The 72,089-nt window shown below is 36.7% G+C and overlaps 3 protein-coding genes across 3 annotated transcripts; 2 read left to right on the top strand and 1 right to left on the bottom strand.

Annotated features, from left to right (window-relative positions):
• The first annotated feature begins 6,674 nt into the window (after positions 1-6,674).
• Positions 6,675-7,139, top strand: LOC120067511 (uncharacterized). Its single transcript, XM_039019061.1, has one exon. The coding sequence runs from the start codon at positions 6,675-6,677 to the stop codon at positions 7,137-7,139; it is 465 nt and encodes a 154-aa protein (XP_038874989.1).
• A 21,351-nt stretch (positions 7,140-28,490) lies between these two features.
• LOC150032023 (uncharacterized) lies at positions 28,491-32,406 on the top strand. The gene is made up of 10 exons (XM_090308354.1): positions 28,491-28,591; positions 29,174-29,231; positions 29,692-29,997; positions 30,070-30,520; positions 30,624-30,643; positions 30,728-31,023; positions 31,092-31,149; positions 31,252-31,330; positions 31,494-31,788; positions 32,349-32,406. Exons 1-10 carry the CDS (start codon positions 28,491-28,493, stop codon positions 32,404-32,406), a joined length of 1,722 nt encoding a protein of 573 aa, XP_090164480.1.
• Positions 32,407-32,815: 409 nt separating this feature from the next.
• LOC120067902 (Regulator of Vps4 activity in the MVB pathway protein) lies at positions 32,816-47,405 on the bottom strand. Its single transcript, XM_039019524.2, has 7 exons — positions 46,946-47,405; positions 46,345-46,477; positions 46,138-46,241; positions 36,379-36,550; positions 36,143-36,283; positions 33,717-34,108; positions 32,816-33,073 (listed from the first exon to the last, which is right to left on the bottom strand). The coding sequence occupies exons 1-6, from the start codon at positions 46,993-46,995 to the stop codon at positions 33,731-33,733; spliced, it is 978 nt and encodes a 325-aa protein (XP_038875452.2). The 5' UTR covers positions 46,996-47,405; the 3' UTR covers positions 32,816-33,073; positions 33,717-33,730.
• Between the last annotated feature and the right edge of the window lie 24,684 nt (positions 47,406-72,089).

Genomic DNA, 72,089 nt, shown 5'->3' with positions numbered 1-72,089 from the left:
AATCCTGAGTGAGTTGGGAACTCTTGCCTTTGAGGGCAGTCCTTTGGTTTGCATGGGTGTGAGTGGCTAGATTGCTGACTCAAACCTACCACTTTGGGGATTTGTCTGATTGGGGAGCTGGGAACTCAGCTACACAAGATGGAATTCACTCCTTCCCTAAAGTACGGGTAAGTAGATAGATTGCTCCCTTAAGGGTTGATTTTAGGGCTTGAACAATGTGGCACCACATACTTTCTCATGGCCCGAGAGGCGTCCACTCATACTAGGACTTTGATGTATTGTTCATTAGAGGGATCAGTGGTACTTTAAAAGTTAGATGTAACTATAGGGGCAAAACGGTAAATTGGTCAAATTGTACTTACAAGCATTTGTAAAGGGTTATCGTACTATTAATTGGTTATATCCGATGGATACAGAAATATATTTGTGGTTAGAATAGTGCAGCTATCGGTCTTTAGTGTAGTGCCCAGCAGTTAATGGATGGTGGATCTCGTGACTAAAGAGTTTAGTCAGCTATTCACGTACCGTTGGAGCTTCAAGCTACAGGTCCATAAGGTCCCCTTGGGTCAGTTTGAAGTGTTCAAATTGACAAGAGGGAGTTTGATTATATATGATATAATTAAACTGGTTCAATTATATATGATATAGTTGACATGATGTATGAGATACATTAATTGGAGGAAAATGATATAAATATGTTTTATATCAAGTAAAGGAGAAATGGACTATGGTTTAAATGTTGCATATGATGTGATATTGAAATTATAGGTTATAAATATAATATGATAAGTTAGTTATTATAGTTATTTATAATTAAAACAATTATGAGATAATTGTTGGTGGTTTCTCCTTAACCGTGTGTGAAGTGGGAGGTTTTATTTGTAAGAGTATATCAGCATGTAGCGGAAGCAACAAGGATCAATAAGCGATCTAATTCATTAATTTTGGCAGAAACTAAAGCATGCTCATCTAACATGAGAGAGGGTTTGAAGTCATACTTTTGAAGAACTCCTCAAGATCTTGATTCTCAACTATTTTTGTGAAACCCGGATTTCAATTTCCCTACTTAAGTAGGAAATTAAGGGAATTAACTAAGTGTAAGTTAAATCTTATGTTAAAGAGAAGGAAAATTCTAGGTGTTTAAATAGATTTTTAGTAGCATTGAGATAAGCCTTAACTAGTGAAAATTTGGTTAAGTATGAAGCCAAAAAGAACCATGCGCTGGAGGCTAGAAAATGGCTAAGTGTTGTGCCATACGTTGGACATGCTCATTTGAGAGTTTATTTAGGCGTTGAAGGAAGCTAAGGTATGGCCAAGAAAACACTATGCGTGGGAAGGCATGCGGCAGCAAAATTCTTGAGAGGTTCGCAAAGCATGCGGCAACCTCAAGTGTGCACGAACATGGGCATTGGGTGTTGAAGTTGCACGCGCTGGACGATCGTGTAGCAAATGAGTGGCGCTACATGATGAGGTAGGCGATCGTGTAGCAATTCGTAGAGTTAATTGATGCACTAGGCAACCGTGTAGTAAATGCATGGAGCTAAACGATGCGGTAGGTGATCGTGCGGCATGGTGCAGCGCTAGACGATGTGGAGAGTCACGTTAAACGATAGCATTATGCGATGGGCGATAGCGTTAAATGATGGTGCGTTGGCATTGCACGATCGGCATTAGTGCTAGACGATAGCCGTGATACGCTAGACGATAGTCGTACTGCGCTAGACGATGGGCGTCAGTGCTACATGATGGGTATCAGTATGCTATGTGTTGGATGATGGGCGGCAACATTACTAGACAATGAGCTAGGCAATGAGCGGAAGAGCTAAACGATGAGCTAGGCAATAGGACAAGCCATGGTGGATGCATGGTGAAATGTCTTTGTGTTGCTAAGGCTAGCGATACATAAGGCTTATGAGGATAGTGTGCGTTGGTCTTGAGCAAGAGACTAAGGATGTTGGTGAACAACAAGGACATGCTAGCGTTAGTCATAAGGGATGCATTAGCAAGAGGCTAAGCGATGGTAAGATAAACAATGAGACATTGAGTTGAGACCTAGCTTGATTCAAAGGTTGTTATGCGTTGGTGATGTGCTATGTGCTAAGGACATCCAAGGGCATGTGGGCGCATAGGACAAGGCATGAGCAAATAATATGCGTTGGAAGAGTGTTGGTCATAATCCTAATTGAGCACATAGTCCAAAGGTAATCCATGCGAGAGAAAAGGATATGCGGCCAAGGACTTGCAATGTCTTGAGTTTAGTATGGCTCAAGTGATGTGTTGATGAGAAAGCCATGGTTTGATGATGGCTAACCAAATAAGGGTTAAGTTTAAGTTAATAGGAGGTGGACTTCATGCAAAGGAAGTGTGCATGAGGAGGACAACTCAAAGTAGGAGGTGGATGCACCAAGAAGTTTGCAAACTGGTTAGGTTGAGCTGGATGAAAGAGAAGCTAACACTTCAAGCTGGATGTGGCAAGGAGCTACATTGGCAAAAGGAAGAGAGGATGCCTGGACATGCAGCCAAGTAGGAGGAGTCGGCCCTAGAGAGACTTTGGACGCCTATAAATAGAGCCTAAGACTTCTCTTTAGATCATAACTCGAATTCTCTTCAAAAGTACATTAGGAAGAGTGTATGAGGGCTAATTGGGAGGAGATTGTGCGTTGATGAAGGAATGCATGTGTTGGTAGCAAGACCATGCGTTGGTCAAGAGGTTCCAAGAGGAAGAGATGCTAGCGGACAGTAAAGTCTAGAAGTAGCATCAATTTGGGACGAGGAGTTCTCCCAAAATACTCATGCGTTTAGAGTGATTTCAAAACCACTTGAAAAATAAAAGAGTCTACTTGTCAGGGTAGGGCTGCCAGAGAAGAAACTCCAAGGCATCAGGATGAAGAGTCAGGAAAAGACAGAATAGTCGAGCTCTCGGGTAAACTTGGGCTAGTCTTAATGATTTGAGGATTCCGGCCAAAGAACAAAGAGTTCTGAGCTAAAATTTTAAGGTAAGCTTCCTGAGACAATTTAAAACATGATTATAGAAGGAAGTATCTTAAAATAAGGTCTGGAACTATGACTAATCTAAGCTCATAATTTAATCTAGAATTTAGGGTCCAAAAAGGGAAACCAAGGAAACCTAAGGAACTTCGGACAGGAAAGTTCCTAACCAACCAAGGTGAGTGATTGTTCCATTGTTTGTATGGTTGATTTCTAATGATTATATATATATATATAGGTTGTATTTGAAATATTGGCATGATCGGGAAATGTGTTTGTCTGGATTTGATTGTTTTTGTTGTCACAATGCGTGTATATTTGCATTAGGTAATGGGATTTATAACCGGGATATGTCGACATGTGCACAGTCGGTAGGTTATAGGGTATTGAGCTTGTGTCCACGTCTGTCATGTGGGTTATTCGTGGAGAATACCCGAGAAAGATACATAATCATGCAGGGGTTGTCCAGCTGACAGGCTGAACATTTTGTTATGTGATTATTGTTGATTATGGAATTGTTTTCCCAAAGATGAATTTCTAAGATCAAATTTATGTTTGTTTAAAGCTGCCACTCACTAAGCTTTGTAGCTCACGTTTTCCATGTTTTATGTCTCCCCCCCAGGTAGCAAAGGTTGAGGAGTTCCAGGGTGCTGCTAAGGCCAAGGTCTGCCACAAGCCATAGTCACACTTCTGGTCTTTAGATTTGTTAGACTTTGTAGCTAAGCCTGAGAGTTGTATAAACATTGTGTTGTTGGTAATAAAATGAGTTAATCAAATAATTGTTCATTACATCTTTGGCTTAAAGTTTACTAAGAGTAAAGAGGTTCAGATGGGTAGTAGGTATCACAAAAGGGGGGTATCTGCAATCATTTGAAAGAAAAAGCTTTTCACCCTGAAGCTCTATAAATACCGAAGGCCACCTTCGTTAAAGTGGCTCGATTCTATTCCAACTGAGCCATATAGAGAGTTCACCATACAAAAGATAGTCAGCCTTTGTTCATAGTTTTCTTACACTTAGATGGCAGAGGCGAGAGAAGAGAGAAGACGTCGAAAGATCATTCCTGGTCAGCTCGAGAGAGTGCCAGGAAGCGTTGAGAATGGAGAGAGAGCCGACTCTTGCGAGACCAAGAATATTCTTTGAGCAGAGTAGAGAAAAACAGTGTAAAAGCCTTGGGAAGTAAGAAATTGCTACCAAGCTCCCTATCTTTGTTTCCCATTATCATTCTGTATTTTGATTTCATTTATAGAATGGAACCTGCATTTCTACATCTATTCACACTCTTTACATTACACATGAGTAACTAAACTTCTGAATGGGTTGAGAAGCAATTAGCTAGCATGACCTAAGATCTTTATTTTATGCGATCATCTTGTCTTATGTATGCATCCATCACCCCTTTAGAGCTACTCGAGAGAGAGTCTAAAGAAAGAACCTAGACTTGAGAGAGCTAGGTTAGAATCTAGACTTGAGAAAGAGAGATTAGAATCGTATAAGCAAAAGATAGAGACTTAGAGATAAGTTCTGTTTGCCCACATGTATTGCATGCACCCTAGAATCAGGTTATGATAGTATGCAGTCACCTTGTATATGTGTGTGTCATTCATTATCACATAGAAAGAGTAGAGGTTTAGACATAAGTCCTATAGACATCATTGCATACATCGCATGCGTCCTAAAACTAGGAGTTATAGCATTTGCATTGAGAGATGACTTGCTATTGTATATATGTAGCATGATCGCATAACATGAACGCAATCTTAGGAAGTGTTAACTAATTCCCTTCTTAATCCATTCCCTGCATACTCATTGTACTTTCGTTGTTATTGACTCTTTTCTCAATTCCGCTGCATAGAATCTATACATTAAACAAACATACCAACCAACGCATTGTTTTATTTGTCACCGCAAAGAAATCTGAATTCACTGTCGCATACTGTCTCCTTAGTCCCTATTTTCGACCCTAGGCTTACCAGGCAACCTAGTTGAATTTATACTTGGAGTTCGCTAGGAAAACTTGCATGCACAACGCATACACCACCATCGCATTATACACCATTACTTCACCATATTAACCACACATCAATTTTTTGGCACCGTTGCCGGGGTCTACGGTAATACATTATGCTAACGGTAACATTTTGATTTTCTTTGCAGACTTTCCATTTCTGTGCATTGCTTCTCCTTGTGTAAGGAAAGCAGTGGGCGTCATATGAGCGAAGGAAAAAATCCTAAGCCCAATTACGACCAAGAGATTGAGAGAACTTTTTGAAGAAGAAGAAGAAATAGCCGCCAGTGACAATAAGAGAAAGATCCCAACATGGCGGAGCAACCAGAAGACAGAGCACCAAATTCAAATAATATCATTGCGAATCCCATCCTCTTGGTGAAAGACAACAATAGGCCCATTCGGGATTATGCATCGCCCAACCTGTATGATTTCTCACTACGAATCATGAGTCCAACCTTAGACGGATCGAGATTCAAGATGAAACTGGTGATGCTGCAGATGATTCAAATTGTCGGACAGTTTGGCGGTAGGCATGGTGAGGATCCGCACGCCCACCTTCGAAGTTTTATTGAATCTGCAATACGTTTGTGTTCCCAAATATCTTTGCTAAGGAGGTTCGATTAACACTGTTCCTGTTTTCGTTGTGTGACCAGGCACGAAAATGGGCTTATTCTCTTGAACCAGGGGAAAAGAGATTACATCATGGGAACAGGTAGTAGAGAAGTTCATGAAGAAGTACTTCCCCCCGATGGAGAACGCCAGAAGGAGGAAGCTGATTACCAATTTTGAACAGGATATCGACGAATCGCTCAATGACGCCTGGGCGAGGTTTAAAAGGCTGGTAAGATATTTCCCGCATAACGGCTTACCAGATTGTCTACAGATGGAAATTTTCTACCACGGTTTGAACCCTACATCGCAGACAGTTGCCAATGCGGCAGTAGCTGGAGGTCTGCTTGACAAAACATACGATGAGGCTAAGAACATACTTAATCGCATTTCAAAAAATCATGAAGACTGGAGAGAAAGCGATCAAAGTTAAGAATTAACGACAGTGACGCAAGTAATGGGGCCATCGCATCCCTACAAAACCAATGACAGCAATGATGGATGGTGGCTGAAGCAGGATTTTTCCCGCGAATGAAAGGTCAAAAAGAAGGGCCACCAGGATTTTTCCCGCGAATGAAAGGTCAAACGCAAAATCAAGCTAGCAGTTCGTAAGCGCCGCAATCTTCATCTTTGTAAAGCTTACTGAAGCAGTATATTAAAAAGAATGAAACAATGCTTCAGATTCAAGCGACGTCCATCCGCAATCTTGAAACTCAGATAAGACAGATTGCGGGCGAACTCAAAAATAGACCGCAAGGGGCATTGTCGAGTTCTACTGAACTCCCACGCAACCCAGGGAGTACGAGAAAGGAGCAATATCAAGTTGTGACATTGCGAAGCGAAAAGACTATGGCGGAGGAGAGGAAGGAGCCGAGTAGGACTGCTCCAATTGCGATGGAACCACAAACCTTGTTGACTCAAGAAGAAACAGAGGAACAAGAGACCATGGAACCGGTGATTGCATCCACTTTGAAGCCAAAAGAATAGGAAACCGTGAAAATACAGCTGCCACCATTCCCCCAGAGACTTAAAAAGAAGAAAAATGATGAAGTGCAGTATCAACGCTTCATGGACATGCTGAAAGAGTTGCATATTAACATTCCTTTCACTGAAGCGATTGAACAGATACCAAAGTATGCGAAGTATCTGAAGGACATGGTGACGAAGAAAATAAGCACTGGTAAGTTCGCAACGGTGGCATTAACGCAAAGTTCAAAATCCATAATTCCACCAAAAATGCGCGACCCTGGAAGTTTCACAATACCCTGCTCGATCGGTGAGCTATACATTGGTCAAGGGCTTTGCGATCTCGGAGCCAGCATCAACTTAATGCCCCTGTCAATTTTTAAGCAGCTGAATGTGGGACAGTTGGTGCCTATGACGGTGACTCTCCAGCTAGCTGACAGATCCCTTGTGCATCCAGAAGGAAAGTTGAAGGATGTACTGGTCATGATCGACAAATTTGTATTACTGACATACTTCATCAACCTGGATTATGAAGCGGACAAGGATGTACCCATCATCCTGGGATGACCATTTCTATCCACTGATCGCGCTCAGATTGATGTGTACAAGGGAGAGATCACACTGAGCATGAATGGACAGAAGCTCGGGTTTGATATTATCAGAGCCATGAAATACCCGGAAGGAGAAGACCTTACTGATTCCGATGATGAACCCAGTCTGAATGAAGAAGAAAAGTCTGAAGATGAAAATGAAGATGAGGATACGACCGCATCCATAGTAGTCTGCAATGCGATCACAGAAACAACAACCAAAGAAGATAAGCTGACAATGAATGAAGAAAGAAAAACACCAAAACCATCCTTGGAACAAGCATTGACAGTAGAGCTGAAAACACTTCCAAACCACCTGAAATATGCTTTTCTGGGTCAGAATGAAATGCTACCCGTAATAGTTTCCTCTGCACTTAATGAAGATCAAGAGAATGTGCTGCTAAGCATCCTGAAAAGGACATAAAAGAAATTGGCTGGATGCTAGTAGACATCAGAGAAATCAGCCCCGCATATTGCATGCACAGGATACGTCTTGAGGACAATCAGAAAGATTTATTAAACATCAACGCATATTTAACTCTGCGATGAAGGTGGTCGTGAAGAAGGAAATAATCAAATGGTTGGACACAGGGATTATCTATCCAATCGTCGACAGCATGTGGGTCAGCCCCGTGCGATGTATGTCGAAGAAAGGAGGGATGGCGGTAGTCCCAAATGCAAATAATGAACTAATACCGATAAGAACCGTCACTAGCTAGCAGATCTACATAGATTACTGCAAACTGAATGCGGTGACAAAAAAGGATCATTTCTCTTTGCCTTTTATCAACCAGATGTTAGACCGCCTAGTAGGAAATGATTACTACTGCTTTTTGGATGAATATGCAGGCTATAACCAAATCATGATTGCTCCTGAAGATCAAGAGAAAACCACATTCACCTGCCCCTATGGAACATTTACGTTTCAACACATGTTGTTCGGCCTGTGCAATGCACCGAGCACATTCTAGAGGTGTATGATGGCCATCTTTTCTGAGTATCTTGAAGATTCTATGGAAATTTTCATGGACGAATTCTCAGTGTATGGGCAAACATATGAAGTCTGTCTCAACAATCTAGAGAAGATACTGAAGAGATGTGAGGAGACAAACCTTGTGCTAAACTGGGAGAAATGCTACTTCATGGTGAAGGAAGGTATTGTGCTTGAGCACAAAGTCTCCAAGGATGGGCTTGAGGTGTACAAGGCGAAGATTGAGGCGATTGAAAAGCTTCCACCTCCAGCGAATGTGAAGGCTGTCAAAAGCTTCTTAGGACATGCTAGCTTTTATTGACATTTTGTAAAAGACTTTTCAAAGATTGCACGACCATTGAGTGTGTTGCTGGAAGCAGAAAGAATGTTTGACTTTGATGACTAATGCCTCAACGCATTCAAGATATTGAAGAACGTATTAACAACCGCACCTGTGTTGATCACACTGGACTAGACACAGCCCTTTGAACTAATGTGCGACGTAAGCGGTTATACGATGGGGGCAGTGCTGGGGCAAAAGAAGAAAACAATGCTACACCCCATCGCATATGCGAGTAAAACCTTGAACCTTGCTCAAACAAAGTACACTACCACAGAAAAAGAATTGCTTGCAGAGATATTTGCGTTGGAAAAATTCAGAGCTTACCTACTAGGAGCTAAAGTAATTGTTCAAACTAACCACTTGGCAATAAAATATTTTATGACAAAGAAAGATGCGAAGCCGAGATTGATTTGATGGGTTCTCCTCCTTCAAGAATTCAACATGGAAATCATTTATCGCAAGGGGATGGAGAACCAGGTTACGGACCATTTGTCAAGATTAGAAAATCCAGAAGTCGACCGCAACCAGTCAGAGGTGAACGCAACTTTCCCAGATGAGCAACTATTTAAAATTGAAGAATTACCATGGTATGCGGACGTGGTCAATTTTCTGGTTTGCAAACAATTACCTAAGAACTATACAGCTCATCAAAAGAGGCGGCTCAGACATGAATGTAAATCATATTATTGGGACGAGCCAAATCTTTATAAAAGGGGATCAGACTAGATTTTACGCCTATGCGTACCAAATGCTGCTCACCAGTGCATACTATCACAATGCCATGACTCACCATATGGAGGACACTTTGGAGGCCAACGCACAGCAGCAAAGGTGTTACAAAGTGGTTATTTTTGGCCAACATTATTCAAGGACACAAAAGACTATACGATGAAATGCGACCGGTGCCAACGCACGGGAAACATTTCATGGAAGAATGCGATGCCCATGAATATCATCTTAAAATTGGAACTATTTGACGTCTGGGGCATAAGACTTCATGGGACCATCTCCACCATCAAATGGTCACAAATACATTCTATTAGTTGTCGACTACATTTCCAAATGGGTAGAAGCGGTATCGTGCATCGCAAGCGATGCGGCGGTAGTCTCCAAGTTCTTGAGGAAGAATATTTTCACTCGTTTTGGCACTCCACATGCTATAATAAGTGATGAAGGCTCTCACTTTGTCAATTACATCATCAACAAATTGCTGCTCAAATATAATATCCTTCATAAGGTGACCACCACATACCATCCACAAACGAATGGTCAAGCTGAAGTGTCCAACAGGGAAATCAAGTTGATATTAGAGAAGGTGGTAAAACCTTCACGAAAAGATTGGGCAATGAAGCTGGACAATGCCTTGTGGGCATACAGGACCGCCTATAAGACACCTATAGGCATGTCCCCGTATTCGCTGGTGTTCGGAAAGGCATGTCACCTATCACTTGAGCTGGAGCATAAAGCACTGTGGGCAGTGAAAAGGCTCAATTTTGACCTAAAGGTTGCAAGAGAAGCAAGGAAACTTCAACTGGTCGAGCTTGATGAATGGAGAACTCACGCATACGAGAATGCCAAAATTTACAAGGAGTGCGCAAAACATTGGCATGAAAAACGATTATGCGAGAAGTATCTCCAAGTCAGACAAAAGGTCTTATTATTTAATTCGCGGCTACGACTCTTTCCCGGTAAATTAAAGTCACGCTGGTCCGGACCCTTTATAATCAAAGAGATATTCCCGCATGGAGCAGTTGAGTTATCCAATGAGGACGAGACCAACGCATTCAAAGTCAACGGGAAAAGAGTCAAAATATATCATGGAGAAGACTTGCACCGCGAGAACACCTCCGTGTACCTGAAAAATTCTAACTAAAGAAGAAGTGGGTAATCCCTGCACAATCATGCGATTTAAATTCATCAAAGACGTAATTTTTATGAAGTATCCTTTGAAACCTTCGATTCATGAACTTAATTCTACCTTTTTATTTTCATTATCATTTCTTTATTCTTTATTTCTACAAAAAAAAAAAAAAAAAAAAAAAAATTGTTAACTCTGTCTTTTATTTGACCCTCTCGATGTTTTTGCAATGATCGTGGTGAACGATTGCGAGGGAGCTACACGATAACCAAAAGACGCGACTAGCATTCAGCCACCGCAATCAAAGAAATCAGTTCACCGCAAAGAAGGATACGATCACAAATAATGTGGGCGACAGAGCAAATTTGGGGGTTGTATCTCTTCTTGACTTTGTTTATTCCAAATTTTGCACTCTCGCACCGCATTTTAACTTTGACAATTTTATCATCGCATCCTCTTTAGTCGGCGCAATCATTTAACATTGATTAATTTAGTAAGTCACCGCATTGTTTTTCTCTACCAATTATGATTTCAATGATGAAACGCATGCCTCTATTTTTCATCACATGCACTAGAGTCAACTTAATTTTAGGACAGTCAATTCATGAAATATTTCTAGAAGTTAGTGGTCCACCAACTTTCTTTCAAACTGACTATTACGAAACCTCCTAAGAGCATCACATGAATTCTTTCAATCTTTCAGCAATGAGGACATTGCTGCATTTAAATTTGGGGGTGCGGTATTTATTTTCAACTTTGCTATTTTTAGGCATTCTAAAAAAAATCATAACGTTGCAATCGGATCCTACTCGTAGTTGGATGTCTGCATGACACCCATGGGGGCAAGTCAAAACGAGGGTAGGAATCGTGACCAACGCATAAATAAATCGCAACTCCGCTACAAATAGGCATGTGTTTAGACTGAGAAAGAGTGCCTTGCTCGTAGTTGGATGTTCGCATGACACCTATGGAGGCAAGCCAAAATGAAGGCTAGGCACTTGGATCAACACAAGGTCATAGAAAAAAATATCTAAACTACACAAGGATAAAAATCATTTGAAAACACCCCAGTTGAAAAAGTTTTTTTTATGAAATAAATCATGCGATGTCTTGGAAACAAGTAAGGTCCTTTTGAAGGTTAAACTTGCGGTCCCTAAATTTTAGAAATATTTTAGAAGAGACCTGGATAGGAATTAAGGAGATTTTGATACATAGGATTTGAATAAGACACCTCAAGAAATCTAGGAAAGAAGAAGGCGGTCGACTTTCTAGAGAAAATCTTTAATCTATGCTTGAGGACAAGCATTGTTTTAAATTTAGGGGTGTGATAACGGGCAGAAATGCACATTATTACAATGCAAAGATATAAAACAATGAAGGATTGTGACGGTAAAAATATATAAAATTGTGTCCAGAAGCATTAAGTTTAGAATATTGCGATCGCATACGTCCATCGCATTAAAGTAGCAAATTTATGTACTTTGTACAGGAAAATGCATTGGCATAAGGCGGAATTGCGATCCAAGGAATTTAGCGTCTGAGCGCATTAAGAGATTGCAGCTGCAAGGCTATGCGATCATATGCGTTCGCAAAGATCTGCTCAAGAAGGTGGTGGCATAGAGCTAGTGCATCAAGGTGAAAGCTTAATAAATCACGATGAGACAGAAAGCTGATGACGATCGAATCCGAATTTAGTTTACAAGCCGTTAATGACACTGTAGCAACTACCCTCAACTTTTTGGTGACAATTATTCGGCGCATCAGACAGAGAATTAATGGCATCCCATCGGTGCAATCATTTGAAAGAAAAAGCTCTTCACCCTGAAGCTCTATAAATACCAAAAGCCATCTTCGTTAGGTTCGGTTTTATTCCAGCTGAGCCATATAGAGAGTTCACCATACAAAATATAATTAGCCTTTGTTCATAGTTTTCTTACACTTAGAAGGCGAAGGCAAGAGAAGAGAGAAGACACCGGAAGATTGTTCCTAGTCGTCTCGAGAGAGTGCCAGAAAGAGTTGAGAATGGAGAGAGAGCCAACTCTTGCGAGAGCAAGAATATTCTTTGAGCAGAGTAGAGAAAAACAGTGTAAAAGCCTTAGGAAGCAAGAAATTGCTACCAGGTTCCCTATCTTTGTTTCCCATTATCATTCTATATTTTGATTTCATTTATAGAATGGAACCTGCATTTCTACATCTATTCACTCTCTTTATATTACGCATGAGTAACTAAACTTCTAAATGGGCTGAGAAGCACTTAGCTAGCATGACCTAAGATCTTCATTTTATGCAATCATTTTATCTTATGTATGCGTCCATCACCCCTTTAGAGCTACTCGAGAGAGAGTCTAAAGAAAGAACCTGGACTTGAGAGAGCTAGGTTAGAATCTAGACATGAGAAAGCAAGATTAGAATCGTATAAGCAAGAGATAGAGACTTAGAGATAAGTTTTATTTGTCCACATGCATCGTATGCACCCTAGAAATAGGTTATGGTAGTATGCGGTCGCCTTGTGTATGTATGTGTCATTCATCATCGCATAGACAAAAGTAGAAGTTTAGACATAAGTCCTATAGACATCATCGCATACATCGCATTCGATCTAAAACTAGGAGCTATAGCATTTTCATTGAGAGATGACTTGTTGTTGTATGTTTGTAGCATGATCACATAACATAAACGCAATCTTAGGAAGTGTTAGCTAATTCCCTTCTCAACCCGTTCCCCGCATACTCATTATACTTTCGTTGTTATTAACTCTTTTCTCAATTCCACCATAGAATCTAAACATTAAACAAACATACCAACCAACGCATTGTTTTATTTGTCACCGCAAAGAAATCTGAATTCACCGTCGCATACTATCTCCTTAGTCCCTGTGTTCGACCCTGGGCTTACCAGGCAACCTAGTAGAATTTATACTTGGATTTTGCTAGGAAAACTTGCATGCACAACGCATACACCACCATCGCATTATATACCATTACTTCACCATATTAACCATGCATCACTCCACATACATGTTTAACTTACAATAATAACCTTGGATGTTAGTTTATTGGTTTGTGGTTAATGCAACTAAAATATCATATATTTCATAGACAAAGTGAATAAAATATCAAATATTATTAATCACAGAAATGTTTGTTCATACAAGTGTTTACAAACTATAGGACCCTACGAGATTTAGGGCATCAACCCCAACATATTAGGCATTCCATAGTTTAATATAACAACTTATATTAAATACATGAAATCATAAATCATGCATACTATATATTATAGCATATTATAACATACTTTAATGCACGAAACATGCTTCCTATGGTGGGATTTTAAATCTACATGGCATACTATATGCCCATACAAGATTTATTTAATTATAACATACATTCATAATGCATAAATAATTAAACATACTGAAATGGACCAGTTTTGGCCTCCTAGGCAAGCAATCAACTTGAATTTTTATAATAATAAATTTAAAAAGCCTTGAATTGTCACTAGATCCCACAAATAAACCAGAACCAAACCTAAACCACCCAAACTGGACATCCAGCAAAAATAGTTTCAACCAGTAAAATCCTTGTTGAACCGGACCAAAAAGGGTCAAATTAGTCCAATCGAACCGCTTGGACCGTCGGTTGGTGCGCATGCAAGTTCTGAGTAGGCTGAAGCACAATGTTGCAGCACTTCGAGATGTTTCTCCTTTTTGTTGGGCTGTCTGAAGAACAGCATTGCAATGCTTCAAGGGAAACATTGCTACGCTGCAAGATAGTAGCTTCATCTGCTACTACCAACTGCTGACCTTGCTTCAATTTTTCTTCAATTAGAACCTAATTGCAACTCTATTGACTCTAACAAATTTATAGACAATTAATCACACATTAAGGCCCATAAACAAAGAGCCAAATACAAAAATTAATACTGAATTGAAGAGAAATCTAATGTTAAAACTAAAATTATCCATATCAGCATCTATTTTCATACAGCCTATGAAAAACACCTACCAAACTAAAATTAACGCAAACTGAGTGCTTAAATCATGCTCTGATACCAATTGATGGAGTTGACATTCAATATGTGGAAGCAATTAGGATCTTAAGCACTCTAATTTTATCAATTAAAGAAAAGAAACATGCAAATTCAATAAGAGAATATAGGGTTTTGAAGTTATACCTTTGTTGAACTCTTCAATCTTCAAATCTAACTCGAGTTTCCTCTCCAACAAGTTGTAGACCACCACTTGATCTTCTCTAATATTCTCTAGGCCCTTAGATTGGAAGGTGGATTCCAAAATGAGTGTGATTTTAATGGAAGGAATTCATATTTCTTTCAAATTGCATAAACAATCCCGGGCCAAAAATGAATATATTTTGTTTATCAACCACTTCCATCTCAAAATGGATTAGAAATTGACATCAAAACATAATCATTTAACAGGAATATTAGTGTCAAAAGAGGGGATAAACCACACATTCAAATTTTCTAATTTTTTTAATTGAATTAAAATTTAATCCAATTTCATTTCATTATTTTTATTTTTATTTTGAAATCTAATTTCAAAAATAAAATTTGAAAAACAATAATACTGATTCAATAATTAATATTAAGAAACCACTAATTTTAAATAAAATTAACTCTATAATTAATTTTAAATAAAATAAATTCTTATTTAACTAAATAAATTAATTTAATATCAAATATTAAATTAAGTAAACGCCAAATTTTCCATCATGAATCCCTCATGTAAATAATATTTAAATCATATTTAGATATTCTTCCAATTTTTCAATTTCATTTAATTGAATAATTAAACGTAGAATTATATCATATACAATTTCTGATTCCTTTAATTTGAATTTGAACGTTTCAAATTCTCTCATCATGCTATTCTAAGGTTTAATCCATTTGTGAGCTAGTAAGGAGACCTAATGAACCTAAAGATCATGGGCTCCAACGATCCGAGATTAACCAGCTAAACTCTTTAACCCAATTAACTAACATTCGTTAACTACCGAGTCACTCCGCTAAAGCCCAGTAGTTACACTCCCCTCACTAGAGATATATTTTTGTTTGCTGGATATAACCATAATCATTAAGTCAACCTTTCACAGGTTGTTCGTAATAACGGCTAGGTCAAAAGTCAAAAGTTGTTTTACCCCTGAGATTACATCTTGCTCCTCAAGTCGCACTGATCTTTTAATGAACAACTGATTGTGATCTAATCACCAAACTGAGTCCCTCTTGGGCTAATGAGAGGGTGGGGCCCCTTGTTCAAGACCCAGAGTCGGTACTTAAAGGAACAACCTCTCTACTATCCCCAAAAGTGGGTCGGAGTGTTCCAACTTGCATCCTATGTCCCTAGTATCTACCCAGACCTACCCTTGAAATGGGAGGCTTATTGAGACAGCGCTGTTGAATCAACCCTCACTTAAGAAAATTTAAGGATAATCCCGAATAAGCAGGATTTCATAGTTAGCTCATGATTAAGGTCAAGTTACCTAGGTCATCACTTTGAAATAGTCAGTCTTAAACAGTAAAGAGCGTTATAAAGTAAGAGTGACTTATTTCTCGATCCGATCTTATACAAACTCTTTGTATAGGACGTCTCCACTCGCATATCTTCACATGAACGATTCAGGATCACATTGTTTGTACTAAATACAAAGTAAACGCATCTGATAGTGTTTCTAGAATAAGGTACCCAACGTTATCAATATACTATAAACCATTTTGGCTATCTACTGGAACTTGATCCACTCTTATGACTCCACTTAATGTCCAAGTACTAATGTAATAACCATGAATCTTAGTTTATTGTATTTAATTTTTACAAGAGCAATTTACATATTCAATAACATTTGTATTGAATAAACCTCAATAACTTCTTCAATGCATATATAATATGTTTAATTTAACAAACTGCAAGTTTTAGGACATACAACCCAATAGAGAACATTGAATTCAAACCCAACTTTCTACACCTGGCATAGCTCAGCGAAAGGTGATTCAGAAAGGAGAAATAGAACCATATTAGATATGGTTCATTCTATGATGAGCTATGCTCAATTACCTTACTTGATTTAGGGGCATGCAGTAAAGACTACAGTTCACATCTTGAACAATGTTCCATCGAAGAGTGTTTCTAAAACACCTTTTGAGTTATGGAGAGGGTGTAAATTGAGTTTATGTTACTTTAAAATCTGGGGTTTTCTTGTACATGTGTTAGTGACAAATCCTAAGAAGTTGGAACCTCATTTAAGATTGTGCCAATTTATTGGTTACTCTAAGGAAATGAGAGGTGGTATGTTCTATTGATGAACCTTGTATCTACAAGAAAATCATCAAGGATAAAGTAGCTTTTCTAATACTTTATATGGTCTCCTACTCATTAAGAATGATGTAGGATACCTTACTAACATTAAGGAATGGCTGGCAGCCTAATTCCAAATGAAAGATTTTGGAGAGACGCAGTATGTATTTGAGATCTAAATCATCAGGGATCACAAGAACAGATGCTAGCTCTATATCAAGCAACTTATATCGCAAAATGTTGACTCAATATTTGATGCAGAACTCTAAGAAAGGTTTATTACCTTTCAAGCATAGGGTTCATTTGTCTAAGGAACGGTGTCCTAAGATACCTCGAGAAGTTGAGGATAGGAGACGTATCCCCTATGCCTCAGTTGTGGGTAGCTTAATCTATGTTATGCTCTACACTAGGCCAAATATTTGTTATGTAGTGGAAATTGTCAATAGGTACCAGTCCAATCCAGGGTTAGACTACTGGACAATGGTTAAGAACATCCTCAAGTATCTTAGGAGAACGAGGGACTACAAGGTTGTGTATGGAGCTAAGGATTTGATCCTTACATGATACACCCACTCTAATTTCTAAACTGACAAGGATTGTAGGAAATCTACATCAGGATCAGTGTTTACCCTAAACAGAAGAGCTATAGTATGGCGTAGTATCAAGCAAAGATGCATTGCAAATTCCACTATGGATGTTGAGTATGTAGTTGCTTGTGAAGCAACAAAGAAAGTAGTTTAGCTAAGGAAGTTCCTGATGGTTCCAAATATGAACTTGCCCATCACCTTATATTGTGACAATAGAGGGGCAATAGTAAACTCTAAAGAACCTCTCAGCCATAAAGAAGGAAAGCATATTGAGAGGAAGTATCACCTGATAAGGGAGATTGTGCAAAGAGGAGATGTGATTGTCACAAAGATTGCCTCAGAGCACAACATTATTTATCCATTTACGAAGGCTCTCTTAGCTAAAGTGTTCAAGGGTCATCTAGAGAATGTAGGTCTACGAGACATGTACATTGTATAATCTAGGGCAAGTGGGAGATGTGTAATGGGTATATGGATACCTCAGTTTATTGTATTTAGAATTATCCCATCTTTTGGATTGTTTTAGTTCAAGTGGAAGTTTGTTGGATTTTATGTCCTAAAACTCATAGATAGTAAATGTTATTAATTGACCATCATCAATAAAGAGTTATAAATGTTAAATCAATAAATGTTATTCTTTGTATTATTGTCTATTTTGTCTAAATAACCCTAAATCCAGTAAACTAACATCCAAGGCTGCCTTATGAGTCTTGAATTGTATGTGAAAATATACAAGGATCAATATTCGAGATATAGCTTAAAGGGTCTATAGTATAGGGATAAGGTTGGGTATCTTATTCTGGTAACACTATGGATACGGTTCACTTTGTATTTGATACAAACCTAATGATCTGACGCTTTCGTGTAGGTGACACACAAGTGGAGGTATCCTATGCAATTAGTTTGCATAAGACTGGATCACGAAATAGTAATCACTAGATGAAACACCATTGGCTAGTTAGGTTTCTATTTCAATAGGATGACCTAGGCGACTTAGTCTTAACTCTGAGTATACTATGAACTCTTGTTCATGAAGGATTTTCCTTTGATTTGCATGGGTGAGGGTGGTCAGTTTACCGACCTAATATGCCTACCATTTTGGGGACAAGATTGCGTGGGGAGTTGGTACCAAAATAATGCAAGATGAAATTCACTCCTTCCCTCCTTAAGGATAAGTAAATGAGTGTTCTCTTAAATGGTGTCTTTGCAACTTGAACAAAAGGTCCTACCCTCTCATTGGCCCGAGAACGGTTTCTGTTTATTGCTTGGACTATAAATAGGTTGTTCATTAGAAGAACACTGGTACTTAAGGAGCCAGCGGTAACCCGAGGATAAAACGGTATTTGACCCAGTTGGAGTTATGAACACTTATGAAGGACTAACTTTCTAGTATTGGTCTATATTCGCGAACACAAAAATATATCTGTAGTGAGAAGAGTGCATGTGTGGGTTTTAGTGGAGTGTACCCACAGTTAACGAATATTGATTAATTTGGTTAATTAGTTTAGCCAATTAATCTCATATCGTTGGAGCTTCTGATCTACAAGTCCACCAAGTCTTCTCGTTAGCTCACTAGAGGATACTTAAAAGGGATAATTTTGATTGTTCAAATTAATTTGAGGAAATTATGTATTAATTAAATTAATATAATTAATTATGGATATGATCTATAATTAAATTAGAAGCAATATTTGAATAAGATTCAAATTAATTCAAGTGAATTAGATTCACAACGAATGAATTAATAGAGAGATTTTGCACATATACATGGGTTGTATATGATAACGAAATGTATACATTAAATTGGATTTAATATATACGTAGTTATTTAATTATTGTGCAAATCAAAAATTAAATAAGTGTTATTTAATTGTGTAAATTAAATAAGTGTTATTTAATTGGGCTAATTGATTAAATAAGTGTTATTTAATTAAATGGGCTAATTAAATAAATAAATTTATTTAATTAGTTACAGAAAAGAAAAATATATTGAGAAAAATGCTTGACTATTCTTTATATAAAAACCTCCCCATGGCCCTTTGCCAATGCACTGAATACACAATTCTCATTGAAAAGAAACTCTGACAATACACAACTTCATAGTGTTATTGTGCAAAATTTTTCTCTAAGCGATAAATCCTCTTTACTCTCCATAACCTTATTCTCCTCCCCTCTTTCAATAGTTGGATACCACCTATCCCTCTATTGGAATCCCAGAAAATAGCGAGGTAACTCTTGTGGTAGTAAATGAGATCACTCAAGATAGTTTGGAGATCCGTTCGTTGGAACCTTGGAGAGGATTGTTTGTGGCACTTGGGGAATCTACAAAAATAAGAATCGTTCTAACCCTTTCCCCAATAGCATGCTAGTTTATGTGTTTATCTATTCTGTCTAATACAACGATTTTGTTTAATGTGAAAATCGAATTGCGGGATGCAAGGCGATCTCACACGAAAAATGCTTCCACTGCGGCCAGGATCCCATCTCGGTCCCCTTCATATAGGACATGTGACTTTCATGTGTAGGTGATTGTTAAATTGAGCCCTATGGTAGCAGTGAAATCGTCCAATCATTGTGGAATCATGAGTAGCGGCAGAATATATTTGGATTGGCGTTTTTCAAAATCCAATAAAACTTTTGCTTCAAAATTGCAATTTCTTCTCTATGATAGAAGATTAGTAGACGCCATTTCATTTAGTGGTATTTACATGCTGATTGAACAATGGATGGAGGTCTCCCACATCAATCCAAAAAATTGGAGAGTGGAAGAGAAGATGAGGAAGGTGCCCGTGGGAGAGAGAAAAAATGGGTAAGGGGGAGAGAAAAATAAATTCTAATTTTTTATTCAATTTATAAAAGAGAAAACTTTAGTTTCCTTTTATGATTTTTTAATGTACAAATTATTTTTCATATGTGGGCTTTCATATTTAAAAAAAAAATCCAAAAATTATGCAGGGTATATATGGCATTTAGGGTTGGTTTTTATGAAATATTGTAGCCTATTAGGCTTTTCATGAAAAAAATGGTTGCTTTAGCTGTGAGTCTAATTAGACCTATTTAAATAGGCTATTAGGGTAGAAAATCTAAAATATAATAGACAAAAAATTAGAACATGTGGGTTGACCCAACATGTTTATTGGGTTAGTCCAACGAATGGATCCAAATATGACCCAAACAAGTTAAGTAAAAAATGGGATTGTTTGGACAAGTTAAGTTAAACTTTTTCTTTAAATAAATGATTAAATGATTGTTTTAAAATTTTTAATCGGATTTATCAAATATCAAAAATACCCCTTATCTAACTAAATACTAACAAATTGAAAATTAAAAAAAAAAAAAACAAACAAAAAAAAAACCTAACTAATCCCTCAAATGAAGGAATATTAGGTAATTGGTTTTAATGAACCAACTTTTGAAAACAAACCCCGAAAACAACTCCTAAAAACAAACAAAAAAAAACAAAAAAAACAAACAAACAAACAAAAAAAACAAAACAAAACAAAAAAATTTGTTATTAACAAATTAAAAAATATATATAACACCTAACATAAAATTCATGGATATGGTAAAAGTTTCAAAATTTGTATCAAAACAAGTATATATCTAATTTGGGATGCAAAAAGAATGTGTATGTGAAGAATAAAATTGATGGAACACGAGACATATGCAACAGAATTAGGATCTAATTGCTCTAATTGCTTTTAATCATAAGGAAATTAGCATGTAATTTGAAGGAAAAAATAGTAAATTAAAATTACCTTTGTAGCTCCCGAAATCCATTTTTCCTCTCTGAATCGCGATCCGAACTCTTCTAGACCAGCACTAGAGTTGACCTACTATCCTCTGAACTCAGAATCGGATTGTGTGACCCGGTGGATGAAGAAAACGAGAGAGAGAAAGAGATGAAAAAGAAGATGGAATTTGGGTAGGGTTTGGGTTTTTTTTTTTCAGTCCAATTTTAGAAAACAATTTGACAAAATTGGCAAAACTTTTTAATCCAAAATAGAAAGCCCAGTTTATAGAAAAAAGAATGAACCAAATCCATAAAAACCCAACATCTATAATCCATGGGCTAGTCTCTACTATAAGCCAACACCTAGCTTTGTTAGTGGAATTATCCAACAAAAGTTTGGATTTTCCCACTAACTTTAGTCAAAGGGCAAAATAGTCATTTGCCAAAGTCAAACTTTGACCAAAGTCAACGTTTTGACTTTTTATGATTTTTTCCGTGTTGACTAATTTTGACCTCCCGAGCATGAATCCGCATTCATTTTCTCGAAATTCAAATCACATTTGAATATAAGGTCGGTCAAAGTTTGACTTTTCAAAGTCAAAAGTCAACTCTTTGACTTTTTACATCTTTGACCATTTCCCTTATTTCCGAACTTTCGAATATGAACGTATTCATATTCTTGATATTTAAATCACATTTAAATATTAAAGCTATATCTCTAAACTGAAAAACCCGATCACTATATCACATATACTTGTCGGTTTCTCTCTCTTCACCTAATTCGAACAATTCGAATCATTCTATCATACTGTTCTAAGTTTCTTCCATATGAGCTAGTAGGGGAACCTAATAGACCTATAGATCATGGGCTCCAACGATCCGAGATTAGCTGGCTAAACTCTTTAGACAGAATTAATCAACATTCGTTAACTAACGGGTCATTCCACTATAGTCCCGTAGTTGCACTCCCCTCACTATAGATATATTTGTGTCCATTTGATATAACCATGATTAGTAAGCTAATCCTTCATAGGTTGTTCGTAATCTCTGCTGGGTCATAAAAATCGTTTACCCTTGAGACTACATCTTATACCTTAAGTTCCATTGATCCTCTAATGAACAATTGGTTTAAGGTCCAACCTATAAACCGAATCCCTCTCGGGCCAAGGAGAGGGTGGGGCCCCTTGTTCAAGACCTGGATTCAGTACTAAAGGGAACAACCTATCTACTATCCCTATACCGATAGAAGTGAATTCCATCTTGCACCCTATGTTCCCAACTATCCACCTAATCTTACCCCTGAAATGGGAGGCTTATTGGGCCAGCGATGATGAGCTACCCTCACCTATGCAGATCTAAGGATAATTCTGAGTGAACAGGAGTTCATAGTTAGCTCACGATTAAGATTAAGTTACCTAGATCATCAATTAACAAAATAGTTAGTTTTATACATAAATGGCATTTAGAACGTAAAAAGTGACTATTTCATGGTTCAGTCTTATGCAAACTCATTGCATAGGATGCCTCCACTCACATATTTCTATATGAACGATTCAGGATCACATCGTTTGTACTAACTACAAAGTGGGCCGCATCCATATTGTCCCCAGAATAAGGCGCCCAACCTCATTCATATACTATAGACCATTTTGGCTATATATTTGAACTTGATCCACATTTATGTCACTACAAAAAGTTCAAACTACATTAAATAGCCTCATGACCTTAGTTTATTGGATTCAAGATTATAATTTCAATAACAACTTTATCGAAAAACAAAACAGAATATGTTTATTAATTTACAAACTACGAGTTTTAGGACATAAAATCCAACAAAAATCTAATTTGGTATTGTCATCATATACTATACACCACTTGCCCTAACTCCTTTATTAAAAGATAGTAAAATATGGGAGAAAACCTAAAAATATATCACCTTTTTAAAATATTTGCAATGGAAATGTTGTCTAATCAACTTTTGAATTTTTTCTAATTTCCAATTTCGTCCTCCATTGTCTTGTCTTTTTGCACGCCTTCTTCTTCCCTTTCTTTTTTTATTTTTGTTTTTAATTTTTTCTTTTTTTCGATTTTTGCTTCTTTCCTTTTTTTTTCTTTCCTTTCTCCAGTTTTTGCTTCTTCGCTTTCTTTTTTTATTTTCTTTTCGTTCGTTAGTTTTTGCTCTTTTTTTTTTAAATTTTCTTTCCTTTCTTCAGTTTTTTTTTCTATTTCTTTTATTTTTTAATTCTTTTCCTTTATCCAGTTTTTGCTTCTTTGTTTTTTTTCATAAGAATTATGAGGTTGAGTTTTGTACCCAATTCATAAGTGGCTTAACACCAACAAGCCAGATTATTATAACTAAACATTAAATATAAATAACAAATGAAAATGGATTTGAAAGAAACTACTTTTCTTAGTCAACAAATTTACACCATCTCTAGAAACATTTCTTAAAAGTTTAAAATAAGAAACGAGAATAGTTATTAAACAAGTTTATTTCTCAAAAAATGAAAAATGTGCACGATATCAGAAAGGTCAATAGTTTTTTTTTTCTTTCTTTCTTTTTATAGGACTTTAAGAGTATGAAGTATATCAGAAATAAACATGAAAAAAATGGCATTAATGACCCAAAATGATGGGCACAAACTAAAATATTCGTGTATTTGTGTACCGTAATATTTGTTTACAAAATCAAGTGAAGAAGAAGGGTTTGATTTGGTTGTTTGCTGTTTTTACGGAAGTATCCTTGAGTGGTATCGAAAAGAATAGGGATCGTAAAAATGTTTGGAAAGGACAATACAAGGAACAATAAGGTGGTCAATAGTTATCATTGATAGTAGCTACCACTGGTAGCATATTATCGGTGATAGAAGCTAACGCTGGTAGCACGTTATTGATGATAGAAGCTACCACTGATAGCACATTATCGGTGATAGAAGCTACCACTAAAGCATGATATCAATAAGATCATTATTAGCATGATATTAGTGAGATCATTGATAACATCTTATCGATAATGTTATTAGTAAAAGAAGCTATCACTGATAACCACGATATGAGTGATATTAGTGATATCGATGATAGAAGTTAGGTGAAATCTATATATCGAGTTTCTGTGAAAGTTCATAACTAGTTATAAAAGTCTATCATTGCTAATCCTAAGTGTTAATATTTCAAGGTTGATTCTTATTGATGAAAATCTATCAGTGATAGCAACTAATAGCTACTATCAGCGATAGCCACGATAGCCACGATAGAAGATTATTAGTGATAGTTACTGTGTTAATCTTTAAAAGTTGATAGTCATTTATGAAAGTCTATCAGTGATAGACACTAATAGTTTTTCATCACTGGTATAGTCCAATCTTTCAAAGTTGTTGTTTTCTTTCAATGTTGATAACTACTTATAAAAGTCATTGATAGCCGCTGGTAGCCTTAACTGTTAATATTTCAAAGTTGATTCCAATTGATGAAAGTGTATCAATGATAGTCACTGATAACTTATAGCAAGTTAAAAGCTAAAATTTCAAGATTGTATTAATATTTCTCAAATTGAAAGCTACCACTGATATGAACTATCAATGATAGAAACTAATAGCAGCTATCAGTAATTATCAGTGATAGTAGCTGATAGCATCTATCAGTTGCTATCACTAATAGCTATTATCAGTAATAGTTTTTAAATTTCAAAAATCGGGAAGAAGCGAGCAAAATGGTGGCTAGACGTGGGCTTTTTAGTCTTTTACCATTTTTTGTTATATCTATGCAATTATTTTATCTTTGTACTACATATTCTATTATTTTGGGCTTGAATTCTATTTATGCATCTAGCCCAACCCTTTATGTTTTATTAATGATCTATTTTTTATAATTATAAAGAGGGTATTTATGTTTTGTCTTATGTTCCCAATTTATTTACTTTATATTCCTAGTATTCCACCATATATCTTCTACTAAAAACGCTAGAATTTTCTTATCAGTTTTGCCACACAAATTCCTTGTACTAAAACTAGTTAAATTTTCATTACACTTTTAGCGACACAAAATACTTAAGAAAATTTAAATCTTATACCTTGAAACAACTGAAAAATTCTCCTAATAGCTAAAAAAAACAACTAAAGAGTCATCTAAATATGCACACCATGGTATGCAAATACCTTATAGTGAAATTAACTAAAATCTTCATCAATTGAACCACACGAATACAGTAAGCTTGAGAAAACCTAAACTTTGTTAGTATAGTTGCATTTTAGGAGGAATGTGCTAGGGAAGATTTATTTTGGAAGATGCATCATATGGAACATAGCTCCAAACCCCTTGAACTGTACATCGTCTTAGCTTTGGTTGGTGGATTATAATGTGGTATTGATTAAATAAATATTTAAGGTTAGAGATTAGAGTACATCATTACATACCTTAAGTTAAGAAAAATCCAACGCTTAATGGTAGAAGCTTACTGTCATATTGGTTGCAATCCAAATCACGACCTTTGGCACCATTAACTACTAGTAATAGAAGCTTTTTTTGTTGTAAAACAAAAAAACCAACACTGTACTTTTAATAAAATTTTAAACCATCCGTACTAATTAAAAACTAAATCCCAACAAAATTTCTATTGAATAAACTAAAAGATTGTTGTGGATTTTGCTAAATTTATGGGGATATACCCCAACAGTAATTGTTAGCAGCTTGGGATTAGGGAGAGTAGAATTGGAACTTTATATATGGGACTTTTCATATCAAGTTTGGTCATAAATCAATGAATGTAGAAAATGACCATTATTTTAATTGGAGGTTCCGTTTTGGCCATTAAATATAATTTCCCTAAAAAATGGTGACTCGTATCCAATTCAACAAATAAATAGATTGGGCCAAATAATTGAACTAGGTTGGTCAAGCTGACTTTTGGGCCTAGTTTGGATCGAATCAGGTCAATTTTGTGTTGGCAAGACCACGAGCCACTTGACAAAATTTGGCAAAAAAAAAAACAAAACAAAACAAAAAAAAAAACTCCTTTATTATAAATTTATTGTCACATTTTAATAAATTGAGTGAATGAAAGGTCATACTGATTTTATATAATGTAGTCATCCATATGCATGTGAAATTATACAAATATATATATAAGAAAAATAGAGTAAAGAAAAAAAGTGTCAAAATGGGATCTATATGAGATAATGATTAAGTTGAAAAAGAGAGTATTGTTGGATATGAAGATACCACTTGAAATGTCAAAGCATCTTTGAGTGCCTCAACATTTAGATACACATATATATTTATGTACACACACTCATCCAATACAAGACAAATAAATATGATAATTCAGATACCTATAGGGTATGATGTATCTGTTTGCTTTCTCATAAAACAAACAAAAGATTGTCCTTCGTCCCTTCCTTTTCTGTCACACATCCTTGTTTTAGATTCATTGCAATGTCATCCAAATTCAAAACAAGAGGCAGAGAGAAAGATATCAAAAAAAGCTATGTGTTATGTTAAACAGTGAAGAGAGAGGTAGAGAGAGTGAGAACAAAAGTTGAGGAAAGGCCGTACATTTAATTATTTGAAAAGCTTATTGCAAATCTATATGTATCATTTCTTTCTAAAGTGGTCCTTTTTCTCTTTGTATTTTCACAAATAATTCCAAACATGTTCACAGTTGGCTGCTCCTCTATCCTATCCACTTCTGTTTCTTCGTAAATTTGTTGAATATGCTAAATATTTTTAAATTTTGGAATAGATTTCAATTATTTTTTAAAACTTTTTAACTTTTTGAAAAGTTTTATTTAACTTTTTTGAACTTTAAAACTATTCCGAACATGATTACATTGTTTGAGATTTTTTTTCCATTAAAATCCTTAAGAACATAAATTGATGTGTTAGCTACTGATTGTTGGAAAATGTACATGACATTAATTAGAGCTCAAGTTCTCAACTATCTAGAAATTTGTTTTAAACACTGAGTTGAGATAGGATGTCTAAAATTCATATGTCTGTGTTTGTGGGGGTAAACTATTTGGTCTGAGTTCATCTATCTATATTTAGGGTCAACGTTGAGTTCATATGTCTGAGAATCTGATGTAGTTTTTTTAACTCTAAATAATCTACTTTTATGATTGTTATTTTAATTTTATCCATCTTTGTTTGAATAAAATATAGATTGCAATTTTTTTCTTTAAACTTTCTAAATTTTTCTATTTTTTTCTTTCTTTATTGTGTAATGTACAACAATTAACCCATTACATTTTTTGCATAAATATGATTAGATAAAATAAAGACCAAAGAGATATCAAAACTTTTTATTCATAATTTTTCTCCATGAATTTCATTATCATTTTCTTCTTTTTCTTCTTCTTCCTGTTGTTGATGTGTATTTTTACTCTGTTATAATTTTTTTTCAATTGAATTTCTCTCATCATCTTACCAACCAATTGAATGTCACCCATGTTTCTTCAACAATTTTACTTTCAATTCCTCCAACTTTGGAAGATCATCAAAGAACAAATCTCTATTTTTCATCAATTCTCGCTAGAAAATGTTCGAGGAAAAAATATTCATTTTATGGTTTTTTGTTATATGTTTTATACTTTTCAACTACATACATACTTTTCTTCTAAATATTCTTAAGACTCATTTGATATGTGAACTCAATCGAATAAAAATATATTTCATAAATTTTTACGTATAAATATTATACTTAATGCAGACAAAGTACTATTATTTATATAATCAATAATTCTAAAACATACTTTAAAAGTCATCAGTCTTATAGTAATCGAAGTGGTTGTCGAATTTAAATATTGAAAATGATTTTCGTTGCAGCTTATAGTCAGAGGTGATTGTTGAAACCTGAAGTTGGTCACCTGAAGGCGGGATTGGAGTTGGTCATCAGAGTTTGTCATCGGAGGTGTTGTCGAAGCCCCGAGTTGGTCGTTGCAGTTGCTCGCTTGAAGGTGGTTATCGAAGTTGATTATCGAAGGTGATTTTTGTCAGAGTTGTAGTCAGAAGTGGTTGTCGAAACTTAGGAAGGTGATTACCAGAGTTGGTCATTGGAGTTTGTTGTCAAAGGTGGTTATTGGAGCCTAAAATTGGTTGTCGGAGTTGGTCGCACAAAGGTGATCGTCGAAGTAGGATCACCAGAGTTATCAATAGAGGTGGTTGTTGGAGCCCCAAATTGGTCGTCGGAGTTGGTCGCTCAAAGGTGGTCGCTGAATTCGATCATTGGTGTTGTTATCGAAAGTGGTTGTCGGAGCTTAAAATTAATTCCTACAGTGTGACAGTGATAGTCGCCGACAGTGGCGATGGGTGAAGCCATTAAATATTAGAAGAGAGAGTTGGGGTGAGTTGGTAATATACCAACTTAACTCCAACAACATTTAAAATTGGTGGGCCAAACATTGAGTTGGTATATTATATCGACTCAACTCAACTCATGTTGGTGAACCATCGAAGGTGCTCATCGAAGTTAATCACCAAATATGATTTTCGTCGAATTTTCTAGTCAGGAGTGGTTATTGAAGCCTAGAAATGTGGTTACCAGAGTTGGTCGTCGGAGTTTGTTGTCGGATGTGGTTACCAAAGCCTGAAATTGATCATCAGAGTTGGTCGCGCAAAGGTGGTCGTCGAAGGTGAGTCACCAAAGTTGTCATTGGAGGTTGTTGCTGGAGCTCCGAATTGGTCGTTGGAGTTGGTCGCGCGAAGGTGGTCACCGAAATTGTCATCAGAAGTGGTTGTCGGAGCTTAGAGTTAGTTCCTGGAGTATGACAGTGATAGTTACCAATAACGGTGATGGGTGGAGCCATTAAACATTAGAAGAAGGGGGAGTTGGGTGAGTTGATAAAATATGACAACTCAAATCCACCCACATTTAAAGTTGGTAGGCCAAACATTGAGTTAGTATATTATACCGACTCAATTCAACTCACGTTGGTAACCTGAATATCCCTAGAAAATTATCAAACATCCTATTTTAATTCAAAAGATCATATTGACATGATTTTTACATCATTATTGCCACAACAGACGACAGTATATACATGATAACTATTGTTTACAATGTCATGAATGTGTTTCAACCTTTTATATATTATGTGTTTCACCAATTAACATTCTATCGTTTTAAGTGTCAAAATTGACACTTAAACTTTTCAAAGTATAGTTCATTTGAAGGCTCAAACTTCGTAAATGTTCAGAATTTATTGAAATTGCAGCTTTGTCAATGAACTAGCTGATTGGAGCACAAAAGGCTTGAATTTACATGTCCATTTGGTTTTCTTATTTTTTTTACAAAAGAAATAATAACTGGAAAATGAAAAAGATAAGAAAAATATGAAGTGGTACCCATAATTGTTGGGTTAGAAACGTATTCAAAAAATTGATAGAAGAATCACCATTACTCACCAAAGAAGTCGAATCTTTTGGACTGAGACTTTCAATGATGAAAAGGGTTTAAATATAGTCATGTATACATTAATGTCTTTTATCTTCTATTTTTTTTTTTTACATAAATTGTCTATTAGACTTTATATTTTTACTAATGTCAATGGTTTTTTACCATTAAAGCCTCGTCCACATATATATACATATTAAATAAAAACAAAAAAGAAAAGAATATCAATTAATGGTTTTAAAAACTTTTTAAAACATTCCCTTCCTGAAAAACGCTCCTCTCCTCCATTAATGTTCGTCTTCTTCATTCTCTCTCCCCATTAATGTTTCTTCCCTAAAGAAGAACCAAATCTCCCATGAACCTCGACGCAACTGCAATGATCTATTTACGGTCATAGATGCTAGGGGAACTCGCCAAACGGTGCATGACAGGGTGGCAGGGGTGACAGTAGATTTCTTTCGGGGTTATTTAGGATCTCAACCAGTGGGGTATAGGGATCTTACTGCTCGAATTGTGGATATTGTGCAATTCAACTTGTCTGAGGAGGAGGTAGAGGCGCTTGGTCGCCCAATGAATCGGGATGAGATTAAGAAGGCTTTATTCTCGATGAAGTCTAGAAAGGCTCTTGGGCCTGATGGATTTTCGGTTGATTTTTACAGAACTACTTAGAATGTGGTTGGTGATGATTTCTGTGATGTTGTGCTGAATTTTTTTTAGTCTTGTTACCTGCCTGGTGGAGTTAATTCTACTGCTATCACTCTTATCCTAAAGAGGCAGGGAGTAGAACATATGGAGGAGTTTCGTCCTATTTCTTGTTGCAATGTTGTGTATAAGTGTATCTCGAGGATCTTAGCTGAGAGATTGCGGTTGTGGTTGCCTATTTTCATCAGTGGTAACCAGTCTGTATTTGTTCTGGGTAGGTCGATTTTCGAAAACATATTATTGTGTCAGGAGCTTGTGGAGGGCTATAAGGAAGGCAGAAGGAAGCCACATTGTGTGTTGAAGGTAGACCTTCAAAAGGCGTATAATTCTATCAATTGGAATTTTCTGTTTGGTGTGTTGCTGGTTATAGATACGCCCCTTCAGTTTGTTAGTTGGGTGAGAGCTTGTGTTACTTCGTCTATGTTCTCTGTGATGGTTAATGGTTTCCTTGAGGGGGGTTTTCCTGGTAAGAAAGGGTTGAGATAGGGGGATCCATTATCTCCTTTTTTGTTTATGATGGTGATGGAGGTCTTGTCTAGGTTGTTGAATAATCCTCCTGTGTGGTTTAGGTTCCATGATCGGTGTGAGCGTGTGGGACTGACTCATTTGGTGTTTGCAGACGATTTGATGATTTTGTGTACCTGAGAGAGATTCTTTGGAGTTTGTAAGGCAGGTCCTGGCAGATTGTACAGGGTTGTCTGGGTTAGTTGCTAATGTTGGAAAGAGTTTCATGTTTGTTGTGGGTGTGGAGTCTGGGGAGTCGAAGGAACTAGCTGCGTTTATAGGTTTCTCTCTTGGTTTGCTACCTGTTAGGTACCTGGGTTTACCATTATTAGCGGGTCGATTGAGGGCTGGGGATTGTGCTCCTTTGATTCAGAGGATTACAACTTGTATTAGAAACTGGGCGTGCGGTCCCTCTCCTTTGCTGGGAGGTTACAGCTTGTTAGGTTTGTCTTACAATCCTTTCAGGTGTTTTGGTGTAGCATCTTCGTGTTGCCTGCGTGTGTAACTCATGAGGTTGATTGTCTGTTACGTAGTTATTTATGGAACGGTAGTACGGTGAGTCGGGGTGGTGCACAGGTGGCGTGGGATGAGGTGTGCTTTCCGTTGGGCGAGGGGGGTTGGGTGTGAAGCATGTGGCATCTTGGAACCAGGTTGTTATTACGAAGCTGCTCCTGCTTCTCTTAATTAAATCAGGTTCATTGTGGGTGTCGTGGGTGGAGGCTTATGTTTTGCATGGGTGGTCTTTGTGGGCTGTTCGAAGTGAGGCTGGGAGGTCTTAGTGCTTGAGGGCTATCTTGCGAAATAGAGATAGATTCAAGCATTTGGTTCATTTGATGGTTGGCGATGGTCGGTCTTATTTTTTTTTTGGTGGGATCCTTGGCTGTCGGGGGGTACGATTTTCGATTCATTTGGGTCTACGGTGGTTTATGATGCAGGTAGTAGTTTGGAGGCACGGTTGTCGAATTTCATGGATGGTGAGGGAGGTTGGAGCTGGCCTACAGTGTCTTGGGAGTTTCTTGAGATCTGGGGTCTTATTCAGGCAGTGGGGCCTAGGGTGAGAGGGGAAGATTATTGGGTGTGGGTGCCGAATGCGAGTGGTTGGTTTTCTATCGCTAGTGCATGGGAGAGTTTGCGTCCTCGCCGTCCTAGGGTGGCTTGGGCTGGTATTTTGTGGGCAGGGGGTGGTATTCCACGTCACTCCTTCTGTGCGTGGTTAGCTGTGAGGGACAGGTTGGGTACGCGGGATTGGTTGAGGAGTTGGGGTGTGTTGTCGGGGGGGGGGGGGGTACCTTCTGTGTGGGGGAGGTGTGGAGTCGCGAGATCATTTATTTTTTGAGTGTGGGTTTGGGAGAGAGGTGTGGTCTGGTGTATTGCGTCAGTTGGGCTCATCGCACTGGGTGGCGGGTTGGGATGTGGAGTTGAGTTGGTTGTATTGAGTGGGGTCGAGTAAGGGGGTGCGTAGTAAGTTATTTCGTGTTTTCTGGTGTGCTTCCATTTACTACATCTGGCAAGAACGTAATCGGCGATTGCATGGAAGTAAACCGAGGTCGGTGTCAACTCTAGTTCACCTCATGGTCTCTAAGATTCGTGCTCGTGCTTCTTCCTGGCGGGTTGATCTTCTTGGTCTTATATAGTGTGTTTATGGATATTTTTCTTGTTGTACTTCCCGTTGTTCTTTGTTTTGCTACTGTCCCTTGTTTGTGGGATTTTTCTTTCTTTTCTCTAGCTTTCTCTCTAGTGGTCTGCAGTTTGTTTTTTTGTGTTAGTTTTGTTCTGATCTTATCTTGTAGGCTTTGTTTTGGGTTTTGTCACCCTGTCTTTGCTTGTGTTTTGATGCTTTGGCCTTGATCCCGGGCTGTGGGATCCCCTTCGTTGTTGTATAATACATTCTTTCTCCTTTCTTTTAATTGAATTGTTCCTCTTCTACCATTGACGAGCAATTTAGGGTTTTCATTGTTGGTTGTTTATTCTACATAATTTATTTGGTTTGAAATATAATCTACTTGGGTTTATTCTATATATACTAGAGTTTATATGTATAAAATATAGATTTATCTGATATAAGTTAGAATACCATATATAAGAAACATGCAGCTATACATACATAGTAAAATCTAGCATATGTTAGTATACTGTATATAAGGGTAGATATAAATAGTTTAGTAGAAGTTATATATGATACTTTCAATGGGTTGTTATCCTATTTTGCAAGGAGGTATATATGAAATATATTACCTTTTATAGTTGTGAAAACTTATTGGTGCAATCTTTGAGTTATATTTATTTTCTATCATCTACTATTCACATTTTATGTACATCTTCATTTATGTTACTCATTGAAAGTATAGAATATCGAAAATATATGTTTGAGTTCTAGCGCACTTAACAAAAACTTATTTACTACAATTGTCTCTACTACATTTCATTTGTGGATTTTGAACGTCTTTTCGATTGTGCCTACATGCAACATTGTAATCGATGCAATTATCCCTTTCGTTGAAATGACCGTCATTACCTGTAAAATACAGTACATATTTAATCAGAAAATATATGCAATATACTGATTAATTTATATAGAGAATGATATTTAAATATCTAACTTCTAATAGATACCTCAATATACAAACAAAATTAAGAGGATTTTTATCTCTAACAACCTTAAATGACGATTTTCAAATTTAATGACATTTATGAAATAGATATGAGTCTAAGAGGATTTTTATTGGAAAATTCTCATTTGAGAATTTGAAGATTAAATAGACAATTACCTCAAATCTCATAAATCATGGTACCTTTTTTAAAACATTTATAAAATGAAAAACACGAACATTTACTATACAGAAGCAAAGGAAGCATGGATGCTCATATGTGAAGGAAGAACATTGCTCATATTTTAGAGCAAGCTTGGTTTTCTTCTAATGTGGCATCTACATCAAACTGCTGCACCATTAGAACTTGACCAACATCACCATACGTGAGGTTTTGTGAAATAAGAACTTCAGTATTTTACAAATATATTTTACTTGAAACTATATTAATTACATGAATTTGGTTTCCACTTGTGGATTGACTCGTCACTCTTCAAGCTTTTAAAAGACTCGACTAAGTTCAAACAGACTTTATGCACAAGTCCGGTATCAAACAAATGTATAAATTACCTTTCTTTTTGTCTTCAGCACTCCGAAGTTTGTCCTCCTTCAAACTTCATTGCTCCAAGTTTGACATTTGCTAGCTCAGCAGCTACTCGGGCTGCTGCAGTGGCACGCTCAGCTGAAGCAATGGCAGCTTTGGCTTTCTCTAATACATCTGATGGAGGTGGTCTTGTATCTAATTTAGCAGCAACTTCTGGTTTGACATCAAACTGTTTATGTCCTGCTTTGATTTCGCTTGTAATATTGCTAATTGGGCTAAATGTATGGTGGCGTTCGGGTTCTTGCTTTCCCATGGGAGACGCAGCGGGATGTGCTGCCTCATAAGGAATGGAAGGATTCGAAGAGCTGTGTTGAGGAGTTTGTGAGGCGGCTGCTCCTTGTACTACCTTGGGTCCGCCCTGCATAAAAAAGACCACAGAATAGACGACAATTGAAAACAGAATAAGTTAACTAAAACAACAAACTAACATCAGTGCTTGTAGCAATCACATAATAACTCCATGTGAGAGACAAAGATAAGCCCATAAATTTACAAGCTCAAAAGAGGGGGAGAATCTCCTTCCTTCAATTTTCATAAAAACATCCACTGTTCCTCTCTCTTAATTGGCAGGCCAATGAACTAGAAGTTCCCTGAGAGAAAATTAACAAGCTCAAACTTGAGGGAATTTATCCACAGTTCCTTTATGTCAAAAAAAATCACTTTTTACCCTTCTACTTCGCTCATCTTGTCAGTTCTAACATTCAACTTTCAGTTTTATCCATTTAAACTTCAAATCAAATAAGATGTGAATGTTACCTCATCAAAACTAAATAAATCAACTACTGACACACCAATCAATAAGGTCCCATTTGTTAATCATTTTGGCCTTGTTTAGTAACCATTTGGTTTTTTTTTTTTTTTTACTTTTTGAAAATTAAACCTATAAACACCCATTTTACATCTAAATTTCTTGCCTTGCTATCGACTTTTTACCATTGTTTTCAAAAATCAAGTCAAATTTTGAAAACTAAAAAAATTAGTTTTTTAGAACTTGTTTTTGTTTTTGGAATTTGGCTAAGAATTCAACTTCGAAAGAAGCAAACCATTATAAGAAAATGAGAGAATACACTTAATTTTCAAAAACCAAAAACAAAATGATTATCAAATTTTTTGTATTAGTTTTTAGTTTTTGAAATTTGTGCTTGTTTTCTCACAATTTTTTACTAATAGTTTTCATACTTCCCCTATAGAAACATTTGAGTTCTTATACAATTTTCGAAAACAAACACTACTTTTTGAAATCTTTTTTTAGTTTTCAAAATTTGGCATTGATTTTGAAAACACTCCTAAGATGTAGACCACGAAAGTAGAAACCAATAGATGGAAGTGATATTTATAAGCTTAATTTTCAAAAACCAATAATAAAAAACCAAATGATTACCAAATGGAGAATATATAATCTAGTATAATTTAACCATCTAAAAACTCAAGACCAAACAGTGCACCAACTATACTATAAAATATCAAAACTTAAAAACAGATTAAATAAGTTTTTTAAAAAATTGGCTCAAACTCCACATTAAAATATCAGATCATGCTAAAAGTATCCTAACATTAGCAGAAGATTTAGATCTCACTTCTCACAAAAATAGATTTGTTTAATTACAACCCATGAGTGCTAATAGCAAGCCAAAAATATCCTAGAAATGTAAACTTTTAACATGTGGGTATTAAAGTACAATTTATTCAATTGTTAGATTTTAAGATTTTAAAATAAGTTCTGATGAAATATAATTTTAGGGTTAAACTTGACAAATGAGTCAACTGTAGGCTTAAAAGTGATTCCATTTCAGTTTCATAAAAAATGAAGTTTTAATGCAAAAATGATATCATTTTCAGCAGAGGGAACAAGAATCTTAATCTGAAGTTGTAATCTAGTATAGTAAATGAGTTGGTTAGCCTGTTAGTCTTACTGAATACTGTTTCTGTATGTTGGCAATTTGTTAGGGTTCTACAGTTATTGATAGGAATAGGGGTGGAGGGCAACAGAATTTTGGTCACCAAATATGGAGGGGACCCCTGGAAAAGGAAGAGCCAAGCATTTTCATTCCTAGAATTTCATAACCATTTTCATTCAGATACAAGCATTTTCCAATTCAATTCTGTAGTTTAAATCTCGGTCCATTTCAGACTTTTGGGAACAACGGTTAGAAAATCAAGCCAAGATGTAATGAGAAGGATGGAGAAGTCTGCAGTCAGTAGAATAGCACAAAGTGTATCCAGAAGCAAGAACATAAACCATTTATAACTCCACTACAGTATTATGAATCGAATATCAACTATAGGGTTGTGCTTAAAGTGATCAACAAGGTTCTTTGTCAATGTTCAGATCAATCAACATAAAAATCAGAGAGTTTTCAGGAACAAGTAAAATCCAAGTATGCAATCATACCAGCAGGTCTTCGTGAGTTTTACTAAATTCAGATGCAGTGCTGGAAGAATCCCAGTTGAGTCCGTGTTCTTGTGCAATCTCCTTCATGACCTTGAGCTTTAGTTCTCCAGGAGGAGCACTCACGGAAAGCTTTTCAATAATCTGAAATGAAAACAAAGAAGTGAACAAATGATATCCTTTTTATTCTGAAAAAACAAGATAGTACTGCTCATGATTAAATTTGAGATGCACTCAACTGATCGATTAACGCCAGAATCAGGACGAAGCTCAGAAATAGCAAAGACAAATTCTTTCCCATATTTCACTGCAAACAAATTCTTCAGCTGAAGTAAATCTGGAAGATCAGAACATCTAGGAGCAGCAAATATTATGCTTGCAATAGCCTCTCGCAGTTCAACTGGACATTCTCTGTTATGGTAAATTTAGTAGTTAACTACGGACAGATAAAAAGCACAAAGTAAGAAAATCGTAGGTGTTTACTCTACCATGTACAACTTGACAGAAAGAAAGAAAAAAAATCACTTTCTTAGGAACTTTAACCTTCCACATACAGGAGAAAACTGTCATGCCCCATCCCAAACTACCCTAAGCCTAGGATGAGATGTGACAACAATAGACTTTGTATCGAGTACAGAATCTACTGACAAACTACATGATATGTAATGTCTCAAAAGCTAAGGTCCCTGAATGGGTAAAGGGTAACAAAGGATGAAAAACGAACGAGAAAAAAAAAAACCCTTAGAAGAATTAGGGTCTCAAATGCCCAAATCACTTCTACCTAGAACAGAATTAGGAGAAAGAATTCCCAGCACCTCCAAAGACACACAATAATTCAAAGGACAACAAAGATCCAAATCGATAGAGGGAGACAACTCAGGAGACAAAAATAGAGGCAACTGAATGCAACCTCTTCTTAGAGAAATTATGAAGATGTGAAATTAACCACAAGGCTTGACTCCCACTAACCAATCCTCCCAAAAATAGGTATCAAAACCTCCGCATCAGAACATTTGACCCACCACTTGGAAAACCCAAGGCAATAGTAGTCCAGAGATTTTTATTAGAACCTTTCAACCCACCACCTTGGGCCCATTCAAAAGAGTGCACCCCCATACCAACTCACGGTGTTTCTATACCCCAGCGCATGAGATTCCTTAGAGAATCGCCACAACTATTTAGTCAACAGAGCCATTTTTGTAATCTTAGATTCTTAGGTTGTCAATGCCAAACCTCTAGCCTCCACTGGTTTCAACACAACCTCCCACCTATCAAGATTGAGATCCACCACCCTCCTCAATTCCTTTCCATAATAAATTCCTCATAGATTATTACAGATAGATGTTGGGATTCTAGACATGGAAAGGAAATAAATGGGGATCCCACTCAACACCAGTTGGACCAAAGTGAGCCTCCCTCCCTTAGAAGAAGAAGGAAAAAGTAAAAGATAAAACAGAGAGAGAGAAGAAAAACCTTTTCCAAAATGAGAGCCTTTTATGGAGACAAGTGATTGCCTCCAAAGAAACTTTGTGGAGACAAAACAAGTGATTGCCTCTAAATATAAGTGGATTGAGAATTAATTATGGCCTTCTGTGGAAGGCTCTCAATCATTTCAAGGCCCCTGGTTTCAAATTATGAAGAATATTCTCCTATTTGAGTGGTACAAAGTTAAAATGGATCATGGGCATAAAACCCGTTTTTGGAAGGACAAATGGCTTAGCAATTAATTCAACCCTCTATCTTGATTTTACTCAGTTATTCAGAATTGTAGTTGTCAGTAACTCAATAGTTCTCTTTGTGTGTGAGATTGGGAGCTCTTTTGAATAAGCTTCAAGCCTTCACGTTGAATAACAGGGATGACATGAAGTTGTGAACATTGGAATCGGGTGGTTCTTTTTCAGTTGTGTCATTTTCTCCCAAGCTCATTGTGAAACAAGCAGCTTTGGAAAAATGAAAATCTTATCTTCTATGGGAAGCTCTATGCCCTAAGAAGGTTAAGGTCTTCCTATGGATCTTTTCTATGGAGAGAGACTGAATACTTGCTATAGAAAAAAGTGAGTTCAAGTAGACGAGAAAAAGGTATGCTCTCTCGTCTCGCCTCTCTCCCCTTCACCACTAACGTCAGCCATCTCTCCTGACCTCTCTACCCATTCCGGTCACTTCCTTCTTCATCTTTCCGCCATTCTCCATTCTTCTCCTCTTCAGACTTCATTCTACTTACTATGGAGATCAATAGTTGCAACATCGACACTCATCATTTTTGCGTCTGGCATGAAGATTTTGGCTTTTCTGTGGAAGACTTGAAAAGAAATCAGAAAGCTACCCTCACTTAACAAGCGATGCAATGGTTAGAAGGGGGTTTACATGATCTTTCAAGAGATCAACTTCATGTTTTCTTCTCTAAAAAGACTAAAGTGGAGCAAGGAGTCATGCATCTTGCAAAATTTTGCTCTAAGGTAGGGTGGTCCGTGGAAGTAGCGTTTTGGCCTTCTTCAGGAGGAAGAAAAAATATTCACATTCCAGCCAGTTTGAATAAACAAGGTTGGCAGTCCTTTGGTACAATGATTAGTGAATGTTTGAAGCTTCAGAGTAACCAATTCCAAGCCGACATCAACTTTGAAGATAGAGACTATACAATGCAGGACAAGTCTTTCTCAAGATCTTAAGCTGAAGTAGTTAAATCAAAGGAAGACACCAAAATTCAGACAAAGCTTGAAATTTCTAAGGTAAAACAGTCCTATTCCTTTTGGATCAAGAAGGGAAATATTAGATTTAAACTTCAGTTCATTGTTAGTGACAAGATTAATGGAGTTTTATTCTTTGGCCTGCTATTAAGAATTTAAGACTACTCTTGAAGATTTTTTCCAAGCATCTATCTCGATTAATCCATTTTTTGTTCATAAAGCCTTGATTAAGAATAACAGGGAGACCAATCCTGAGCTATTAGATGGTAAATGGAGTGAATATGGAAGATTACACCTGAAGATTGAACATTGGTCAAAATAGCAACATTCTCTTCCAAGTTTTATCAAATGTTATGGAGGTTGAATTTCTATTAAGAATCTACCCCTACTTTTTTGGAAGAACTATGTTTTCTAAGCTATCGGCCATCAATTGGGAGGTTTCGTGAAAATCTCATCGCAAACTCTGAATTGTTTAGAGTGTTCTTCAGCAGTCATTAAGATTGAAAAGAATGTATGTGGATTCATTCCAGCTTATTTAACCATTGAAGATTCACTCCTTGGGGAAATTTTCTATCCATTTTGAAAGCAAAGACCCTTTGATTTCCCAAAGTAGCTACCTCCCCAATAAAAGAAGTTTTATGGGAGAAAATTTTTCAAATGCTTTGGATATAATACACATTAAAGAGGCTATGACAGATGAAGGGTTTTCGGTGGATACTTTGGGAGAAATGATTGATGTTTTGAAGGAAATTTCGAAGGTAATTTTACCTTGGAAAGAGAAAAAGAAAGCTCGGGCAACGAAAAGCTTAAAGAGCTGGCACCTACATTATTAAAGCAGCCTCAATAACCAGAATTAATCTTTGAAACAATGCCAACATTTTTAAATCCTATCATAAATCAAAATTATAATTTCCAAGGGGAAAGCTCAAGAGTCATGGAGCTGCAAAAGGATAATTCCAGTGACATGGCTTTTAAAAAGTATCCCATCACTCCTCAACCTACTCAATCTCCTTCCCCTGTTGGTGTATTTCAGCATTCTCACTCAGAAGAGGAAGATGTTAGGATACCACTTAACAAGATTAAGATCTAAATATATTAAAATAAAAAGATGAAGAAATACAAGATAAACCAAGTTCAAAGCACTTGAAACCTTCCTCTAGAGTATTCTAACTCAAGCCCTAAACCACTCCAACTCTTGCCTACCATCATTCACTCACCCTCCTATTTATAGCAAGATGCTTTAACTAAACTTCCTATCTAATTACCCTTAAATCCCTTACTAATACCATCTTGATATATTCTTATCTAGGTACCTTACATATTCTTGTTTGGATATTGGTGTTTGGTAATCTCAACTGCTCGGCCACATTGCAACAAAAACTTGGGCACATTATCTTTCTCCTACTAACTGCCCCTTAAGTATGGCAAATGGTGAGGACTTACAACATTTCCTCTTTGATTGTTCTTTCTCTAGCTTCTGTTGGCAGAAATTATTTGCATTCTTTAATCTACATTGGGTTTTCGGCAACTCAGTTTGGGAAAACATAGTTCAAATCTTCCTCTTTTGTCTCCTAAAGCCCAATTGTTGTGGTCAAATGCTATCAAAGCCTTGCTTTCAAAAATATGGTTTGAATGAAATCAGAGGGTTTTTAATGACAAACCTACATATTGGTTAGATTGTTCTGTTTCGGCTCGTCTCTTAGCCTCAACATGGAGTTTCCAATCCAAAGCCTATGATGATTACTCCATTCAGGATATATGTTTAAGTTGGAATGCTTTCATTTTTGCGAATTAATTATGTACTTTATTATTTATGTCATTATGTCGTTATGTCGTTTTGTATTTTACCTTTATAAGTTCTATCTTGTATTGAGATATGATGAAGGTGCTATGGATGTATTAACCCAATTAAGATATCTGAGTGCACCTGCTAATCCCCTCAGCTCCTATTTTTCTATGCTTATGCTCATTATAATTCGAACACTAGTTGCTTTTCATTTCATCAGTGAAAAGTGTTGTTTCCATTTCAAAAACGAAAAAATAATAATACTTTCTATGGAATCCAAACAATTCTTCGAAACTATGCCCTTTCCCACAATTGGTGTATTCTTTGTAGAAGAAATGAAGAATCTTTGACGTATCTGTTCTTCTCTTGCCCCTTTTGCGGTGCTTGCTAGGAAAGGTTGTTTAATTTGTTCAATTTGAGTTGATGTTGGCCCAATAAAGCATCAGAGGCCCTTTTTCAGCTTATTAACAGCCTTTAGCATACGACTCAGGTAAATATCCTTTGGTCCAACAGTATTTATACCCTTCTTTGGAGACTTTAATTGGAAAGAAATGTGAGAATTTTTCGTGGTCAATAAACTAAAAGGGATACTTTTTGGGATTTAGTCACACTTTTTGCTTCTACTTGGTTCTTTACTTCAAAATATTTTGTAATTATTGCCTAACTCAGAGCTTCTTTTTTGTAACCGTCAATGTGGCGGGAAATCTCATCTCCCCATCCTTCTTTGATTAAAGAATGTGTTGTTTCTTACCCCCCCCAAATAAATAAATAAATAAATAATGACAGCCTCCTTTGGACTTTTTACACTGCAGGGTTTCAAAATGACACAATTCTAGGATTGCCTCCTATGGGAAGCCCCAAATATGAACAAGGGATCTGGCTAACCTCACAACCCACCGGAAAAGCCCAAGAGGTAACTTTACAGGGATCATAATTTAAACCAGTAATCATACTTTTCCATTTATTTATCTTTACGCCGAAGATAGCTTCAAAGAAAGACAAGAAACCATTAAGATCAACAAACGAGCTCTCCTTACTTCACAAAAATGGAGTATCATAAGCAAATTGGAGATGCAACAAATGAATACTCTCATTTGTCACTCTAAAGCCCTCAACTAAACCCTTATCAACACCCGTTGACACCATCCTACTCATTACATCCACTACTATGCTAAACAAAAACAGTGAGAGTGGATCTCCTTGTCTTAGGCCTTAGACACAAGAATCTTACCACGGCCTCCCATGGATGAAAATGGAAGAGTTAGGCAATCTTAAACAATTCCAAATCCAAGCACTCCACTAATAACCAAAACCCATTTTTTTTCAGAGAACCTTATCTAAAAAGTCTCAATCACATAATCACATAATCATAGGTTTTCTCAAAATCAATGTTCAAGAGCACTACTTTCTCTCTTCCCATAATTCCTCCATCACCTCAATCGCATTCAACACTCATCCAAGATTTTCCTACCAGCAATAAAGGCTCTCTTGGAGCTGGAATAGTATCATGGAGAGCCTTCTTGAGCCTATCGAACAATGTTTTAGCAATTATCTTCTACATACTAGTCCAAGGCTTATGGTCTGGATTTAATTTGTTGGCCCTTTTTTTGGAATCAGGCACACATAATTCTAGTTCATAGCACAATTAATGATTCCCCTCCCATGAAACTCAAATTGCCAAAATATCCTCCTTTAGTTCCTCTTAATTGTCTAGTGATAACGGGCAGAAATGCACGTTATCATAGTGCTAAGTTCTTAAACAATGCTGGCTTGCATTGATAAAACATGTTAAATTGCGTCCAAAAAGCATCAAATTCATAATATTGTGGTCGCATGCGTTCATCGCATAGGAACAGTTGATTTTGTAGTTTTATGCAGAATATGCGTTGACGCAAGGCGGAAATTGCGATCATAGGAAATCATTGGTCGAGCGCAGCATTACCGCAAGCCTTTGCGGTGATTGTGTTCGCAAACATCTGCTCAAGAAGGATTGCCGCAACTTGGTCGGTGCAACATGGTGGGCGCATCTGAGTAAAAGGCATAATTAACCATAATGGGACAGAAAGCTGATGACAGTCGAATCCGAATTAAGTTGACAGCCGCTAACGATAACAAGTACATTCAGCTTTTCGGTGATAAATATTCGGCGCATCAGTCAGGGAATTAAAGCCGTCCCATCTGTTCAATCATGAGAGAGAAGCCGCCTTTCACCCTGGAAGTTCTATAAATACCAAAGGCATCCTTCAGAAATGGGGTTCACCTATTCACGAATTTAAGAGCTCAGCTCGTCTTTGTCCATAATTTTCCTTATTATTTTAAGGTGGAGCAAGAGAAGAGTAGAGACGCCGGAGATCGTTCAGGGCAACTCGAGAGAGAACCCTGAGGCGTAGAAGCAGAGAGCGGGACGACTCTCGGGAGAGCGAGATTATCTTCTGAGCACGAGTAGAAAGACAGTGTAAAAGTCTAGGAAGCAAGAGATTGCTACCAGGCTCTTTATTCTATTCTTGCATTGTTGTTTTGTACTTCATCTTCATATTTATACAATGGAAGTTTTTATTCTACATCTGTTTCACTCTCTTAGTAAGCATGAGTAGCTAAAATAGTCGAATAGGTTAAGAAGAACTAAGCTAACATGACCTAGGAAGTTCACTGCTTGCGATTATCTTGTGTTATGCTGTGCCAAATATCCCTTTAGAGCTACTCGAGAGAGAGTCTAAAGAAAGAACCTAAGACTCGAGAGAGCTAGGTTAGAATCTGGACTCGAGAGAGCAAGATTAGAACTACATAAACAAGAGATAGGGACTTAGAGATAAGCTTTGTTTGCCAATCTGCATCGCATGCATCCTAGAGATAGGAATGATATTATATGGTCGCCTTATTTGTGTGTGTGTCATGTTGTCATCGCATAAATAAGAATAGAGGCTTATGTGTAAGTCCTATAGACTTATTGCATATATCGCATGTATTCTAGCCTTAGAAGCCGTAGCATTCGCACCGAGAGGTGGTTTACTGTTGTATGTATGTTGCCTGATCGCATAGCATGAATGCATCCTAGGAAGTGTTAGCCAAAACTTTTCTCAACCTGTTCACCGCATACTCATCGTATCTTCTGTTTATCAACTCTTTTCGAACTCCGCCGCATTTTTTTATTTTCATTACCGCAAACAACAACCTCAACAACTATTGATTTATTTGGTTACCGCAAAATTTTCCTAAAAATTACCACCGCAAACTGTTTTTCCAAGTCCGTGAGTTCGACCCTGGACGTATCAGGAACTCAATGGGGTTTACACTTGGATTCCATTGAGAAAACTTGAGTGCTCAACACATTTTCATCATCGCATATCATCCATAATTCCACATCATAAAATAACGCATCATCTAGCTACTATATAGTCATCATGATAACCAAAGGAACTTGTTCATGTCAAAATTGAAAACCACACTGCGAATTTCGTGGAGAGTAAAATGAGCTTCAAACTCCTTTCTTTCAATGTTGGAAATAGCTTCCAATCAAACCCATCCACAAATGGTATGGAAAAGGGCATGGTAATTTAGAGATTCTAGAAAAAAGAAATCATCTCCTCCTCAATCTCACTTTCATGCTTTACCACATTTCCATCATCCTTAAATAGACAATTAAGCTCTTCGTCCTTCTACCTCAAGCAATCTTCTAAAACAAAGTCATGTCCACGTCTCCTTCCGTAACCCACTTAACCTAAGTCTTCTAATGCCACATTATATCCTCCCTTGGACCCAACTTTCTAGATTGAGCTTAAGATCAACCTTGGTCCGTGTTAGAATCGAAAAAGAAATGAAGACTGCACAAGAGATTAGCCTGACCATTTTTTTGAAAGATGTGACAAGGTGTTAAGAACCAATGTAGTATGGGCTACTTTTGTCCCACATCATTTAGAATGGGATGACCAATGTGGTACTTTAGTGGCTTGGCTCTCCCATCTCAATAGCTGGTTTTTGGGGTGTGGTTCTCTAAGGTGCTTAAGTACCTAACAAAGGTATCAGAACTGATTGTTGACATTCCCGAGAGGAGCACTGGCGGAGGGTTCTGACCGGGTGTTTCCAAGTGAAGTACCATCAATCTAGTCTTGGGATGTCGGCTTTCCGAGGATGGGATATTGTTAGGAACCAAGGTAATATGGGTTACCTTTGTCCCACATCGGTTAGAATGGGATGACCAATGTGATAGTTAAGTGGCTTGGCTCCCCCACCTCAAAGCTGGCTTTTCGGATATGTTCTCTAAGGTCAAGTACCTAACACAAGGCTACCCAGTACTAAAGCAAATAACAAAAATCACACACGCATTACGAACCAAGAAGATGAACAGAAAAGTTAACATTGAAATGCTAATCTTAAAATCTATGCTAGAGACTACAAAGCTCCTTTAAATCTTGCATCCGCCATTGGCAGGCATTTAAACATAAATATACTCTTGTCCCTTCGGGGTCATTGATAAAATTGGAACGATACAAAAATATAAATGCACTATCTATTGTAACTGGAATTCGGTTACATCTGTCAGAATAGAAAGGGAAGAAAAGATAATTTAATATGTACATCAATTACTATCCAAGAGAACTCACAAATACATACCACCATTGAAAGTTATGTAGACACGACACTAATCACTAGGTTTTTTTATTGACAGATAATTGTACCCAGTTTCTCTTCTTGTAGCTTAGGATAGTGTTAGTGAAATAACTTTGCAAATAACAACTTTTTCAAGACACAAGCATTGAAGAAGCATTATGGATTTCATACAATTGTATGATTACAAAAAGTTGGTAAAATAAAAAGTGTATAACTGATGTGATGACTACGAACTGAGATTTGAGAATATGGATGGGATAATGAATATATGATCCCATATTCCACAACATAATTTCAGCCCAAAGATACACCACAAAATGTAGAGGGCACATCAATTGACATTCGGGTTCAACAGAAACAAAGATGGCTATGGCTAGGAATGCAAGTAAGCTCCATAACCGCATATTCATTGAGTTCAACAATTGCAAGGGTGGAATATCAAACCATCAACCTTAGAGATGGTAATTGGCAAATAGCTCAAAATGGCAACAAGCACATATTAGTTAGAAGTTAATTTCATGGTTAATTAACTTCTAATGGGATAGAAAAACAGATAATTGATGCATATGAACCAATCAACCAAGAGCTTCCATGACTGATTTAAGGATCTAAATTCCAAACATAAATAACCCATCAGACATGCATTGCATCAAGGGTTGAAAAGTAGGATCCTAGAAATCTTGAGTTTCCAGTTCATCGGAACCGACTCCGAAAGGATTTATAGCTTGTTGACTAGTTCAGTTGGCTAAAATTCAGTAACTCCCAGGTAGTAAGTTCAAACCTCATAATCGGTATGTGTTGAATGTGGATTGCAGTGGTGGTGTTGTGTGTTTGATTTGAGTTCGCTAGAGCCAACATATCAACAGAAACTCGAAGAAGCCATGATGTTTAACAGAAGAACTTTGGTAGCTATAGCTTACCTCTGGCTTTCAATGATCGGGACACGAGCAAGAACAAATTCACAAAACAACTCTAGAATTTCATATGCAGCCCATACGTTTTGTTCCCGTATTACATGCTCCACCTGCCCAAACAGATAACACGTATTATTTACTAGATAGTAAAAAAAAAAAAAACATTTGAACTGATAGACATTAATGTATTGACACCAAAATTTGAAAGGGTACCCGAATTCGAGCTATTGGTTCCTGCCCTGTCTGCAAGAATTGTGCGATCTCCTTGCGCATATGCTTCAGTTGCAGATCCCTCTTATTCTGCAGCAACTTGATCCGCGAGATTGCCAAGCTCAAGCAAGTTTTGCTACAAAAACACCCAATTTATATGACACTTATCACTCCCAGAAAAATGCAAGGGATGCTATCAGCTTACCAGTACATAAATATTGTCCAAAAGACGCAAACAAGTTGTGTGATTAGAGATTTCGACATAAAATTTTGTTAAATCAGAATAACCCAGTCTAATTAAAAGATGATAACGGAAAAAGGCCATAAATCAAAATTCAATTGCCGAAATTGTAGAAAAACTAGAAAATAGTTCTATATATTAATTTGTCAAAGTTTGAGCGAACAAAGATTAGTACTGATCACAAGCCAAATTCGGTTTGTGCGTAAAGTTAACGAAACAAAAAGAGATCCTACGAACAACAAATCCAATAGAAAGATAACAATTCCAGAAGAATTCAAAGTAGTGCTGAGGATCGAACCCAAAATTCAACAATAGTCAATGAAATAGTGAGAGGGTTTAGAGTTAGAAGAATCGGAAGCTGACCATTTTCCGGCAAAGACACCTCTGTTAAAGAGTTGATTGAGGAGTGACATTGAAGCTTAAACGAAGAAGATGAAATTCAGATGTGTCTACTGTGTTTTCTCTTTTTCCCTTTTTATGTTCTTAACACTAAAGTCGGAACAGTCTCTCTTGGAAGAATTATTTGAATGGTATGAGCCTTCGGCTCGCCGAGCGGCGGTTTTGCCGAGCCTATTTGTCATTATGACTATCGATTGTGAGAAAGTTCGTCCTTTTCCTTTCTAATCAATCCATTGCAGTAAAATATTTATGGTTTAATATATATTTTTTAAAACAATAGTGCTTTAAATTTTGCTCATAAATAATTGTAAAACTCTATGTAGACAAAGATATTGCGATTGTCTATATTAATATTTTCAAACAATTAAAGAAAAGCCATAAAGAAAGAGATGACATAGAGATGGGAAGAGAAACCCTTTGCTTTATATTTAGAGAATGAGATACAGGCCATATATAACCAGGCCTAGGAAGAAAATTCTTGTAATTCTATACTCACGGTTAGTACTAAAAAAGAGCTAATATTATATTTAGAGATATCCATAGGACGGAAACGGGAATCCCTCTCCGTCCTATCTCTAATCCTACGAATTTTCTCGCACACAACGCGGCGGAAATTTCGCGAGGATCGGATTCTGCATAAGAAAATTTTCTCCGCCGTCATTTTTCTCTAACAATTTTTTCATTTCAATTAAATATATATTTTTTTAACAATTTCTTAAACATGTCCAATACAACTTTCATTTAAATAAAATATTATCAATTTTGGTAATAAAAATAATAATACACATTTAATTTAAAAAGATATAATTAAAATACTAAATTCTCATAGTTTTTATGAATCAAAATTTAACAATTAGAACATCATATCTTAAATATTAGGACATCTAAATAATTAAAGTAATAAAGTCTTGAACTTAAGTAACTAAAACTCCATAATTATCCTAACAAATTCTACTAGCTTGTAAAATCATTAAACCTTAGAGTAGCTTGTTGAGATAATTTAAAATGTTCAAATTCAATTTTAGGGTTTGAATTGTTATATTCGATATAATTAACGTTTAATTAATAAATTAAACAATTTTAGAGAGATGAAAATATTTAAATATGATTTAAATATTAAATACATGAATAATGATTCATGTTTTGAATTAGATGTTTTAATATTTGATATTAAATTAATTAATTAATCAGATTATTTAATTAATCAATAATTTATTTATTTAAAATTTGAATTCATGAAATTCAAAATATAAAATTAATTTAATTATAAATAAATTAATTAAATTAATTTCCTTTTAACTTAAATTTAATTTAGTTAAATGTAAAATTGGAAATTGGATAGTGGAATATCCCACCTAATCTATTTGCTTTAACACCTAGCCAAGTGATTTAATGAGAAATTGAGTGTCAATTTCTCATCAAATTCATTTGTATAAATGAATTCTATATGTATAAGATTATTTTTTCAAAAAATTAATTCATGCAAACCTGAAAAATGAGGAGATTCTGTCAAAAAAATTTATCTCTTCAAACTCTTATAATCCTCCCAAAATCTCCCAAAATCTCTTTCAATTTGATCCCACAATCCAATCCAAGACTTAAGACTAGTAGAGACTCTTGTGGTGGTCTAGTTCAGAGATTGAAGAAGAAATTCAAGGAGATTTGGAGCTAGCAAGTGAATTCATTAAAGGTTATATTCTTGAAACCCTACTATTGATTTTTCCATAAACATGCATGCTAATCCACTAAAATTGATGTACTTAGAGTGCTTAGGATTCAAATAGTTTCTCTGTGTTGAATTTCACTAATTAGTTGACTAATAACATTTGTTATCAATATTTATTATAATAAATAGTTATTTAACTAATCACTAATAAATTATTATCAATATTTATTACAATAAATAGTTATTGTTTATCTTGTATTTGTCTTGTCTAAATAACTCTAATTTAATAAACTAACATCGTAGACTATTGTATGAGTCTTAAACTGTATGTGGAGACATACGGGGATTAATGTTCAAGATACAGCCTAAAGGGCCTATAATATATGGATAAGGCTGGATATCTTATCCTTGTGACACTATGGATACGACCCACTTCGTATTTGATACAAATGCAATAATCCAACGCATTCGTGCAGGAGACATGCGAGTGGGAGCATCTTATTCAATGAGTTTGCATAAGACTGGACCACAAAATAGTACCTCTAGATGTAACTCCGTTAACTAGTTAGGTTTCTATTTCATTAAGAGGCAACTTAGTCTCAGTCCTAATTGGATTATGGACTTCGAGAGATTGTCCTTTGATTTGTATGAATGAGAGTGGCCAGTTCGCCGACTTAATAAGCCTACCATTTTGGGGACAAGACCGAGTAGAGAGTTGGGAACATAATTTCATGAGATGGAAATCACTCATTCTTGACTTGAACAAAGGGAGCAACCATTTTACTGGCCCAAGAGGGTTTCTATTTAATGGTTGGACCATAAATAGTTTGTTCATTAGAGGAGCATTAAAACTTAAGGATACAGAGGTAACTCAGGGGTAAAATGATAATTTGACCCAGTTGGTGTTACGAACACTCGTGAAGCACTAACTTGCTATTATTGGTCAATATTCGTAGACACAGAAATATATTTGCAGTGAGAAGAGTGCAACCGTGGGTCTATAGTGTAGTGTACCTAGAGTTAAGGAATATTGATTAACTTGGTTATTGTGTTTAGCCAATTAATCTCATAATGTTGGAGCTTCTGATTTGTAGGTCCATTTGATCCCACTGGAAGCTCATAAAGGGTATTGAGGTAATTAAAATAATTTGAAATGTTCAAATTTACTAAGGGAAAGAATATAATGTATGATGATACATTATAATATAAAGTTTATATTTTATTTAAACTTTACAATATATTTATTTTGAATTTGAATCAAAAATTAATTTATGGGAGAATTAAATATTTAAAGGAGTTTAAATATTAAATTTAATATGAATAGAATTCATATTAAAATTATAGGTTAAAATTAATGCGCGTTAGATGTACATTAAAACTATAGGTAATATGAGAGAAAACATAATTGAATATGATTCAGTTATAAGGTTAAATTTAACATGCGATATTTAATTTAATGATTCATTAATTGGAGAATTAATTAATTATCTATTTTAATTAAATTTAATAAATTTTTATTTAATTAAATTAATTGAGTTAAAACTATAGGTTATGAGAGAGAAATGTATTTAGAATATGATTTAATTGAATTAAAACTATAAGTTATGAGAGTGGAATGTATTAGAATATGATTCTAATGCACATTTAATTAAATATGAGATATATAATTACTATTAATTAATTTGATTAATTAATAATTATTTGATTTAATTTACTTTTTAAATTAAATGAATTCATTGTTATTTATCCAATAAATTAAAGAAAAATTATTTCAAATGGTAAAAGTATTGAAAATATTTACAAGATGTAGCAAATTTATCGAATTATCAATGATAGACTTCTATCAGTGTTTATCAAAGTCTATCAGTATCTATCAACGTCTATCATTGATAGTTCTAAAATTTTTCCATATTTTGTAAATATTTTGGTTTATTTTTCTATATTTAAAAACAATCCTAAATTAAATCAATAAATTAATTTTAATTTAATTTATTGGTTAAATAAAATTTAAATAAAATTGTTCTAATAAACTCGCAACGTGGGAATTATATGGGAGTGGGAGAGAAACATTCTCTCTAACCTTTTTCTCTCTCTCTAGTTAGATTTCTCTGCATTTATAAAAGAAAAAGTGATACGCATAATTTTTCTCTCTTAGCTTCTGGCTTTCTGAGATTTTTTTTCTAGGTAGAAAATTCCCTCTAAAGATCCACCTTCTTTTACCTGAGTAGCCCAAAGAGAATACTACTGAAACCATTTTGGTGGTGTTCACTTGATTTGCAGCAGAGGAATCAAGATTTTAGATCCAAAAGTTGATGAAGTCCTCCAGAGTCATCAAGGAAAGTAAGGGATTCTAAATTTTATTTCCTCTATTAATTTGTATTAAAATATGAAAATGGTCTAGATTTTTTTTTTTTTTTTTTTTGCTACGCTTGGTATTTCATCCCAACAGTTATGTTTCTTTCCCATGCAAACACCTTCCTAAAGGGATGCTCTCAGGGCACCACGAGACTGAGCATGGAAAAAAAACATTTCAAACCAATGAAGGAAACCAGAGGACGCGTTGACACATGTCCTTCTACCACTTACTATAAACACTTCCTTCATTCACCTTGATATTGATCCATACAAATACTTCCTAAGGGATGGTACGCCTAGGGCACTACGAGGCCGAACATGAATCTCACCTTGTGAACTTTTAGGGAGAACGTGAGTAGAAAAATAACATATCATATACATTCTTTTCCTCCCACTAAGTGTTTTTTAAAAAAATGATTTATTAACTCAAAAAATCCGACTAAATAATTTAACTAAATCCTTGTTAATTTGCTCAATGTAATATTTATATTGAATATTTTAATAATATATTATTATTTTTTTTATTAAACTCTTTAATAATAAAAAAGATTTATTGCATGTTTATAAAATATTTGACTAATTCACCTCCCAGGTCGGTTCCCAGGTAGGGATGTTTCGTTTCTGTCAGCTTAAATACCACAGCCTAGACAAAACATTCATTGGACAGAGGTTCCTTATAGGTAATTTGAAGGAACTATAAATTAGAGAACCGGTGAGCGGAATCGGATCGTTCCAAAGTCCATTGGGAAAGAACACATACATTTACAGTCAAGAAGAACAGATTATGCATAATGAGTAAATTACAACATGCTTCATTACAGAACAAACAAGGGATCGAGTATACAATACCTTTAAAGAACCCTTTCTTCAGATATCCCTCGATCGTTCTGCAACACATCCAACAGTACGCACTCGAATGCAATTATCAGAACTCGATCTCAATGAGCAAGTGGATGAATCTCGATCACAATCGAGTATAACTCGATCCTCGACCCTCAAACAGGACACCACCACTACAAAGGTTACCTTGGTATTCTCGGTGTGAGAATCCAGGAGTTGTGGGCTTTGTATGACTTTGGATAGAGGAATGGAGGAAGTAAACGATCGAGTATGCGATAGAAGAAGAAAGTCTATCGTATAGACTTCATACTCGATCGTGTAGAAGAAGAAGCCTATCGTATAGACTTACTACTCGATTGTGTAGCAATGAGTAACTATCATATAGTAAACTCGATACTTGATCGTTTAGTTTGTGTAATACAATCGTTTAGTAAAATTCTTTTGCTTGATAGCTTTTCTTTTTTTGAGACGATATAAATCAATGATTGATTTGATGATTTAGAAAACTATTTTCCTTTTTATCTCACAGTTACCATAAACTACAAATAACCTCCCACTCAAGTCGGTTATTAAGAAAAAGAATAATTAATTATCACATAATTAATATATTTATATAATAACTAATTTATCATATTATATTTATAATCTATAGTTTTGATATTGCATCATATGCAACATATAAACCATAGTTTTTTTTTTCTATTTTATGGCATTTAATATAGATTATATTTATATTATTCCTCCAATCAAATAATGTATCAAATACATTATATCAATCATATCACATATAATTTAATTAATTTAATTATATCATATATAATCAAATTTCCTCTTATTAATTTGAACACTTCAAACTAACCCAAAATCTGATTCTCAACTTGAACCCATTAAGCTACCAAGAAGACCTTATGAACCTATAACTTGAAGCTCCAACGATACATGAATAACTGACTAAACTCTTTAATCACGATATCTACCATTCGTTAATTATTTGACACTCTACTAAAGACCATAGCTGCACTCTTCGCACTACAGATATATTTCTTTGTCCATATAACCAAATAGTGCGATGACCCTTCACAAATTGCTCGTAAGTACAACTAGGCCAATTTACCGTTTTGCCCTTGTAGTTACATCTAACTCCTTAAGTACCATTGATTCTTCTAATGAATATTAAGTCATAGTCTCACTATGACCGAGTCCTCTCTTCCCAAGAGAGAGTGTGACCACTATATTTAAGACCCGAAATCAGCCATTAAAGGAGCAATTTATCTACTTACCCCTGCTTCAAGGAATGAGTGAATTCTGTCATGTGTAGTTGAGTTCCCAACTTCCCAATCAGACGAATCCCTAAAATGGTAGGCTTGTTGAGTTGGCAATCTGGCCACTCTCACCCATACAAATCAAAGGACCGCCCTCATGAGCAAGAGTTCAAGCATGAATCTCATGGTGTGAATATTAAGGGAGAAACGTGAGTAGAATTGACATATTATATATATCTTTTCCTCCCACTGAGTATTTTAACAACCTAGGATTTAGGTTATTTAGAAAACATACGGCTAATTATTTTTACTAAATGATTGTTTAGGTTTGCCCAAAAGTAACACTTATTTTGAAAAGTTAAACAACTTTTGATCAATTTTCATTAAATATTTTAACGAACTTTAATCAATTGTTGCATGCTTGTAGCAAATCTATCTAATTCACTTTTCCAAGTAGGTTTCCAGGTAGGGGTGTTCCATTTCTGTCAGTTTAAATACCCCTAGCCAGAACCCGCCTTAGACAAAAGGTCCCTTATAGATAGATTTATTACAAATTTAATCTTTTATTCAAATCAATGTAATCCTATTAAACCGATTTAAAAGATTAAACTTAGGTATCTAATCTCATTAAAACCGTGATCTTAGGTCTATCTCAATCAATTTTTAAAACTCTTTTAAAATATGATTAAAGCCAAAGTTTGCATGCAACTTTTTCTTATTGATTTTGATTCTATTTTCATTAATTATAACCCTTATAAAAAATGAAACAATCAAAATCAACCACAATGTGAAGCTAGACATCCACAAGGCATTTATAGCTCTTATAAATAAACCTAAGTGTCATGCTTCATGCAATGTTCATTTATTACTACTTTATGTAACTCTTATATAACAAAGTAATGAACTAAGCATACATGCTTTCATACACCTTTATACTATAACACTTATAATATAAAGATAATGCATGGATATGCTTAATGCATACATATATTATAACTCTTATATTATATGATGCATGAGCATGGTTTAAGGTAATTTAAACATGCAAACTTCTATATTATAACTCTTATAATATAAAGATGATACATGAATAAAATGCATAACCTAAGGTGGGTTTTAAATCTATATGTCATACACTATGGCATATAAATAAACATATATCTCATGTACATTAAATAAAATTGATGGACCAGGATAATTAGCCTAAAAAATTGGAAAGAAAAGCTAATTATTACAAAGAGCACCGAGTAAACCGAATCAAACAGGCAAACCGAGTCTTGAACTATTTGGGCGAAGCCTTGTCCCTTGGTCGTGTAACAGCTCCTTGTGATCGTCGAGTAACGCGGATCAAGTATAAACGATCGTGTAGCATGGATCGTGTGCCTTTTAACTATGCGATGAAGCATGAAGGCCACGTGATTGTGCAGCACACATCGAGCGACGCATGCCTAAATGATCGAGTAGACTATGACTATGCGATGAAGCATGATCATCTAAATGATTGAGGAGCAAGCGTCAAGTATCTCATACCAAGTGATCGAGTAGCCAATGATTATGCGATGAGCATGTTGGACTACACGATCGTTTAGTGCGCGCACATGCCATGCGCCGAGTATCACATACTCTATGCAATCGTTTACCCCAAGCATCTATGTGATGGAGTAGCCAACGTAACACGATCAAGTAAACACTTTATCGATCATTTAGCATCAGCCATGCGATCGTTTAGTAAATACTACACGATCGAGTAGAAGTTTTGTACACGATCGTTTAGCCAAATTTAAACGATCGTTTAGCTTGGGCTACACGATGCAACTAATCTTTGGTCTTCTTCCTCGATGAGAACAGCATCGCCATGTGTCTTTGAAGCTTTATCACGAATGACTCAAATTCAAATAAAAACTTGAATACATACTCGATTGCTTGATAATTATGCCAAAAAACGTAGGTGCCCTTACAAATTAACACTTGTAAAAGTAAAGAAAGCTTTAAATAGAGGCAATCATCCCGTAAACATCCATCAACACATCCACAAACACATTAACTCTTAAATGCATTGTAGAAAACTTAAAACCCACCAAGACTGTAAATGAAATTCAATACAGCAATGGAATTTGGAATATCAGAACAACCTGACTCTGATACCAATTGAAGGAACTCTAAATTAGAGATTTAGTGAGTGGAAGCGAATTGTTCCAAAATCCATTGAGAAAGAACACATATATTTACAGTCAAAAAGAACAGATTATGCATAATGAGTAAATTACAGCATGCTTCATTACAGAAAAAACAAGGGATCGAGTATACAATACCTTTGAAGAACCCTTTCTTCAAGTACCTCTCGATCATTCTACTATGCGTCCAACAACACAAACTCGAACGCAATGATTAGAACTCGATCTCAATAAGCAATTGGATGAATCTTGATCACAATCAAGTACAACTCGATCCTTGACCCTCGAACAGAACAAGAACATCACACAGAGGTTACCTTGGTATTCTCGATGTGAAAATCAAGGAGTTGTGGGCTCTATATGACTTTGGATAGAGGAATGGAGGAAGTAAACGATCGAGTATGTGACAAAAGAAGGAAGTCTATCGTATAGACTTTATACTCGATCGTGTAGAAGAAGAAGCCTATCATATAGACTTGCTACTTGATCATGTAGCAACGAGTAACTATTGTATAGTAAACTTGATACTTGGTCGTTTAGGCTGGTAATACTATCGTTTAGTAAAACTCTTTTACTCGATAGTTTTTCTTTTTTTTTTTAGATGATATGAATCATTGATTGATCTGATGAATTGGAAAACTATTTTCCTTTTTATCTCATAGTTACCATAAACCACAAATAACCTCCCATTCAAGTCGGTTATTAAGAAAAAGAATAATTAATTATCACATAACTAATATATTATAAATAAATATAATAACTAATTTATCATATTATATTTATAACCTATAGTTTTAATATTGCATCATATGCAACATATAAATCATAGTTCTTTTTCTATTTTATGGCATTTAATATAAATCATATTTATATTAGTTTCTCCAATCAAATAATATATCAAATGCATTATATCAATTATATCAAATATAATTGAATTGATTTAATTATATCATATATAATAAAATTCCCTCTTGTTAATTTGAACACTCCAAACTAACCCAAAATATGAGTCTTAACTTGAATCCATTGAGCTACCAAAGGGACCTTATGGACCTGTCGTTTGAAACTACAATGGTACGTGAATAACTGACAAAACTTTTAAATCACAATATCCACCATCCGTTAATTGTCGTGCACTCTACTAAAGAGCGATAACTGTACTATTTGCACGTCAGATATATTTCTGTGCCTATATAATTAATCAACAGTGCGATGACCCTTCACAAATCGCTCGTAAGTACAGCTGGGCCAATTTACCGTTTTGTCTCTATAGTTACATCTAGCTCCTTATGTACCACTAATTCCTCTAATGAACAATAAGTCATAGTCCCATTATGACTGAGTCCTCTCTTCCTAAGAGAGAGTGTGGCCATTATGTTCAAGACCCGGAATCAGTCCTTAAGGGAGCAATTTATGTACTTACCCCTGCTTCGGGGAACCCATTGAGCTACCAAGGGGACCTTATGGACCTGTAGTTTGAAGCTCCAACAGTACATGAATAACTAACTAAACTCTTTAATCACAATATCTAGCATTCGTTAACTGTTGGACACTCCATTAAAGACCGACAGTTGCACTCTTCGCACTACAGATATATTTCTATGTCCATATAACCAATCAATAGTGCGATGACCCTTCACAAATTGCTCGTAAGTACAACTGGGCCAATTTACCGTTTTGCCCCTGTAGTTACATCTAACTCCTTAAGTACCACTGATTCTTCTAATGAACATTAAGTCATAGTCTCACTACGACTGAGTTCTCTATTCCCAAGAAAGGGTGTGACTGATGCGCGTATTTATTAAGTGGAAATATGGATGATATGCATTGATGGAATTGCGTTGTGCACTCAAGTTTCCCCAGTGGAATTCAAGTGTAAATTTTTCTGAGTTTCCTGATAAGTCTAGGGTTGAACATAGGGACTTGTGAAAATAGATTACATTGGTAATTTTGATGAAAACTTTGTGGTAACGGGGAAAATAAATAAAGTGTTTGGTTTGTGGATTGCATTGATTAAAAATAAATAAATAAATGCGGCAGATTTGAGAAAAGATAGTTGCGTTGATAGATGCAATGAGTATGCGATGAATGGGTTGAGAAGATCTTTAGCTAGCATTACTCAGGAATGCGTCAGACTATGCGATCATGTTACTACCATGCACAGCAAGTCATTTTTCAATGTAAATGTGATGCTTTTAAATCTAGGACGCATGTGTTGAATGCAAAGTGTCCATAGAGCTTATTCCTAAGTCTCTACTCTTGTCTTATGCGATGATGTAAAATGCATGAAAACAAGGTGACCGCATACAATCGTATCCTATCTTTAGGATGCATGCGATGCGTTGATAACAAATAGTGCTCATTCCTAAGCTCCTATCTCTTGTATTATGCGTTCTAATCTGACTCTCCCGAGCCTAGATTCTGACCTGACTTCCCAAGTCTAGATGCTGTCCTTAGACTACCCTCCCGACTATCCCTAATGGACAAATGAAGCACACATAAACAAGATAATCGCAAAGAATGAAGATTCCCTAGTTGTGCAAGCTAAATGCTTCTCAACCCATTCAATTGATTTAGCTACTCATGCGTGAATCACAGAGAGTGAAAAAATATAGAGAAAGAAATTCCATTCTTATAAATGAGTTGAGTACAAAATGTCAATGAAAGTTTAAGGTAGAGAGCTTGGTAGCAATTCCTTGCTGACTGAAACTTTTTACACTAGAATCTCTATTTTGATCTAAAGATATTCTCGCTTCTGCAGGCGTCGACCCTCTCTCTGTCTTTGAAGCTTTCGGCGCTCTCCCAAGCTTATCGAAACAATCTATCAGCACAACTTTCTTCCTCGCGTCCGCCTTAAAATGAAAGAAAACTATGGACAAAGGCGTGAACTCGTGGAACAAAATATTGTAAAAGTGGCAAACCACTTTTCTGAAGAATGCACTTAGTATTTATAGAGCCTCAATGGTGAAAAGCGGTTTCTCTCTCCCGGTTGTACAGATGGAACAACTTTAATTCTTGATTGACGCGCCGAATAATATCACCGATAAAGCTGAATGTACTTTGTGACTGTTATTGGCTGTCATCTTAGTTTGGATTTGACTGTCATCAGCTTTCTGTCCCTTCGCTCTTAATTGGCCTTTCATTCAGATGCGCCCATCATGTTGTACTGACCAAGTTACAGCAATCCTTCTTGGGCGAATGTTTGCGAGCACGATCAACGCAAAGCCTTTCGGTGAATTTACGCTCGACCGATGATTTCCTATGATCGCAATCTTGCATTGCATTAACGCATATTCTGCACAAAATACAAAAATCAATGTTCTAATGAGCTGAACACATGCGACCGTAATATTATAGAATTTATATTTAATGGATGCAATTTAACATATTTCATCAACACAATCCAACATTGTTTAAGAACTTAGCACTATGATAACGTGCATTTCTGCCCGTTATCACACCCCCAAATTTAAACAATGCTTGTCCTCAAACATAAGCTAAAGATTCCTTTAGCAAGTCAACCGCAAAGTTCTTTTCCTAGATTTCTCAAGAATACTTCGTTCGAATCCTATATACCAGAATTTCCTTAAGTCTTATTCAAATCTCTTCTTAAAATATTTCTAAGACCTAGGGACTGCAAGTTTAACTTTCAAAAGGACTTTGCTAAATTCCGGAACATTGCATGATTTATTTCAAAAAGAAAATTTTCTACCAGGGTGTCGAATGATTTTATCCTTGCACAAAAATTTTCTTCATTGCTTTTTTTTTTTTCTGACCTTGCGCTGATCCAAGTGCCTTGCCTTCGTTTTGGCTTGCCCCCACGGGTGTCATGTGGACATCCAACTACAAGCAATGCACTCTTTCTCAGACTAAACTCATACCGATTTGGCAGTGGAGTTACGGTCATTGATTTATGCATTGATCTTGGTGACTTACTTTCGTTTTGGCTTGCCTCCATGTGTGTCATGCGAACATCCAACTACGAGTAAGTGCCTTTCACAACTTAACTCTTATCAACATTGGTTTTCCATTGCGTTGACAGTGGAGTTGTTATTCTCAAAATATATATATATTTTTTAAAGAAAATCGCAAGGTCAAAAATAAATACCTCACCCCCAAATTTAAAATGCGACAATATCCTCATTGCCAAAAGATTAAAATAAGTCATGCGATGTTCTAGAATGCATTGTAAAGAGAATTTGAAAGAAAGCTAGCAAACCCCTAACTTCTAGAAATATTTTATGAGGTGACTATCTTAAGATTAAGTTGACTTTAGTATATACGAAAGAAATAGAAGCATATTTTTCATCATTGAAATCATACTTGGCAAAGAACAAAAATTTGGTAAACTATTAAATTTATCTATGTCAATTGATTGCAGTAATTAAAGAGGATGCGGTGATAAAACTTTGAAACTAAAATGCGATGTGATAGCGAAAAATTTGAAATAAAGATAAGGAAGAGTACATCCCCAAATTTTGCGTTGTCGCCCACATTGTATTGACGCATCTATCTTTGCGGCGATCTATCTTTTGTGGATTGCGGTGATGGAGTTAGATCATTTGCTTCTTCATGTAATATCTTCGCACTCCTATGCCTTCATCATTGTAAACAGACAAAGAGAGGGTCAATTTTTTTTTAAAACAAAAAAAACACATTTTTTTCTTTTTATATATAAAAAGAAATTAAGTAAGATTTAGATAGCTAAAATAAAAGTAAAGTAACGAAGGGATAAGAGTTCAAGAATCATGTAGGTGAGTAGTCTGGGTTTTTCAACTTTGTGGAGGCTATTTCTGGCTGGAAATCACCTCCGCAATATGCCTTGACCCGGTGTCCATTAACCTTAAATGTCTGGCTGCCATCCTCGGTGCTCAGCTCCACCACACCATGCGGAAATATTTCTCTAATGATGAAGGGACCGGACCAGTGTGATTTTAATTTTCCCGGGAAGAGCCGCAATCTTGAATTGAAGAGTAAGACCTTTTGCCCAACTTGGAGGTTATTACCACATATGCGTTGATCATGCCAGCGCTTGGTGCGCTCTTTATAAATCTTTGCATTTTCATATGCATTGTTCCTCCATTCTTCCAGCTCGACCAATTGCATTTTTCGTGCTTCCTCTGCCTTCTTTAAATCAAAATTCAGCTTCTTGACCGCCCATAATGCTTTATACTCCAGCTCCAAAGGCAAATGACACGCCTTGCCAAATACCAACGCATAGGGGGACATACCTATTAGTGTTTTGAATGCGGTCTGGTATGCCCATAACACATCATCAAGCTTCATTGCCCAATCTTTCTGCAAAGGCTTTACTACCTTCTCAAGTATCAACTTAATTTCTCGATTGGACACTTCAGCCTGACCATTCATTTGCGGATGGTATGCGGTGGCTTCTTTGTGAAGGATATTGTACTTGCGTAGCAGCTCCTTGATATTGTGATTGACAAAGTGTGATCCTTCATCACTTATGATGGCACGAGGGGTGCCAAAACGAGTGAAAATATTTTTCTTCAGGAATTGGGTGACTACCGCCACATCACTTGCGGTGTATGCTATGGCCTCTACCCACTTGGAGACATAATCAACGACCAATAAAATGTAATGCTTGCCATGCGAAGGAGGGAATGGTCCCATGAAATCAATCCCCCATACGTCAAATAATTTCAGCTCCAAGATAGTGTTCATTGGCATTGTGTTTTTCCATGAAATGTTGCCTGTGCATTGACACTGATCACATTTCATTGCAAAGTCAGTAGCATCCTTGTATAATGTAGGCCAAAAGAATCCACTTTGCAAAACTTTGGTTGTGGTGCGCTGTTCTCCAAAGTGCCCACCATATGGTGAGTCGTGGCATTGTGACAAAATGCATTGTTGAGTAGCATTTGGTACGCATAACCGAATAATCTGGTCTATACCTCTCCTATCCAGATTTGGCTCATCCCAATAATAATGTTTGCATTCGTGCTTGAGCTTCTTCTGTTGGTGATAGGTGTAATCTTTAGGGAATTGTTCGCAAACCAAATAATTGACGTTCTTCGCATACTAGGGCAATTCTTCTATGTGAAACAGCTGCTCATCCGAAAACATGACACTCTCCTCAGTCTCATTGTGGCCAACTTCAGGATTTTCCAGTCTAGACAAATGATCCGCAACCTGATTCTTTGTCCCCTTCTGGTCAATGATTTCGATATCAAATTCTTGAAGGAGGAGAACCCATCTGATCAACCTTGGCTTTGCGTCCTTCTTTGTCATTAAGTATTTGATCGCCGAGTGATCGGTGTGGATGAGTACCTTGGTTCCCAACAGATATGCTCGGAATTTTTCCAATGCAAAAATCATAACCAGGAGTTCTTTCTTTGTTGTGGTATAATTTGTTTGAGCAGAGTTTAAAGTTTTACTCGCATATGCGATGGGGTGTAAAATTGTTTTTCTCTTTTACGCTAAAGTTGCCCCCATCGCATACCCACTTGCGTCGCACATGATTTCAAATGGAAATGTCTAGTCCGACGCAATCAGTACGAGTGTGGTAATCAGCGCATCTTTTAAAACTCTAAATGTGTTGAGGCAGTTGTTGTCGAATTCAAATTTTCTGTCAGCCTCTAGCAATGCACTCAGTGGTCGTGCTATCTTAGAAAAGTTCTTGACGAATCGAATGTAAAATCCGATGTGCCCCAAGAAGCTTCGCACAACCTTCATGCTGGTTGGAGGTAGAAGTTTTTCGATTGCGTCGATCTTTGCTTTGTCCACCTCCAAGCCATGTCAGAAGACTTTATGTCCCAACACTATACCCTCCTTGACCATGAAATGACATTTTTCCTAGTTGATCACCGAATTCGTCTCTTCACATCTCTTCAGAATTTTCTCTAAGTTGGCTAGGCAGACTTCATAAGTGTTCCCATAAACGGAGAAGTCATCCATAAATATTTCCACTGAGTCCTCAAGATAATCTGAAAAGATCGCCATCATGCACCTTTGAAACGTGCTTGGCGCATTGTAAAGGCCAAATGGCATGCGGTGAAAAGCAAATGTCTCATATGGGTAGGTGAATGTCATCTTTTCTTGATCTTCAAGAGCTATCATGATTTGATTGTAGTCGGTCTAGCATTTGATCGATAAAAGACAGAGGGAAGTGATCTTTCTTTGTGGTCGCATTCAACTTGCAATAGTCCATACATATGTGCCATCTAGTGATGGTTATTTGCGGTATTAATTCGTTGTTCTCATTTGGGACTACCGTCATTCCACCCTTTTTTGACACACATTGCACGGGGTTGACCCATGTGCTATCTACTATGGGATAGATAATGCCCGCATCTAGCCATTTGATAATCTCCTTTTTGATGACCTCTTTCATCGCAAGGTTGAATCTGCGTTGATGTTCAATTGTTGCTTTGTGGTCGTCTTCAAGTCGAATGTGGTGCATGCAGTACGCGAGGCTAATTCCTCTAATGTCAGCAAGCGTCTAGCCAATTGCTCAAACATGTTTCTTGAGAATGCTCATCAACGCATTCTTCTATTCTTTGTTGAGTGAAGAGGAAATGATCACTGGCAGCTTCTCATTCTACCCCAAAAATGCATACTTCAGCTAGGTTGGTAGAATCTTTAGTTTAAGTGTTGGTGGCTCCACTAAGGAAGGTTGCGTTGTTTTTCTTTCTTCTCTCGGCTCTACTTCTTGCATTGCGATCATTTCTTCTTCTTTGTTTGTTTTTGCTACGATCGCATTGTAGGTAGAAACGGATGTGTTGGCATCCTCTTCTTCACACTCTTCATCAGACTTTTCTTCTTCAATCAAATTCAGGTCATCATCAGAATCTTGCAGGTCTTCTTCATCCAGGAATTTCATTGCATGAATTATATTAAAATTGAGCTTCTGTCCGTTTATACTCAAAGTGATTTCTCCCTTGTGCACATCAATTTGAGCACGACCCGTAGATAGAAAAGGTTGCCCCAAAATGATGGGCGCATCTTTGTCGGTCTCATAGTCTAAAATGATGAAGTCAGCTGGCAAAATAAATTTATCAATCATGATCAGCACATCCTTCCCCTTATGGATGAACCAGAGATCTGTCAGCCAATTGGAGAGTCACTAATATGGGCACAAGTTGCCCCACATTTAATTGTCTAAAAATTGACAGCGACATTAAATTTATGTTGGCCCCCAAGTCACACAAGGCTTGCCCAATATAGAGTCCTCCTATGGAGCAAGGAATAGTAAAGCTCCCAGGATCGCTCATCTTTGGTGGGATAATTGATTTGAAACTTTGCATTAATGCCATCGTGGCAAATTTCCTAGCACCCCTCTTCTTAGTTACCATGTCCTTCAGAAACTTGGCATAGGCAGGCATTTCCTCAATCGCTTCACTGAAAGGATAACATGTAATTACTTTAACATAGATAAGAAGCGTTGGTACCGTACCTCTTCATTTTTCTTCTTCCTTAGTCACTGAAGAAAAGGTGGTAACTGGACTTTCACGGTTCCCATTTCATTAGGCTTCGAGGTCGACGCAACCTCAAGTTCCATTACTTCATTTTCTCTTTCTTCTTCTTGCGTTACCGCAATCTCAGGCACAGTTGTGATGGAAGTTATTCTATTATGCTTCTTCTTTTCTCCCTTTACAGTCTTCCCACTGCGCAATATCACAACCTGACATTACTCCTTACCTTATCCCCCCGAGTTGCATGGAAGTTTGGTTGAACTTGGCAACGCCCTTTGCGGTCGACTTTTCAGCTCACTGACAATTTGGCCCATTTACAATTCAAGATTGTGGATGGACGTGGCCTGACTTTAAAGCACTGTCTCGTTTTTCTTTATATATTGCTTCAATAGGCTCTCCAGAGAAGAGGATTGCGGTGGTTGTTGTAAGCTACTTGCTTGACTGCTTGGTTGACCGTTGTTGTGTTGAAAGAATCCTTGTGGCCCTTCTTTTTGCACCATAGGTTGAAAATTTTGTTGTTGATTCTTCCAAGAAAAATTGGGGTGGTTTCTCCACCTAGGGTTGTAAGTGTTTGAAAAGGGGTTATTTTTCACAAAGTAAACAGATTGCAGATTTTGCGGGCAATCTTCCATCGCATGCCCATCACCGCAAGTCGCACACCTTACGGTGTTCTGACCAATTGTGTTGATTTGCCCACCTAGTGGTGTTGGGCTGCTGATCGCCATTCCTTGGATCAAATTCATCATTGCAGTCATTTGGTTTTGTAATGAAGTAATAGCACCATTCTTTAAGTCTCAATCTTTGGTCACTCTCTCTCCAGTCTTCATGGTTCTTGGAGATGAGATCCAAGATATTCTTCGCCTCATCATAAGTCTTGTCAAGCAGACCACCAGCGGCTGCTGCATTGGCAGCGGTCTGCAAAGCTGGATTCAACCCATGATAGAAAATCTCCATTTGAAGTCAGTCTGGTAACTCGTTATGTGGACAATCCCGAACTAACCTTTTAAACCTCGTCCAAGCATCACTGAGCGATTCGTAAGTCTTGTTCAAAATTAGTAATAAGCTTCCTTCGTCTTGTGTTCTCGGTAGGTGGAAAATACTTCTTCATAAATTTCTCCACTACTTGCTCCCAAGAAGTGATCTCTCCTAGTTCGAGAGAATATGCCCATTTCCTAACCAGATCACAGAGAGAAAATGGGAATAACGTTAGTTGAACTTCTTCAGCAAATATGTTTAGGAACACAAAAGTATTGCAGATTTCAATAAAACTTCGGAGGTGAGCGTGCAGGTCCTCGCCATGCCTTCCTCTGAATTGACCTGCAGTCTGGACATCTGCAGCATCACCAGTTTCATTTCGAATCTGCTTCCGTCGAGGGCAGGCCTCATGATTCCCAGAGAGAAATCATAAAGGTTGGGTAATGCATAGTCCCTGATTGGCCTATTACGATCGTTTTCCAACAGAATCGGATTCACCATGAAATTATTATCGTTTGGTGCTCCACCTCCAGTCTGCTCCGCCATCTCTTCTTTATTGGATTGTGGTTGGTGTTGGCGGCTTCGCAATCTTCGTCTAAAATTCCTCTCAATCTTCAGGTCGTAATTCACCATAGATTGAGAGTTCTGCAAAGAAATAAAAAAAATTACCGTTAACAAACTATTTTGCTGAAGTCCCCAACAACGACACCAAAAACTTGATGCGCGTATTTATGAAGTGGAAATATGGATGATATACGTTGATGGAATTGCGTTGTGCACTCAAGTTTCCTCAGCAAAATTCAAGCGTAAATTCATCCGAGTTTCCTGGTAAGTCCAGGGTCGAACATAGGGACTTGTGAAAATAGATTGCATTGGTAATTTTGATGAAAACTTTGCAGTAATCGGGAAAATAAATAAAGTGTTTGGTTTGTGGATTGCATTGATTAAAAAGAAATAAATAAATGTGACGAATTTGAGAAAAGACAGTTGCGTTGATAGATGCAATGAGTATGCAATGGACGGGTTGAGAAGATCTTTAGCTAGCGTTACTCAGGAATGCGTCAGACTATGCGATCATGTTACTACCATGCACAGCAAGTCATTTTTCAATGTAAATGCGATGCTTCTAAATCTAGGATGCATGTGTTGAATGCAAAGTGTCCATAAAGCTTATTCTTAAGTCTTCACTCTTCTCCTATGCGATGATGCAAAATTCATGAAAGCAAGGTGACCGTATACAATCGTATCCTATCTCTAGGATGCATGCGATGCGTTGATAACAAATAGTGCTCATTCCTAAGCACCAATCTCTTGTATTATGCGTTCTAATCTGACTCTCTCGAGCTTAGATTCTGACCTGACCTTCCCAAGTTTAGATCCTGTCCTTAGACTACCCTCCCGAGTATCCCTAATGGACGAATGAAGCATACATAAACAAGATAATCGCAAAGAATGAAGATTCCCTAGTTATGCTAGCTAAATGTTTCTCAACCCATTCAACTGATTTAGCTATTCATGCGTGAATCACAGAGAGTGAACAAATATAGAGAAAGAAATTCCATTCTTATAAATGAGTTGAGTACAAAATGCCAATGGAAGTTTAAGGTAGAGAGCCTGGTAGTAATTCCTTGCTGACCGAGGCTTTTTACACTGGAATCTCTATTCTGATCTAAAGATATTCTCGCTTCCGTAGGTGTCGGCCCTCTCTCTATATTTGAAGCTTCTAGCGCTCTCCGATCTACCAGCACAACTTTCTCCCTCGCGTCCACCTTAAAATGAAAGAAAACTATGGATAGAGGCGTGAACTCGTGGAACAAAATATTGTAAAAGTGGTAAACCACTTTTCTGAAGAATGCACTTGGTATTTATAGAGCATCAATGGTGAAAGGTGACTTCTCTCTCCCGGTTGTACAGATGGGACAACTTTAATTCCTGATTGACGCGCCAAATAATTATCACCAATAAAGCTGAATGTACTTTGTGACCGTTATCAGCTGTCATCTTAATTTGGATTTGACTGTCATCAGCTTTCTGTCCCATCACTCTTAATTGGCCTTTCACTCATATGCGCCCATCATGTTGCACTGACCAAGTTGCAGCAATCCTTCTTGGGCGAATTTTTGCGAGCATGATCAACGCAAAGCCTTCCGGTGAAGTTGCGCTCGACCGATGATTTCCTATGATCGCAATCTTGCATTGCGTTAACACATATTCTGCACAAAAATACAAAAATCAATAGTTCTAATGCGCTGAACGAATGCAACCACAATATTATAGAATTTATGTTTAATGGACGCAATTTAACATATTTTATCAATGCAATCCAACATTGTTTAAGAACTTAGCATTATGATAACGTGCATTTCTGCCCGTTATCAGTGACCACTATGTTCAAGACCTGGAATCAACCCTTAAAGGAGCAATTTATCTACTTACCCCTGCTTCGAGGAATGAGTGAATTTCGTCATGTGTAGTTGAGTTCCCAGCTCCCCAATCAGACGAATCCCCAAAATGGTAGGCTTGTTGAGTTGGCAATCTGGCCACTCTCACCCATACAAATCAAAGGACCACCCTAATGAGCAGGAGTTCCCAACTCACTTAGGATTAAGATCATGTCACCTATGGTCATTCTAGTGAAATGTAAGTCTCAATTATCAACGACGTTATATAAAGAGACTAATAATTTCGTGGTCCAGTCTTATACGAACTCTTTTTATAATACCCTCACTCACATGTCTCCACATGAATGATCAGGATCTGACCATTTGTAGCATTTTATAACACTTGTAATATCTACAAAGCGGGTTGTATCCGTAGTGTTACTAGGATAAGGTATTCCTCATTTACCTATCTACTAAAAACCATTTAGGTTATGATTTAAAGCATGATCCACATTTATGTCTCCACATACATGCTTAAGTTACATAAAATAACCACGGATCTGAGTTTATTGGATTGAGTAAATGCTTGTAAAATAACATTTATTTAATACCATTATGTTTACAAACTACGAGACTACCAGAAGATTTAGGATACCAATCCTAACAATCTCCCACTCATCCTAAAGCCTTGAGAGACTAATGTACAATAAAAAGCAGTACAAAATACAATAGACTAGGGCATACTCTATACCCCAGTAACATCTCCCACTCGCCCTATACAAGGTGCCACATATTTCGTAGACCCAGACTCTCTAGATGACCCTCGAACACTTTAGCCATGAGAGCCTTTGTAATTAGATTAGAAATTTTGTGCTCCAACACGATCTTCATGACAATCACATCATCGCGATGCACAATCTCCCAGATCAAATGATACTTCCGTTCTATGTGCTTACCTTTTCGGTGACTCCAAAGTTCCTTAGAATTTGCCATAGCCCCACTATTATCACAATAAAGTGTGATTGGAAAAGACATATTTGGAACAACTTCTAAATCAGTAAGGAACTTCCTAAGCCAAACAGCCTCTTTAGTAGGTTCACAAGCATCTATGCATTCGGCTTCCATAGTGTAGTCCATGATGCATCGTTGCTTGATGCTTTGCCATACTTAGCCCCTCCATTCAGAGTAAACACTGACCCTGATGTTGATTTTTGAGAATCTCTATCAGTGTGAAAGTCAGAGTCTATGTTTCCTATAAGGATCAAATCCTTATCTTCGTACATGAGCATATAGTTCTCGTTCTCCGAAGATACTTGAGGATTGTTTTAACCGCCGTCCAGTGGTCTAATCCTAGATTGGACTAATATCGACTAACAATCCCTACTGCATAGCAAATGTTAGGTCTAGTACATAAAATTGCATACATAAGGCTACCAACAGCCGATGCATAGGGAACCCATCTCATTTCCTCAACCTCTTGAGGTGTCTTAAGACACTGTTCCTTAGACAAAACAATTCCATGCCTGAAAAGTAATAAACCCATCTTGGAATTTTGCATCAAGTACTTGATCAATATCTTCTCAATGTACGATGCCTGAAACAAGGCCAACCTTTTGTTCTTACGATCCCTTATGATCTGGATCCCTAGAACAAATTGCGCCTCTCCCAAATCTTTCATTTGGAATTGGGCGGCTAGCCATTTCTTAACATCAGTCAGAAAACCTATATCATTTCCAATGAGTAGGATATCATCCACATACAACATAAGGAAAGTTACTGTGATGTTGATGATTTTCTTGTAAATACAAGGCTCATCAACATCCTTATCAAAGCCATATGATTTAATTGCACTATCAAATCTGATGTTCCAAGATCTAGATGCTTGTTTGAATCCATAAATGAACCTATTAAGCTTGCAAACTTTTTGCTCTTGATCTTGGTCAATGAATCCTTCTGGTTGAGCCATGTAGATGGTCTCCTCAAGATTACCATTAAAAAAGGTAGTCTTGACATCTATTTTCCATATCTCATAATCATAAAATGTGGCTATGGATGGGAGAATCTGGATAGACTTTAACTTGACAATAGGTAAGAAAGTTTCTTCATAGTCTACTCCCTCAACATGGGTATAACCCTTTGCCACAAGTCTAGCCTTAAAGGTCTGTACCTTTCCATCTACACCCCTATTCCTCTTGTAGATCCATTTACAACCTATAGGTTTTACCCCATCAGGTTGATCCACAAGCTCCCAGATAGAATTGAAGTACATAAACTCCATTTTCTGATTCATGGCTTTAATCCATTCATCTTTGTCAACATCCTCCAGCTTACTTATAAGACAATGGATCCTCAAATCCATCATCAGATATGATGTTTTGGGCTTTAGTTAAACCCATGTAGTGTACAGGTGGGTTCACAACCCTCCCACTACATCGAGGCAGTCTCAACTCTTGAGATGATTGACTAGATGAACCGACATCAACAACTCTTGTTGATCTATCAACTTGTTCAACAACTCTCATTTAACTCTCATTAATCCCATTAGAAATCTCATTTAAAACAAGCTTACTTCGTGGCTTATGATCCTTTATGTGGTCTTTTTCCAAGAAGATAGTGTCTGTCGATACAAACACCTTATTCTTATTGGGGATGATGCCCTAAACTCTCGTGTCTTGTAGTTTATAAATACAGTTTTGAAGAAATGCTTGTGATGTATAATATATGTTATTTTCTTCACTTATTGTCTATAAACATTGGATGTTTTATTTGCTTTACCACAAACCAATAAACTAAAATCCATGATTGTCGTTTGTAACTTAAGCATGTATGTGGAGACATACAAGTGGATCATATCTTAAGTCATAACCAAAATGATCTGTAGTATATGGATATAGGAGGGAAACCTTATCCTGGTAACGCTACGAATACGACCCCTTTGTAGAATACTTATAAATGTTGTGACTTGCTACAAATGGTCTGATCCTGATCATTCATGTGGGGACATGTGAGCGGGGACATTTGATAACGGGCAGAAGTGCACGTTATTACAGCACAAAGATATAAAACAATGTAGGATTGCGACGGTAAAAATATATAATATTGCGTCCAAAAGCATTAAGTTTAAAATATTGGTTCGCATGCATCCATCGCATTAAAACAACCAACTTATGTATTTTATGCAGGAAAATGCATTGACGCAAGACGAAATTGTGATCCAAGGAAATTAGCGTCCGAGTGCATAAGGGATTACGACCGCAAGGCTATGCGATTGTTTGCGTTCGTGAAAATCTGCTCAAGAAAGTGGCCGCATAGAGCTGGCGCATCTAGGTGGGCGCATCTGGGTGAAAGCTTAATAAATCATGATGGGACAAAAAGCTGATGATGGTCGATTCCAAATTAAGTTGATAAGCTGTTAACGACATACTGTAGCAAGTACACTTAACTTTTCGGTGACAAATATTCGGCGCATCAGACAAAGAATTAATAACATCCCATCAGTGCAATCATTCAAGAGAAAAAGTTCTTCACCCTGAAGCTCTATAAATACCAAATGCCACCTTCGTTTAAGGAGTTCAGATATATTGGTTCTGCTCAGACTTAGAATTCTTCTTCACCTTATACTTAGAAGGCGGAAGCGAGTGAAGGGAGATTATGCCGAGAGATCATCCTGGTGAACTCGGAAGAGTTCCAGGAAGCGTAGAAAATGGAGAGAGGGCCAAATCTTGTGGAAGCAAGAACATCTTTTGGGCAGAATAGAGATAACTCAGTGTAAAAGCCTTGGGAAGCAAGATATTGCTACCAGGCTCTCTACCCTTATTTTTCCATTGCCATTTTGTATTCTGAACTTATCTATAAAGATGGAATTTGCATCTTTATATCTGTCCATTCTCTTTACATTGCGCATGAGTAGCTAAATCTATCGAATGGGTTGAGAAGCACTTAGCTAGCACAACCTGGGATCTTCACTTTCTGCAATCATCTTGTATTATGTATGCATCGTTCGTCCTCTAGAGATACTCGGAAGGGTAGTTTAAGAATATAATCTAGGCTTGGAAAAGTTAGATTAGAATCTAAGCTCGAGAGAGTCAGATTAGAACTGCATAATCAGAGATAGAAGCTTAGGAATAAGTTTTGTTTGTTATTACCGCATCACATGCACCCTAGAAATAGGATATGATTGTATGCGGTCACCTTGTCTATGTGTGCATCTTTCATCATCGCATAGGCAAGAAGTAGAGACTTAGGAATAAGCTCTATAGACATCATTGCATACATCGCATGCGTCCTAAAACTTTAGGAGCTATCGCATTTGCATTGGAAAATGAATTGCTTCGCATGAGTGTAGCATGATCGCATAGCTTGAACGCATCCTCAAGAAACGCTAGCTAAAGACCTTCTCAACCCGTTCCCCTGCATACTCATTGTATCTTTTGCATAATTACTCTTTTCTCAAATGCGCCGCATACTGATGACATGCGAAAATGCATGTCATCTTAGGCCTTTTATTTAGAATTATGAGGGCTGTTAAGCAGAATATGCGGCAATTATGTTAGGAATTCATGTGAAAATGAGCTTGCGTCGTTCAGCATGATGAATCTCGACTAACTCATTATTATGCGTTATTATGTGTTCAATGTTCTATTTTTGTAGCTAACGCAGGAAGTGGATGCAAACCACCGCATAGGCGAACGTGTTCAGGTGAACGCGTCCGATCAATGCATGGGTGTTGCGGTAATCAGCCACAAGCATCCATCGCATGGGAGTTGTGCTCGTCAAGCGATTACGGTCATCGTATAGAGTTGTGGTATTAAGTGAATGCGGTCACTGCATGATTGCGACTACACGATAACGCATAATAAAGGAATCAACGCAAGGTTGGTGGGATGAACGCATCAACGCAGGAAAATAAAAAAGATGATGTTGACATCTCACCTACCATGCCATTAGCAGCAGAGGTTCAGAAAGGACTAAACGCGCCGCGAATGTCAGAATCAGAGCAGTCCATTAATACTGTCGGCGA

The sequence above is a fragment of the Benincasa hispida genome, chromosome 12 (assembly GCF_027475165.1).
Source record: "Benincasa hispida cultivar pf3 chromosome 12, pf3_genome.v1.1, whole genome shotgun sequence".
Lineage (NCBI taxonomy): Eukaryota > Viridiplantae > Streptophyta > Magnoliopsida > Cucurbitales > Cucurbitaceae > Benincasa > Benincasa hispida.
The sequence above is the reverse complement of the archived record's forward strand: the minus strand, read 5'-3'. Positions and strand labels throughout refer to the sequence as shown.

Bases quoted from the DNA above. Each gene is read 5' to 3' on its own strand.
- LOC120067511 (XM_039019061.1), top strand. From the start codon at position 6,675: ATGGACATGCTGAAAGAGTTGCATATTAACATTCCTTTCACTGAAGCG.
- LOC150032023 (XM_090308354.1), top strand. From the start codon at position 28,491: ATGTGGTTACCAGAGTTGGTCGTCGGAGTTTGTTGTCGGATGTGGTTA. The intron at 31,331-31,493 runs GTCTTAGTGCTT...TTTATGATGCAG, and splicing joins GTTCGAAGTGAGGCTGGGAG to GTAGTAGTTTGGAGGCACGG. The intron at 31,789-32,348 runs GTTGGGTACGCG...CTTATCTTGTAG, and splicing joins TGGTTAGCTGTGAGGGACAG to GCTTTGTTTTGGGTTTTGTC.
- LOC120067902 (XM_039019524.2), bottom strand. From the start codon at position 46,995: ATGTCACTCCTCAATCAACTCTTTAACAGAGGTGTCTTTGCCGGAAAA. The intron at 46,478-46,945 runs GTCAGCTTCCGA...GTGTTTTTGTAG, and splicing joins GGTGTCTTTGCCGGAAAATG to CAAAACTTGCTTGAGCTTGG. The intron at 36,284-36,378 runs GTTGAGTGCATC...TTTTCATTTCAG, and splicing joins ATTCTGGCGTTAATCGATCA to ATTATTGAAAAGCTTTCCGT.